At 44.7% G+C, this 72,089-nt stretch overlaps 1 protein-coding gene across 1 annotated transcript; it reads left to right on the forward strand.

The window, feature by feature from the left end:
- Positions 1–7,369: 7,369 nt before the first annotated feature.
- On the forward strand, positions 7,370–53,992 carry CHRNB1 (cholinergic receptor nicotinic beta 1 subunit). The gene is made up of 11 exons (XM_069215590.1): positions 7,370–7,469; positions 17,246–17,385; positions 24,821–24,865; positions 27,089–27,198; positions 30,873–30,981; positions 34,740–34,887; positions 40,000–40,191; positions 42,541–42,764; positions 43,932–44,113; positions 49,042–49,189; positions 53,503–53,992. Exons 1-11 carry the CDS (start codon positions 7,418–7,420, stop codon positions 53,641–53,643), a joined length of 1,491 nt encoding a protein of 496 aa, XP_069071691.1. The 5' UTR covers positions 7,370–7,417; the 3' UTR covers positions 53,644–53,992.
- Positions 53,993–72,089: the final 18,097 nt, after the last annotated feature.

A 72,089-nucleotide genomic window follows, 5' to 3' on the forward strand; every position in this document is an offset into this window, starting at 1 on the left:
GGGGAGTAAGAGTTTGTTAGTTCTTGCAGGTAAGTAAACCACCTACGGGGTTCAAGTGTGGGTCCAAGGTAGCCCACCGTTGGGGGTTCAGAGCAACCCCAAAGTTACCACACCAGTAGCTCAGGGCCGGTCAGGTGCAGAGGTCAAAGTGGTGCCCAAAACGCATAGGCTTCAATGGAGAAGGGGGTGCCCCTGTTCCAGTCTGCCAGCAGGTAAGTACCCGCGTCTTCGGAGGGCAGACCAGGGGGGTTCTGTAGGGCACCGGGGGGGACACAAGTTAGCACAGAAAGTACACCCTCAGCAGCATGGGGGCGGCCGGGTGCAGTGTGCAAACACACGTCGGGTTTCCAATGTAAATCAATGGGAGACCAAGGGGTCTCTTCAGCGATGCAGGCAGGCAAGGGGGGGCTCCTCGGGATAGCCACCACCTGGGCAAGGGAGAGGGCCTCCTGGGGGTCACTCCTGCACTGGAGTTCCGATCCTTCAGGTCCTGGCGGCTGCGGGTGCAGAGTCTTTACCAGGCGTCGGGATCTGGGAAGCAGGCAGTCGCGGTCAGGGGGAGCCTCGGGATTCCCTCTGCAGGCGTCGCTGTGGAGGCTCAGGGGGGGCAACTCTGGCTACTCACATTCTTGTAGTCACCGGGGAGTCCTCCCTGAAGTGTTGTTTCTCCACAAGTCGAGCCGGGGGCGTCGGGTGCAGAGTAGCAAGTCTCACGCTTCCGGCGGGAAACGCAGTTGTCTTGAAGTTGCTTCTTTGGAAACAAAGTTGCAGTCTTGGGTGAACAGAGCCGCTGTCCTCTGGAGTTTCTTGGTCCTTTATAGAGCAGGGCAGTCCTCTGAGGATTCAGAGGTCGCTGGTCCTGGGGAAAGCGTCGCTGGAGCAGTGTCTTTTAGAAGTGGGGAGACAGGCCGGTAGATCTGGGGCCAAAGCAGTTGGTGTCTCCGTCTTCTCTGCAGGGTTTTTCAGCTCAGCAGTCCTCTTCTTCTTAGGTTGCAGGAATCTATCTTGCTGTGTTCTGGGAGCCCCTAAATACTCAATTTAGGGGTGTGTTTAGGTCTGGGAGGGCAGTAGCCAATGGCTACTGTTCTTGAGGGTGGCTACACCCTCTTTGTGCCTCCTCCCTGAGGGGAGGGGGGCACACCCCTAATCCTATTGGGGGAATCCTCCATCTGCAAGATGGAGGATTTCTAAAAGTCAGAGTCACCCCAGCTCACGACACCTTAGGGGCTGTCCTGACTGGCCAGTGACTCATCCTTGTTTTTCTCATTATCTCTCCTGGACTTGCCGCCAAAAGTGGGGGCTGTGTCTAGGGGGCGGGCATCTCCACTAGCTGGAGTGCCCTGGGGCATTGTAACACAAAGCCTGAGCCTTTGAGGCTCACTGCTAGGTGTTACAGTTCCTGCAGGGGGGAGGTGTGAAGCACCTCCACCCAGAGCAGGCTTTTGTTTCTGTCCTCAGAGAGCACAAAGGCTCTCACCGCATGGGGTCAGAAACTCGTCTCTCAGCAGCAGGCTGGCACAGACCAGTCAGTCCTGCACTGAACAATTGGGTAAAATACAGGGGGCAGTGTGCATTTTTTAATAAATCCAACACTGGCATCAGTGTGGGTTCATTATTCTGAGAAGTTTGATACCAAACTTCCCAGTATTCAGTGTAGCCATTATGGAACTGTGGAGTTTGTGTTTGACAGACTCCCAGACCATATACTCTTATGGCTACCCTGCACTTACAATGTCTAAGGTTTTGCTTAGACACTGTAGGGGCATAGTGCTCATGCACCTATGCCCTCACCTGTGGTATAGTGCACCCTGCCTTAGGGCTGTAAGGCCTGCTAGAGGGGTGACTTACCTATGCCACAGGCAGTGTGAGGTTGGCATGGCACCCTGAGGGGAGTGCCATGTCGACTTAGTCATTTTCTCCCCACCAGCACACACAAGCTGGCAAGCAGTGTGTCTGTGCTGAGTGAGGGGTCCCTAGGGTGGCATAAGACATGCTGCAGCCCTTAGAGACCTTCCCTGGCATCAGGGTCCATGGTACCAGGGGTACCAGTTACAAGGGACTTACCTGAGTGCCAGGGTTGTGCCAATTGTGGAGACAATGGTACATTTTAGGTGAAAGAACACTGGTGCTGGGGCCTGGTTAGCAGGGTCCCAGCACACTTCTCAGTCAAGTCAGCATCAGTATCAGACAAAAAAGTGGGGGGTAATTGCAACAGGGAGCCATTTCCTTACAGGGGTCCAACCACACCCGAGACTTTTTATAAGGTCTTTAGGGGGCGCAAGAGTGTCCACTCCTGTAGTTATAATTGGATTAGCTCATTAATTTTTTGTTTGCCCAAAAAAACATAACCTCAGTTTTTCCATCACTGAACTTCAATTTACTTCCCGACATCCATACAGCAACTGCTTTTAGTCAGGGACCTAATGCTGTCCCCGGATCCGGTTGCGTGTTGGAGAGGGAGACAATAAGTTGAGTATCATCTGCATATGATACTAAGTTCATACCAAATGACTGAACAATCTCCGCTAATGGCAGCATATAGATTTTAAAATGCAGAGGGCTCAGGGCAGAACCCTGTGGGACTCCACAGCTGCTTATGATACGCTTGGATGTACAAGATCTGTCCAACACCTGGAAGGATCTTCCATGAGTAAATGATAGGATCCAATCTAAGGCTACTCCAGAGATTCCAATCCCCCGCATTCTATCTTTAAGAATGTTTAGGTCAACCGTATCGAATGCCGCACTCAGATCTAGGAGGATGATGGCTGTTTCAATTCCTTTATCCATCCTCTTTTTTCGCTTCCTCCGTAATAGCGATCAGTGCGGTCTCTGTCCCATGCAATGGCCTAAAACGCATATGTGTGGGATGTAAGATCTTTCTTTCTTCCAGAAAAGCTGAGAGCTGGGTATGTACATGCTTCTCTGCTAGTCTAGCCGCTATACGTAGCAGTGAGATCGGTCGGTAGTTATTCAATAGCTTTGAATCCAGATTAGGTTTTTTGAAAGAGAGGCTTAACAATGGCCTGTTTCCATAGGTCTGGCACTACTCCAGAGGAAAGTGAAACATTAATAAGACTTGTAATTACCGGACCTAACACTGGCACTCCCATGAAGAGAATCTGAGGAGTTGCAGGGTCCAAAAGAGAGACTGATTTAATGGATCCCAGTAATTTTGTTACTCTCTCCGTACTAATAGGAGTAAAATTTGTTAGAATAATCTCTTCCCTACCCTCCTGATCCCTGACGCAGTGGTCTCCTTTTGGAGTATTAGAAAAGGATATGTAAATATCCTGAATCTTTTCATGAAAAAAAGTTGCAAGATCATCAACATGTTGCTGCGGGGAGTCCATAATTTCTGACTCCTCAGAGTGGTGGGTAAGACTAGTATGTAAATATTATGCTGCAAACAAGTTTACAACTCAGTTCCTTCTGTGCTTGATTGAAGAGCAAAACATATATGTTATGGATAAGAAAATGAAAGATTTGCAGAAATTAATAGTTCTCAAACTAAGAAAATGAAATCTTGGAAGAAATTAATAGCTGTTGATCTTTGCTTAAATTGAAGAACTGCAATTTTGCAAAGATGGACTCCATTGACCAGAATGCACTGGGAGGGTTTCTGATCACTGTATCACGTGAGACCCACAGCTGAAGACTATTCATGAGTGCCAGTCCAGTTCTGAGTGCTGCCAAAGGGAGGATGTTGGTTATCTCAGAAGCTCTCAGGATATGCCAGGTCCACCCACTGTAACTCCTAAAGAAACCGGCACCAGTTTGTTCACATAGGCACCTCCAAGTCCCCAAAAATCCCTGCAGAGTCAACAGCAGAATCCCCCAGGGTCCCCCACTATCTCCGTTTATCTTCAGCCTCTACATGGAGCTGCTGGGTGTTCTACTCACAGATAACTGCAATGAGATTCACCAATATAACAATGATGCACAACCTCACTTGAAAGTCTCCTGTGTTTCAGGCATCCAGTGCCTCAAACACTGACTGCACATCATCCCGACCGAGACATCCCCTGCCTATCTGAAGCTCAACACAACTAAGACTGAATTCCTGTTAATTGCCAGGAACAACAAACAAGAAACAAGAAACAGTACGAATTGGGGTGAGTGGTTAGAGGCAAGTGATGGAGGTCAACACACAGAGAAGCTCTGACGAACTCCTCACAGAATCCTACCCGATCCTGGCCATACACTTGATGGTGGTCCTCTATCACACAGAAGAAGATGTGGGGTCCCCATCGAATTAACAATGTTCCCCCTGGAATTTCCAAAAACCAACTTGCGGCCGTGTCAGAAGGCGTGGATTGTTCTGACATTCCTGAAGCCTTCCAGAGAGAAGCGGAGGATTGGTGAGTGGCCCAGGGTGAGGGACTGGGGGGTGCTCCTGGCTTTTCCTGATGATGAACTGAGTCGCTGGGGCAGCTGCGGCCTGCCTTGATAGTGGCTGTGAGCATCAGCCGAGGATTCGGCAAAAGCCAGCAATGCTGCAAGGACACAAGTGGAGTTACCGCGCAGGAGGTGTTCCTGGCTGATGGCACCCCGGGCCTCACTTGCTGCATAGTTGGTGCTGTGGCTCTCAGGCTGCAGGTCCGATTCCATGATCCTTGTGGACCTGTTCCAGGGTGAGCAACGCTGGGCCCACAGGGCTTCAGGATCCTGGAGTTTCAAAGGAAGTGGCTCACTGGAAGATGAGGAGAATGGGGTTGCTGGGGGGCCTCCTTCGTGGACCCAGAATGTTTGACATGGATGCCTCCCTAGAAGTTGATCTTGAGGAAGAAAGGGTCTGGATCGTGCTGGGCACCTGTGTAGGGAGGCGGCCAACCATTGCTGGCTCAAGTGGAGACAGAGATTCTGGCAGGGCCCTGCCACCAACGCCTTGATTGCTGATGGAAAAGAACAGATAGCATTATCCTCACAATACTCTAAGTGCAGGGGGACCGGTCTATTAGACAGGCTCAAGAGAGGGATCATCTTGTAAGCGGTCAGGCGCTTTGGGTCTGACATGCTTTTTTTTTTCAGGAGACCCATTTGGGGGTACAGAAAAATGCCCCTGCCTTGACAAATCGCATTTGCCCATGTTTCACACGGGCTTTACTGGGGGAATTCCAGGAGGTGGCCAAACTGATCCACAGCCGTGTATCCTATAAAGCCATGCACATTTGGAACAGCAGCCCGAACAAATAGCAGTAGCTGACCGACAACAAGGGGAACCATTGTTCCTGACTAGTGTGTGTCCTCCCCCAGCATACTTTCTTAAGATTGTCAGCAATGTACTGGAGCAGCTCGTCCTGGGCCATGGCTGTTTGTCGGGGCTTTAACTAGCTGTGTAACTGGACAGCACATAGTTCTCACAGGACATTGGGGCAGCACCGGGGCCAGCCTCCCTTTGGCAGGTACCTCAATGCTAAGGGGCTATTGGATATTTGGAGAGCCCTACACCTGAACGATAGGTGCTTTACGCTCTACTCTGGTGATTAGAGTGTTCAGATCATATTTGAAGATAAAGTTTAGCGACATCAGCTTTTCAGCCACCCCACTATGCCAAAATATTGGATCACATATTGGACTCCCAACTTCGAATCACCCAGATTGACAACTTCCAATTTATATTGGGATAAACACTCTACCTACTATGAAGCACCTTAACTTAATATTGCACACAATTTTGCATGCAATAACATTATTTACGTTAAATCTGCGTTTACCATTGCCGAAGAGACAAGTCATACAATATCCAAAACATTGGAAACAGTCCACATTATCCTCACTTTAAAAACTGCAACTCCAATAGGCCGGTAAGCTACGGAGGGCTGACCTATGGTTCGCCGGGGTAATATATACTTATGTAATATCATACATAGCATTTCTGGCCCACACTAATACCAACACCATAACACTCAGCAGCCAATTGTAACTTCCACTCTCACATGCACATAAAGCATGTCTGCTACAAGGGTTGTCCATCACCAGTGCGTGCCGCAGATAAGCCAGCCATCATCAAACGAAGAGGCATGAACTAGCCGAAGAGATCTGTCACACCCTGAGGGCCAATCGGAGGACTTTAATCTAGTCCACCACTGCAGGTCCCAAATATCTAAACACTATGACTGCCTTTTAGGGTCGAGCCAGCGAGTGCATGCGCTTGCATATGCGTCTCGTATGCGAGACGCTGTTGTGTTCAGTAAAAGGCCTGGAGCCCGCCTGTCGCTCACCATTTGATGGTTTGCGTGTCACTCTTCTTTACAGCCTCGTAATTCGTCAAGGCACGTCTGGCATCACTTCCGTTCCTCTGTGAGGAGCAGGGATCAAGCACTAATTGGTTTCAACTTAATTAGTGTCCGTCCGCTGCGCCAGATGTGATCGAGGTACTGTTTTGTTCTAACTTCCAGTGCCCTGAAAACAGAAGGCTTGTGACTGGCAAAAACGTGCGCAGCAGGACAAACAAAACTGCAAACTTTTATTTTTTAAAGGCAACTTTATTTTATTTTGCTAAGTCATCGTTTCTCAGTTTCCATTTATATTTTATTTATTTTTTTGCTTGTGGGTGCTGTTGTCAAAAGATGACAATTAACTTGTTCTACTTATGTGAGACCTACTGCATTGCAAATGCTTGTTTTACATCTCACAATGACACTCATATACGGGATGATAATAATGCGTATATATATATATATATATATATATATATATATATATATATATATATATATATATATAATAAACCCAGACGAAACGTTTCAGAGCGCTGTACAGGGTCACATACAAGCATAAACTGGAGCAGCCCTGGGGCGGTCCTGATGGAATCTGTCCCTGAACAAAGAGTATGTTTGGTTCCAGCAGAACAACCATCAGCTTTAATTTTACCAAGGATACCACATTCATTTGACCACCAGATGCATCCTGGGAATTGTAGTATTTGTTCACTTTACTTGCAGCAATTGGACTACAGTGCTAAATCACCATGCCATGGTGTGCGCAAGGACAGGAGGGGAAGGAATATGGACTCCCTGGTGAGTCAGATGGCCACCCTAAGTACTGGAATGGCAACCAGTGCTGTTTATAGTGTTAGGAAGCCACAAAGCTGCGTCAGGCGGCATTATGCGCTGTGTAAACACGGCTTCTTATTATAAAGCACACTTTGGAGCCGTGGGAAGGCGCCTTTGTTTTGGATCGGCTACAACAGGTGGAAGGAGTCGAGGCCTCGCCTGCCATGCCTGGAATCCCCCTCGGTGTCCTGGGAGGGTAACCCAATCTTCTGCCCACTCCCAGGGCGGCACAGGGCCCTGTCCGTCACCGTGGGGGCAGCAGCTGCGGCCACTGACCGTGCCTGGAGGCCCGACCCCCAGGAAGTGCACGGTGGGAACGGGTCTGGAGCGCCCAGAGACCGGAGGAAGGCCGGGCAGTCATGGCGGGGCGTGCGTTGCTCACGCTGGCGCTGTGCCTCGGGGCGCTAGCAGGTAGGTGGGGTCTGGGTATGTGCGCCTGGCACCGGGGCACGTGTGAATGTGGCCGGATGAGTCCAGCGGTGGGTCCCCTCTGCTGGTTAGTGACTATCCGAGACGACAGTGTCTGTCGCTTCCTTCCTCAGTTATGGTATTTAATAACTTTATTATATAGCGCCAACATGGCTCGAGGCCTTACAGCGCTTCACAATGGAAGAGCCTAATGCCATTAAAACCAGCCGAGTGTAAACAAAAACAGAAGATCGAACACCGGTGGAGGAGGGCGGAGGTTCATTCACAACTACCCCGGGCTCCCTCCAGGTCGGATCTGTGCTCGAGGAGTGAGCGGGGGCCTCTGGGCGGGTGCCAGGGAGGGCCGGTGCCAACCAGCAGGGAGGCCAGGACCACTTCATTGAATGGTGTAAAGGGGTGGGCAGAGGGCACAGAGATAGGCGTGATACGGGGTTCACGGGGGTGTGGTGAGGCAGAGGGCACACAACTCAGTGAGAAGCACACACAGGCAGGGACGTAGCTGGGGGTGGAGAGGTGTGGGGGTGTTATGCATCCTTTAGTGCCCCGCCACCATGTGTGCACTGTTTTTAAAATACGGCGCACCATGCCGCAGGGTAAGGGGCAGTAGCATCATTTTTTATGCTATTGATGTACTCCACAGGAGGCGCTATAGGGGCCCATTATAAATAATGGTGTGCCCCCTTTTAACACCTGCTCTGTGCAGGCATTAAAAGTGCAGCAAAAAATGGTGCAAGGAAATCTGTTAGATTTCCTTTCGCCATTTTTTCCCGCCCCCCCTAGCGGGGGAACGTCCCCTTTGCATACATTATGCCTGGCGCAGGCATAATGTGGCGCAAGGGTTTACTAAGTGGTGCAATGCATGCATTGCGCCACTTTGTAAATATGGCACGGGGAAAATGCCAGTTTAGCGCTGCCTTAGAGTGAAAAAAATGACACTATGGCGGCACTAAGGTGGCACTGGTGGCGCTTAAATATGCCCCATTGTGTTTGTCATCTTGACAATCCTCACTGCGCCTTAAGCCCCCTCGTGTTGAGCTTCTCATATAATGTATTTTCAAAGGATACCCCAGCATTATTGTCCGGGAATCTTGAGCTCACCCCACTCCCCCCAATCTCATTGACCAGGCTATGCCCCTGTTTCAGGTATCATATTACCTGCAAAGAAGGTACAGACGTGGACTCATTTAGGGGTCACCAGGGGTCGCAGCTGCAACCCCTAACTTGCCCCTTGCAATCCCTGGCACTGCCTTTTGCGACCCCTGGTCTCAGGGGTGGAACAGTTATTGCCAAAAGCACAGTGGTGGCTGCATTGCCAGGGTCAGGCTTCAGCCTCGTCTCTGTTCATGTTTTTATTACAATAATAGTGGTTTATAATCTCTCGTTCACTATTAATGTGATTAAAAAATAAAGTGGAGCAGCCGGGTCTGGAACGGAACCTTCACTGGCATCTTAGGTCAGTAAATGAAAATACTTTTCAGTTTATGTCATGTGAGTGCATGTGTGTGAGAGAGAGTCTGGGTGACAGAGCCTGATGTGTGAGCATGTATGTTAGTATATGAGATAGCATGTTTGTGTTAAAGTGAGTAACAGTGAGCAAGAGACTGCAAATGAGGGAATCAGGGTGAGAGTGGGTGCACGTATTGTGATGTCATGATTGTTAGGATCATGTGACCGCACTTCCTGTGACATCATTAAGGTCAAAGGGTGTATGATGTCACTTCCTCCCCCCGGGATTTTGGTTAATCACCGCCCAAGACAGACAGGCCCTGCGGTAGGTCCATTCACTAGGAGGATGGGTTCACAAGATGGGCAGGATTGGCACTGGCAGGCTGGGCCCCCTAGAGGGCGCACACAGCACTCACAAGAACAAGCAGTGGAAGAGAGCAGGGCTGCCACACTTAAATCATTTGAGCTGGTAGTTACAGGGAGGGCACACTGGTGCTGCATGAGTGAGATGTATAAGAGATGATGAGGCAGGGAGTGTCTGGTGGTGGATTAAAGAGGCTTGGGGTGGCATCAAGACCTGTAATAGTGCTGGTCATGGGCTTCTGACCGAAAGCTTTAGCGCCTGCACTTATTCGTTCACAAATTAAGCCCTGCTGGCACTCAGTGGCAAAGATAGTCGGGCACAGACGGTAATAGGGGACAGAACAGACAGGGGCACTGAGGCACAGAGCACAACACAGAGAGCAGGCGGAAACACGCACAAGCCGCAGGACAGACAGGACAGTACTTAGGGTTGTCACCGTGGCTGGAGAAAATACGACGCTGCCAGGTATGACTTAAGTTTAGGCACACCACCTCTCTGCTGGCTTGTTAGTTTTAAGAGGTATGGTGTTAATTTAATCATTCTTGAAATTGCATAGAGCGAGCAGGCTGAAATCACCCCAGGAGGTTGCATATGCCCCGCAAACACATTCCTAAAAAAAGGAGTCCAATTTGGTGCAGTTCATCCCAATTCTACTAGGACATTGGTTGAAAACCCACCGATTTTTTTGAGTTTTTAAAAAAAATTCTGATTAGAGATTCTGGAGAGAAAAGTTAACACAAATAAACTGTGCCATTTATCAAGCCTGAAAACATTGAATCCAATTCACAGTTTTGAGATACCATGAGAAACGTGTTTGCTTCTCATCCAATATTTGGAACTGTTTTTATCTTTCACTCTTTTTAACAAAACTTTACAGACACAATACAAGTGAGACCTCTTGGCTTTGCCATTGCTTGTTTGTTGGGTAATGGGAGTGCTATGCTCCTTGGGGAAGTTATTGGGAGTGGAGCTCACAGCACTACAACTCTGCACACTTCCCTCCACATTCACCATCACTGCTTTCCTCTTCTTTGCAAGATTCTTCAAATGTTTGCAAAAACAACCATCCTCACTGGCCTCAGATGACTTTGCTAACTGATGCCAATCATTATATTACCATGAACCAAATGAATGCAAACAGGCAATAGGAGCATAGGCCTGCGCCTGCCATGCCTGGGATCCCCCACAGTGTCCCGGGAGGGTAACCCAATCTTCTGTAGATTGTTGCATTCAGGTAAGACCTATTGGCCACAGAGTTTCTGCTAGCCTATAGATCATGCACCTACATGGGCTTCTCCCCCATGATGGAGCATGCATCTCCTAACCTTGTTTATGGTCCAATTTAAGCCTCTTTGCAGAGTGTCAGCAAGCCTGTGGACATTCTTCCATGGACGTCCAGCCAACAAGACTTACCTGCCCGTGCGGCTCAGCGAGGGCAAACCTGTGCTGTACTCAAGAGATCCTCCCACCTCCACCCAGTTGCTCAGTGGCCACTTGATGCTGCTGCTGCAACGGGTTGCACTGTCCTCCGTGGCTCACAATAGCATCAGGTCTGGCGTACAAGCCCTCGCTCACCTTAAAGTGTCAATCCACGGTAATACTTGCAGCAAAAACTCACAAAAGTAAGCTAGAAATGGAAGTCTCTCTCTTCTCAGGTGCAGCCAAGACTGAAATGAGCAATATCAGTGATAAAGAAAAGGGCAGAGGGTCCTCTACTGACTCCCAACCCCTCTCTCTTCTCCTCGTCTTTCCTGTACTCCTTCCACTATGTCCTGTCACTGGCTTTTTATGACTCCTTCCTTCCCAGGTGCCCATACTCTAGCTGGAGTCCTCCATTCTACTTCCAGTGACCGGAAGCCACTCCTTCTGTTCTTCCCATCTTTACTTCTATTCCATCCACTTTTTTCCACACTTACCCTCTCTTCCTATTCCAAGCTTACCCTTTCCTCCTTTCCATACTTACCTTCTCTTCCTATTCCATACTTACCCTCTCTTCCTATTCCAAACTTACTGTCTCTTCCTATTCCATACTTACCCTTTCCTCCTTTCCATACTTACCTTCTCTTCCTATTCCATACTAACCCTCTCTTCCTATTCCATACTTACCCTTTCTTCCTTTCCATTCTTACCCTTTCTTCCTTTCCATACTTACCCTTTCTTCCTTTCCATACTTACCCTCTATACCTATTCCATACTTACCCTCTCTTCCTAATCCATACTTACCCTCTCTTCCTATTCCATACTTCCCCTCTCTTCCTATTCCATACTTACCCTCTCTTCCTATTCTATACCTACTGTCTCTTCCTTCATTGTTCTCTCTGATCCACTCTTACTTCGGCTCACCTCAGATTTCCTTCCGTTCCATCTTTACGCCTTACCTGCGTTTTGTCTTTACTCATGTTTTCTCTCTCTGGGCAGCACGCTCCACCTTTATTCCTCTCGCACCCGCTTTTTTATCGCTTTAGGCCTTTACTCCGTTCCGTGCACTTGTACCTTACTTTAATTCCCCTGAGTTTATGCTAATGCAGTCTCATTCCCTCTCCAGCAGTCTCATGCGACTTCTAAAACCCAAGAGCTCACACCTATGGAGCACATAGTTTTAGATTTCTTTACCTTTTATATTATTCATCTCTGCTCTTTATCAGTCTCCTTTCTGCTGCTCTCAACATTATTTCCATTTTTCCTACTTCTTCCCATCTCTATTGTCACTCCCATTCATGCGCCCACTCTTGTTTTTTCGTCCTTACTACTATTCCCTGATATTTTGCATTACCAGATTGTGGAAATGTTGCTAATGCATAGGAAGCAGTGAAAACTATTTGTAGAGCAATAGAAAACTTGAGGCCAGGGTTGTAGGCACCCTGCAGCCATGATAATCGTTTGAGGATCCATACCCCTGTGTACAAGCAGCCTAGGAGTGTCTGGGGTAGGAAGGTGGCGAGCAAGGGTTTTCCACTGGATTTTCTTGGAAAAAATGTACTTCTGAAGCCGAAGTTTGCTGATTCCCGGGCACTTGTCCCAAGCTGGAGTCTCATCCTTGTAAATTTCCTGAGGATTGCTTGGGGTTTCCACAGGCCCAGGAGGGTATAAGCCTTCTGAATCGTGCAGAAATTAACAAAACACACACTGCTTCCGGGGTACTTTGAGCTGCCTTACTCACCCTTATTTAGGAAGCCCCAAGAGGGTCTGTCTCACTACCACGGATTATGTTCATACAGAGATTGACTTGCTGGGATCAAAAATGTCTTTAGACACCGTAAAATAGATACCCGGTGCAAAAACCATACCCGGTGCAAAAACAAATGGAACGAGCAAACATGGAACAGAAAGAGAGGATAAATTATACCAAAGCCCGCCAAAAGGCCACACACACCTGGATTCCTCTTCAGGAAAGCGCCTTTCCAAGTTCTGACGTGTTCATTAACGCATTTGGGGACCTAGTAGAAAAGAATAGAGAGTCTGAGATAGGAGGTGCACGCAAGGCAGGATGCACACTTTGGGATCACCAGCATTGGCTGAGTCCATTGAAGGTTTTGAGGGGTCACAGGACCAATTTGGTCCCCATTGCAGCAAAGAAGATGTAACCAGGGTGACCCAAATGAGTGAGGAATGGGTCGCAGTGGGGTCGCATCAGTTTACTAAGGGAACTCTATCCGTGAGACTCAGGAACTTCTGCCTAGCTTTCGTCTTCGAGTGCCCAGTCTGACATTTTCAGGTAAATAAAACTTCCTCAACAGTGTGATCATCTGGAAACAGGGAATCCAATGCACAAGATTCCCTTTAAGTGACAGCTCAGCGTCGTAGGAGGCTCACGAACATATTAATGCCCGAGTGTTAACTGAGAAAGAGAAGGATATTAATTTTGTGTTCTCTCGTATTGAAAATGTGTTTTGAGATCTTGTGGATGCGCTAAGCTTTTCAATGCCTACATGTCACTGAAGATCCTGTGATGGAGAACTGCACTTCGAACTTGGCAGACAGAGAAAGTAACAATAAAATCCTGGATGCTAAGAGATGTTCCTCTTCACCTAGCTCGGTATGGACGGGGGTGGAACAGGGCCTGATCAACGGGACAAGATATCCCTTTTATGAGGCCAAGAAACCCACAGTGACCTCTTGCGATCAATTTTGAAGTGTTCCTGACATAGCAGGTCAGATAATTGTGGTACATGAATAATAAATGAATATTTGAGAACTGTCTCAAGGAAATGCCAAAGGATGCCTTTTTGAACCTATTATGAGATGGTGAAAGCTGTCTAGAGAAGCAATAAACCTCTTTGAAGAGACTAAAAACAGTTCTTCTTTACTAGGGGAGAGAGTTTGGTGGTGATGAAGGGTAAACCAGTGCTAATTAACCTGTTTTCCACAAATCTCCTAGTATGGAGTCTGTTCTTTGGATGGATCATAGTCCATTACAACTGCAGATGTCATCAACTGGATTTCTACTGGAATTTTAATTTTGATTTGTTACACCACTCGTTAAGGTCTCTTTACTAGTGACATAATTCACAAGAACGATAACATGTAGATTTCTGAATGCTGAGAAAAATATAATAAGGTATTTACATCACCAGAAGACATTGAGAAGAATGGATTCTGCATCTTTACATTTTTAAGGGCCTCTTGGCCCTAAACATTGCCCAGATGTTCAACATCAGAGCAGTAATTACAGATTATTATATAATATATTGGATCTTAGGACCACATAGGATTCTTCCATAGGTAGGAATTTCATTCTGATAAATTATTTTATTTTTCTGCTAATTACATTTAACCTCCAGATGCACACATTTTTTGAAAATACATTTCTGTGTGCAGCCAATCTACCTTTAATACATTTTGTAAAAATAGATATTAGTCTTTTATGGAAAACATCTTAGTGTTGGTGAGTTGTGCAAAAAAGTTGTGTAGTAAATGAGGGGGTTCTGTAACACACTGTAAGCATTACAAATGATGTTAGTGTGGTGCCCTAGTGTGAAAGTTACCAGGATGGAAAGGGCAAGGCCAGTCTAGCAGCTGCTCTTGAGGCCCCTGGGAAGGGTCCAGGGTGTAGCACACTTTACTGCTGATACACCCGGAGAGGTTGGGTAGTGTTCTGTTAACTCTCTAACCAAATCGCACACATTTATCAACTTGTGTAATTGTTTACTTGTCAAAGAGATGGAAATGTATTCCTCAGTCTGATATAATGCACCTGAGAATGAATCTTTTCATCAAGGGTATAATCAAAGTTTCACCTGTACAAGGTACTTTGAAAACACGTGGTTCGAGTTAGTCACCTCAATGTTTAATGTTTGGCCAATAGATTTTTTTTTTATATATATGCAAAATTACATCCATTCATTTGTGTATTGCATCCCTAAACCTTTCAGGCAGTATACTGATGAGCCACCAATTGCTTGCTTTTCAGAGTAGATCAAATTCACTATTTTCCCAAATCTGAATACTTGGTGAGGAACTGCCATCCATCTTGGACTATTTCTGGATTCAGTTACCAAATCTGTCCCCTTTATATTCAATGTCACTTTCCACCAAACGTAAAAAAACAAATGTATATTTTTAATATGTGTTACAATTATTACAAGCGATGTATTGAATTAATTCAAAATTTAATTACATTTTTAGAAAACAAAATGTTACAATCATTTTTTAATAAAGGTTAACATTTTACCTCGGTTTTGGGCCCCTTTGTCAGTAGTAACTTTAGACGTCTGTTCACCACGAAACCAAACCTTAAATCCCCCCCACCCTGCTTACTCCCCCCTAAACCCCACCTATTATGTAGCAAGCACTTCCCATTTTCTAACCACTCTCCTGGTCCCTCCCACATTTACTACAAAGTGTTAAACTTACATGTGTGTGTATATACCCATAGAAAGGTATGAGAGGAGGAGGTGGAGTTTCACACTCACAGGCTTGTGAATAGTATTCATTAGTACTATCATGGTGCTCCTAAAGTACTACAAAATGCAGTTTGTGAGCAGGGCCCTATGTGTCCACTGTGTGCACCATAGGATGTGCAAACTCTTTGGTCTATCTCCAGGTTAAAGAGTTAGTCTAATTAAGGGCATGAGTTAGATATTGGTAGACGTGTTACTCCGTCACAACAGTGATGTATATCCCGCCCGCCAAAATCTAAATCTCATTATTTCCTACGGGATTTAGATTTCGGCTGATGGGAAATCCATCACCATTATGATGGAGTAACCCGTCCACCAGCCAATATCTAAATCAGGCCCTAGGTTCTTTATTCACATCACTATGCCTACATTTTCTGCTATGTTTAATGCCCACCTCCTCACTGCCTCTGCCTATGAAGGGAGCCTGCTTTCCCAATCAGATAGGGTTTTCCTGCATCGATTGAAAATCTGGCCAATACGTTTCCAATACCCATACTTGTTCTTCATGGAGGAGGCTACTTTGAGTTCAGAAGTAGATACAAAACTATCAACGAAGTTATGGAGACACCATCTGAAGATATCTGCTCCTTTCTTGTGAAGGAAAATCGAAGACTGGTATGTCCTCGTCAGAAGGAAAATTTGCGCTAATATTAAAGAATTGAAATTGGTCATAATTTGACAAATTTTCTTGAAAACAAGAGTCTCTTGTTATCAAGTCATTCATTGTTTTGCTGTGAACAGACACAACCTGAGTAACTGTTCCGTTGGCCCCAGTAAGCAGGTTTATAGGTGCAAACCCATACATACAGTCCCTCGGCCGCGTGCACATTCGGGACGTGCACCATGAGACTGGACTCTCAGTGAACAATGCAAGATGGTAGACCAGGGAACTCTTGCGCGTGCAGCACGCATGACTCGCGGGCCTTTTTACCCTGCAGCAACCCCACTCCAAAGAGGAAAGAAAGGAAAATGATAAAACAAGCTAGCATAGGGCAAATTTAATGTTACAAACACAAGGTATCCAAACCATGACAGTAAATTTAGATAGATTATCAAGCGCCTCGTTAGCAGTGTGCAGAACGCTGCCAGGCCCTCACCAAGGAAAATAAAAAAATATCTATATATATATATTTAAAGAAATAATAAAGCAGATATTGTTCCTGCATTGAAGGGGACTACTTTTCTGTGCGGATAATGACATTGTGCTGCAGCCAAATGCTGCCATTCACACAGAAGGGAGCCAGTGGCTGAATGGGGAACGCGCGGTCCTATGCTGGGGTGGGTGGAAGCAAACTGTGACTGACAGCATTACAGACGAGTGGTTGAAGAGGGATGACTGAAAGCCCCTGTGAATTGTTTTCTTGGTTTCTATAAAACAATAGCTCTTGATCGACACAAGACCTAAAAAGTATACATTTTTCTATGTCACATTTTACTGCATAATATGGATGTCTCACAACATGCCACCTTGCTTATATTACACTAGGGAGTACATAAACAAATGCACAGGGGGTGCCAGAGGGAACTAGGTGCAGGCCTGGGGTAGCAGCTGCTCAAACTGACAACTCCTAATTCTTTTAAAGCTCTGCTTTCGAAAAAAGGCAGTCCCACTGAAAGTTTGACATGTTGTCAGTGAATAAAATGTCTGTAAACGCTGCACAATTTATAATCTGAGTAATTTCCTATTGAATTCGGCTATGTGTTAAGGTCTTAGAATTCTCCACCTGCAACTAATTCTAAGTGTAGTTTAAGAACAACTAAAAGGGAGTTATTTTTTATTTTATTTACTTTGCAGCTTTCCTCAGTTACCTTAGCGTAAGAACAAGGTTTGTAAGACGCTGCAAAATTAAAATGTTGATTGTAGAAACTTAAAACACTGGGTGATAAACATGTTTGTTCTTAAAAACTGTAATTGTGTATTGCTGATGATCTATTTTTGTTAAAAAGGACTTTCCCCAATTATTTATTCAATAAAAGGATAAACAAACAGATGTCCATGGGTTTCAGCCCCTTTGCTAAAGCTATCTCTTCCCCCCCAAAACCCCTAGGCACCAAGGCCCTGGAGGGAGAGGCAAAGCTGTTGGCAGCACTTTTCAAGGACTACAACGTGTATGTGAGACCGGTTAAGACGGCCCATGAGAAGGCACTGGTGCGGATAGGCATGACCCTGTCCCATCTCATCAGCTTGGTAAGTGAAGTTTCGACACTTAATGGTCAGAGTGAGCCAGGGCTGGCATTAGGGCGGTGCAACTGGTGCGGCCACACTGGGCAAAGACGTGGAGGGGCGCACTGACCTAAAAGGGGGCGCTGTGTTTAGGTATGACTTATATTTAAAGGCACCTGCTGTAGAGTTCCTTGTGTGTCCAGCTTTTAGGCAGAAATTAAAATGTCAAGATAACTCTTGTGATTAATGTTCCTGCTAGACAGAGAGATGGTGTTTTCTCTGGTGGCAGTTTTGACTTGCCATAAAGTAGTGCACAGGGTTAATATGCTTGCTGCAAAGAAAAAGATCTGCATTTTATGTGGATAGCTGAGGGGATTAGTAAAGCCAGCCTTCACCAGTGCTTAAAAAAGAAAAAAATGAAATGGCTGTGTGAGAGAGGCGCTATGGAGAGGTGAGGGGCACTTTTGCCAGGTGATTGTGAGGGAATCTGAGGAGGAGGAGGTCAGTTGGGTGCCAAAAAAGATAGTCCACCGGGCATCACCACCGCTAAAGCCGGCCGTGGAGTAAGCCCAGTTCATATATTAAGGTAAGAAAGCTGCAAACACATTAGTGGGAAAGAAGTGGAAGTAACATACCTGCAACAACATTTCTTCAGCATTTGTATAATCAAAAGATTTATATCCTTAGAAGAGTTACCAGTAAACAACCAGAACCTTGAATCCTATTTGTTTGTTTTACTTTAATCTTCAAATTTGCAAATGTTTCGTTTCAGTAAATTCTCAGAGCCAACAAGAATGCGCTATTTAGGCCGATGTCATTGAGAGGAATTTACTCTTCTTTCTTTAAATTATGTGAGGGTCACTTGGCAATACACCTTGACATAATATTCAATACCAAATCAGCAATCACAGTTTGGTTTACAGCTCACATTCTCAATTCTTGCCTCCAGTATGTGGGAGGAAGCAAAGGTTGTGTTACGTTATCTGCATTTGTAAAGTGCGCTGTCACCCGCGAGGTTATCCTGGCGCTGAACAGGTGTGCGGGCCTAGCGCTGCCTAGGGTAGGTTGGTTAATTGAAAAGCCAGGTATTCAGCTTCTTGTAGAATTCCAGAAGAGAGGAGTTGGAGGCCCTGATGTGGAGTGAGAGGTCGTCCCATGTTTTAGGAGCTGATGTAAGAGAAAGCCCGTTCTCGGGATCTGGTTCTGTGTGCGCTTGGGATGTGCGTAAGTAGGAGTTATGAAGAGCGGAGGTCTCCTAATGATTGGTGGAAGGATATGCAACTATTCACGTAGGTGAGGCCCGAGTTGTGGAGTGCCTTGATTGTGTGTGTGAAGAGTTTGAATTGAGCACGTTTGTGTATCGGAAGCCAGTGTAGTTCCCTGTGGTGTGGTGTTACTTCTCTGTGAGAGGTTGAGGATGAATCTGGCTGCTGAGTTGTGGAAGGTTTAGTTCTCTAGAGTTGTTTGGTGATGTGACGTAGAGGGTGTTCCCATGGTCCAACTTGGTGGTGAGTGTAGTCACATAAGAATCTGGAGAGAATACTCTGGCTGAAGAACTAGAGTTAAGTAACCTTTCTTCCAGTAGTAAGGGATCCTCCGCAGCATTATAAAGTTAGAATGAACTTCACAGGAGTTCTCTACAACTGTTAGAAGGAAAATAACAAAGCAAGCCGGGATTCCTATGTGGTTATTTTATTTATAACACACACTTATGTTCAATATTGAGAACTTCAAGGGGTACTGAGCAACACAGTCCGACTTCTGTAAAGTTTTATAAAGTTAGACATGTCGCCCTTCAGTCTTTACAGGTTGCTAGGGTAACCCAAAGTACGTATGTTCGGAAGGAAAGTCCCCCTTGGAGGACTGATATTGTTGAGTTGCTGCATCTTTTGTGTGGAAATCAGTTGTTAGTGAGCCAGACATTTCAGTGTGCAGGCCTTTCCTGGAAGGTATGTATTTAGTATCTGTCCTCGGACTTAAGTCGAGTATGTTCCAGAGCCAGGGACACCCGGAGTCCACGCAATGGCTTTCTGGAATATTAGCAGTATATAAATGATAAGACCACATGGTCATGGAGTGTTTGGAAAAATATGTATCTCACCACCAGAAGTACAAAGGATAAACCTCTCTGGATAAAATGTCATCTTAATTCTAACAGGTCAGAACCACTCTGGCTTGCAGACTTAGTCACTGATACATTGAGAGGAACCAATTTGGAATCATTCTCACAGGAAATGTCAGTTTGGCTTTATACATTTTTATGTTCCCATATTTGCACAGTTAGTGCAAATTGTAAAACTGATGGTGGAGTCCTCCTAGAAGAAGGTGATTACAGAGATCAAACTACCTTCTCTTGAATAACAGTTTCAGACCTTTAACCCTTTGAAACATAAGGTTCCAAACTCGGCAGGCGCTGACAAGTCGCAACAATGACAGAGGTAAACTTTCAGACTCTGGGACGGCAACTTTTCAATGATTTGTAACTGGATCATGGTCGCAAGACATTGATATATCAACTACTGATTAGAGATTTAGAAGGGACGTCCACAACACGCCCTTTCCACATACCGAATTGCCATCGTGTTGAAATCCACTTTAGGAGTTGGTAAATGTTTATTGAATGGTAAAAACGGTTTAGTACATTAGAAAAAGCATTTTGTGGTCTCAAACTCTGAATTTGAGAGTATGCAACCATAAAAATGTTTTCTACATCCGTCCGCGTGTCCCTTTCAGAACTCTTTAGTCACCCTGCAGCTTGGCTGATAGCGCCACGAGGTAGGCTTTTCCTCTGGAGGATGAAGTCCAGATCTCCTTTTTCTCCAGGAGGCAGATCCTTGTTACTGCAGGCAGTCTACAGCTCTCCAAGCATTGGGCTTGCCCATGTGGTTCCTACCTGGAAGGCAGGCAGCAATCAGAAATCCTTAATTCTGATTCACCCTGAATGATGGATTATAACAGTACTATATGAGAATACTGGTACAGTGACAGGGTTTCTACACAATGTTTATCTATGTTTTGCAGACCACAGTGTATATTTTACTTGGCCACCTCTGGGACAGGTTTAAGGCAGTTTCTGACATTTTGTGTAACCCTCCAAAACTGGTCAGGCCACGTACACTTTATTGTCCGTCAGTATGAGGAGTGTGCATGGGAGCTCACTGTCAGGGAGCCCTTTTACAAAGTAAGAAACAGGAGAGCCTTCCATACTCTGCATGTTGGAGGTATCACTTCTCGTTGGCAGAATGGAGCGGGAAGTAGGTAAAGACAGTCCCTATACTTCAAAGGCCCCTCTTTCTACTGACCCCCCCACCACAGCCCAGAGCTTAGTCCACTTCAAAGGACTTTAGGATAGCTCCAGATCCCCTGAGATCTTTCAAAGAAAAAGATTGAGCATGCCTGACTCTAGTAAAGGATACTCTACCCCGTTTAACCCTACCAACAACGTTTTGGAAGCCGGATTCACACGCTTCCATTCCCATGCCTACCTCAGTATCATTGGAAACCAAGGCCCGTATTTATGCTTTTTTAGCGCCGCATTTGCATAATTTTTTGACGCAAAAGTGGCGCAAACTTATAAAATACAATTGCATTTTGTAAGTTTGCTCTGCTTTTTCGCCAAAAAATGACGCAAATGCGGCGCTATAAAAAGTATAAATATGGGCCCAAGTGTGTTTCCTCGGAAATGGAGTCACTAAAACCACATGACAAATCTGTGTCCTCCCCAATATCAACCTGTGATTCTCTGGGAAAGGGTGAAATGTATAACCCGTCAATCCCCTCCAGTTCTGAGTTAACCCATTTACTATCAGTGCTCTGGGATCTGGACGCCAGCTGAAGTACTTCTGTAGTTGAAAAGTCATGAGTGAGGCTAACAAGCATTTGCAATGCAATGGGTCTCGCATCTGCTCGAGTTAGAGCTATTAGCATTGTAAACTATTAACCGGACTTTTCTTGCCACACAAATTGAAAATTAAAAGTAAAACAGTTTCATATAAGCAACCGATTCAAAGCTCCACAGCATCAGCGTGAAGCAGCACACAAAAGTAAAAAGAAGTTTGCTCGCCGCCAGACGTATCGGCAAAAGTGCAGTCAGCCATGTAACGGGGCGATGTCCAAGGCGGTAACTAAACCGCCCCAAGGAGGGACAAACGTAAAGCATTTACCAACGAAAATAAAGGATTTTAGAAGGGCAAGCCCATGAACAAGTGATTGTGACGAGCGTGCGGTGCGCGTAGTTTAAAGCCCAGATACGTAACAACACGTTAGAAAAGCAGCGCTTGTGCGCTGCTCTGCTCAACCTAAAGAGTACATCTCCAACAGCTCCAGATCTCTTGACTGTAAGGAAAATCATTCAGGCACTACATCAGATTTCTGTAGTCCACTAAATTATGTGAAACCCAACACGCTATGCCTTTCTCTTTCCGTGGTAAGATTTCCATATCTCTGATGACACCACTGACATCTTTTTTGAACGTCTTCCTTCCGACTTGTTTCCTAGGTCACCACAGTCCCATTATGCATCCTCAACAATATTAAACAATTGTGCATCTTATTTTTCAAAATTTGATGGTCAAGAAACATGCAGTCATTTGCAAGATAATTATATGTTCTCTCTCTCCTGCTCTCCACTTTCCCACTGTCTCTTGTTGTAACAACCTCGCTCCTCAACGTGCATTTCTTGCGTCAGTCTCCAAAACAACATCTGGTGCTGTCTTAACAACAGCATACCTATTCCATACCTCTGTGGTCTCCAACTACCGTGGCAACTCCCCCTTTGCTTCCTTTGTGGTGAGCACCTTGCCTCCATAGCAGAGACCGCTTATTAATCCGGCCTTCTTCAAAAGTTGCAAAGTCCTGTATTGCAGTGGAGCAGGTAAAACTGCTTGAATTAAAGAGAGCAAGCAACCAATCACGGTTGCCAACATCATAAGCTGACATTCTCCAATCTCAACAAATGCCAAATCTCCTCTTTGATCATCTTTACCTTCCCTTCTTGTAACTGGTACTGTGCTTTCACAGTATGTATCCTGAAAACCCCACAACTTCAAACTCTGAGATGGAAACAAAATAGATTTCTCAGTATTTCAACTGAAACCTAAGTCCTCTAAAAGTGACTTTGTCAAATAGAGTTGAAACTCCAACATCTTCCCATCCTGACACATCAATATATTATCATTTAAATGGATTACTATTTGCACACATGTTTAAGGAATGCTTATCTGCACAGTTCCAAAGAAATGATGGGGAAGATGAAGGGCAAGAGGTTTATATGGGACTGCTCTATCTTTCTCGATTATGTGTAAAGTCACGGTTCTACGTTTATAGTGCTGCTTTCAAGTTCTGCTGATTAGTAACCAAAATAATGCTTAAAGCTAGCCTCATGTCCTTCCATAAGATGATGTACCCTGTGCCACCCCTGTGACAGGCTGCATTGATATTCAAACACTGTGCCAAGACAGATTGATGCCTGAGAATGGGTCATCATAGGTGGAGGGTAGCACCTCTCGTGTAGGTCAAAATAAAGAATCAAAATAAAAAAAAAATCAGATATTTCTTACAGTTCTCATGATAAAAGTTACTGTTAAAGGGACCTTCAGAAAAGTGTCTGAAAATGCTTTTGATGAAATTCGGAATTTTTCACATAAACTTAGGAGGGACTTAGGTTATCACTCTGCATCAGACAATTGTTCTTGACTAGGGGTGTCTTTTTTTTTTTTCTTTAATTTTTAGCTTTTCAATCTGCTTCTTAAATTTCTCCCAGTACTGAGTTTCTTTTTCTTTGTGGGCTAATTTAGAGATGTTTCCGCACTCAGGAAATGGCACGGATGGAGGCGGCCATTTTAACATAACGCGTTACTTCAACGCTCTTCTATACGAAAGTGAGATCAGCCATCTTAAGACCCTTCCACAGGGTGGAGACTCTATCGTAACGTTCATTGGTGAATCAGGTTGAAAAGACGTGTAAATTGCAGAAAGTGAGGACAGCGCTTAATCCACTCTTCATACCACCAGCCATCACTAGACCTCAGAGACATAGCGAGGGCAAGTCAGGGATTGTACCTGCCGCTCCTGGCAACCATGAATTGACACTTACGGTTACTTTCCGGATGGGTACGACTTCCAGTTTACCATCATATATTACTTCCTGCGTTGTCTCATCCTTGTGGAATCTCTGGGTCAGCATCATACACAACGTCCTGCATAGGAGCTTCTGAGGTGAAACGTCCAAGTCAATGACATGTGTCACATTTTGTAGTTTTACTGGTAAAGATGTACTTCAAGGTGAGTAATACACTACATTTCCTAGATAGTCACTTTCCAAATAAGTCTTCTGGATATACTTTGGGTCAAGGGCCTGTTACTTCCAAGATGGTGGCAGGTCACATCTACTTGTGAATATCAGCGCCCTTTCCCTTGGAAGAGCGGGTCGCTGGTCCCCGAGGATGGGGCTGAGTGGGTACAGTAAACATCTGTGCATAATGGACCAGAGAAGTCACTCAGAGATGTAGGGACGTCCTACTTTGGTTAATTTGTGAATCAATAGGTGCCGGGGCCCTCATCAGGAGGCCACTGTAGCGTGCCCTGCCCGTTGCCACTGCCAGCGATGCCGCTTACAGCAGCAACACAACTACCAACCATCACACCCCTACAAGTGTAACAATGCAGATTATTCCAGGCCCCCAAAGCTATAAGAATGGCTTAGGGGGTACACACTAGTAACTGTTAATGTTTATACCTAAATTTGGCAGGCAGGGCCACCATGCGGCAGACTGGCCAAGCGCCGGAAAACACCTGCTAAAATTATGCTCTGATATCCTGTGATCTGATGTAAAGACATTGGTAACAAATAATTACCTGAGCTGGGTGAAAGGCAAAAGGGAACAGCGCAGAAGCAAATAGCAAACACACATAAGGTGGTAAGATACAACAAATTAAATCATGTTAATGTGAGACATTCAAAGCAAATGGTAAAAAAAAAACACAGAGAGACTGAGCGAGGCTCAAATATTCGATGACAGAAAATAAACAAGAGACTGGCGAATGGTTGAGAAAGTTGGGGTGGATTCTGTGTAAGTCTGGGGCGAGAGATCCAGAGAGTACTATGGATTCTGCCCTAGTTTGGTGTGTTTACGTGGGGTATGTCCTCTTCTCGTGCTGAAGACAGCTCAGGTGGTTGGGACTTCTATAACAATTAAAATAAAAGGGATATGTAAACTAGGGGTTAGAAAGATGAAATACTGGAACTGCTGGAGACCAGAGAGAGTTGGAGACTTGTACACTCCTGGCCTGGACTAGTAGAGGGCCTGCAGTTAGACGCAGCAATGCTTTCATAGAGGTGTCTTGGAGTAGTAGGAAGCGCTGTGCAACTGGTTCCAACATCAGAGCTGTTTGTTCACCCGCAAGCACCACTTTCCCTTGCGAACAGTTGTATCTAATTCTTCTAAACCTTTATTTACAGAATGAGAAAAATGAGGAGCTCACCACCAAGGTCTACTTGAATCTGGTATGTATAGAGTCCAAAATACAGTCTCTCCTACATTGTAGAGTTGCACACATAAACATGTTTATGGTCCCCACTCCTCCCACACTTTATTCTGAACACCTCTTACATGGTACAGCAGCACAGCGACACACTCCGCACTGATAATCCCACTCCCTCCACAATCTAATCTACACTCCTCTTACATGGTACAGCAGCACAGTGACACACTCCACGCTGAGAATCCCATTCCCTTCACAATGTAATCTACACTCCCCTCACATTGTACAGCAGTACAGCAACACACTGTGCACTGATAATCACATTCCCTTCACAATGTAATCTACACTCCTCTCCAGTGGTACAGCACCACAGCGGCACACTCCACAATCTAATCTACACTCCTTTTACATGGTACAGCAGCACAGAGACACACTCCACGCTGATAATCCAATTCCCTTCACAATCTAATCTACACTCTTCCATGGTACAGCAGCACAGAGACACACTCCACAATCTAATCTACACTCCTCTTACATGGTACAGCAGCACAGCGACACACTCCACGCTGATAATCCCACTCCCTCCACAATCTAGTCTACACTCCTCTTACATGGTACAGCAGCACAGAGACACACTCCATGCTGATAATCTCACTCTTTCCACAATCTAATCTACACTCCTTTTACATGGTACAGCAGCACAGAGACACACTCCACGCTGATAATCCAATTCCCTTCACAATCTAATCTACACTCTTCCATGGTACAGCAGCACAGAGACACACTCCACAATCTAATCTACACTCCTCTTACATGGTACAGCAGCACAGCGACACACTCCACGCTGATAATCCCACTCCCTCCACAATCTAGTCTACACTCCTCTTACATGGTACAGCAGCACAGAGACACACTCCATGCTGATAATCTCACTCTTTCCACAATCTAATCTACACTCCTCTTACATGGTACAGCAGCACAGAGACACACTCCATTCTGATAAACCCATTCCCTCCACAATCTAGTCTGCACTCCTTTTACGTGACACAACAGCTCAGCGACACACTCCACACTGATGCTCCCTATTCTATCCACAGTCTAATCTGTAGTCCTCTTGCATGGTACAGCAGCACAGTGAAACACTCCCTAATAACCCCATCCCCTCCGCAATCTAATCTGCGCTCTTCTCACATGGGTACAGAAGCGCAGAGAAGCGCTCAGCAAGCATGTTTAGCATTCCGCTTACAATCAACCTGCCCTCCCAGAGGGGTTGTTCTTCACTATTTCTACAGGTGTTCTTGCGAATCACATGAACCACCGGCACTAAGGAGCAAATAAAACTGGTTGCATCTGTCTTCTAGATCCCCCGGAGTATTGCACATAGAGGGCCAGATTTAGATCTTTGCAGAGGGAAATACTCTGTCACAAACGTGACGGGTATCCCGTCCGCTGAATTACAATCCCATGATATCTTCTGGAGATCGTAATAAGGCAGACAGGATATCCGTCATCTCTGTGATGGAGTATTCCCTCCACCAAGATCTAAATCGGACCCAGAGTGTCACCAAGAAGCACAACAAATTTATCATCGACATCCTTTCAACAGCGCAGTGTTTCTCTCCATCGATTAACGGTGTACTTCATGACAGCAGACAACACTGAAGATCACCAGTGTTCCCCCATCTCTGTCTCAGTGTAAAGGGCCGCTGAGGTGTATGCAGCATGAATTACACCCAGTTACGCACATCATCGCGTCCGCACTCGTTCAAGATGCGACAGGAAGAAACAATTATTATTCTATATTTTTCCAGATATCATTTTGGGTTCTCATCAGTTAAGCTACATTGTGTACCTGCTACATTCGCCTACATGCAGTGCCATGCATAACTCGCATAATAAGCGTGTGCATTCTATTGCTAAGTTTAATTCTGCGCGCGTTGGCATAAGTATGCAGGTTCCTCCTCCCTTTATACAGGACTTTGAGGGCGATAAGTTCTGATGATCCATCCCATGGGACTCTGCTCTACTGCGTTTACGTGGCACAACGGCGCTGAATGAAAGCACGTGTTATTGGGGGGTCATTATCATTGAGTCGTTGTTTCTTGGTACTCCCCACTGATGACACCTACATCCACTAGGAAGCCTATGCATGTTTGATATTGATGTCTCCTGCTTTCTTCTGTCGTTGTTGCTTGCTGTACGCCTCCTCCTTACCATTGGCTGCCCCTTCTCTACCCGGTGCCAGAACTGGAAAGATTACCGGCTGAGCTGGACCCCGTCTGAATATGAGAACATGGAGACCCTTCGAGTGCCCTCGGACAAGGTCTGGCTGCCTGACATCGTCTTAATGAACAAGTAAGTCATGGCGTCTTGTGCCGCACTTTAAACAGTGACCAGAGGATGGATTAACATCTGTCTGACGCATATGGTGCTAATTAGTCGCTGTTAGATGTGGCCGGCTCGTAGACTGTTGGCTTTGGAACCAGTCGTGTGTGGCACAATGGTTAGAGCAGCAGACCCGGATGCAGAGAGATGGCCTGGGACCAGGGTTCAATTCCCGCCTCGGCGGGTCTTGGGCTCAATTCCCTTGGACCAGAAAATTCTCGCATCAGTGCCTAATCTAATTAGTGGGTCCCACTCTGTATCTCTGGGCAATAGCTTGCTTAATCTCCACAATGGCCCTGACAGTGCTTGGATGCCTGGCTTCACCCTGGGGGTTGCCCAGGAGTGGGCGCCTCACAGGAAAAAGCCAGGAGGGGTTCCACAGCGGTATGTGTACAGCGCCTTGAGACCCTAACGGGTGAGTAGTGCGCTATACAAGTGCAAAGTTTAAGTTTAAGACAAGAGGGTACAAAGCCGGGGCACCTCTGCTCCTTTACCTCAATCCTGTGAGCTATTAAGCCCCTATCCTAGGAAGAGGCAGACGCCGTCTCCTTGAGGCATAAAGCTGGACAAATGAGGTTTGATAGCAAGGAGATGATCTTGGCTGTACCCCACCGGTGGAAAAATCCTACATAGTTGCAAGAGTATCCCCTTCCACCTGCAAAGGATGGCAGTTTATCAATGAATACAACTTTTCCTGCTGCTGCTAATAAAACACCCATCGTGTATGGTGGGGATATATGGTGTCTTGAAGAATAGAGGACTCCTTTAGAATAACTGATGTGATAGTAAACGGGAGTGATATGAATCTTCAAATGATTCATAGGAGTTAGAGATACTATTTTCATTTTTATGCTTTCTGGCTTCATACAATACTTGTGTAGGGAAGAATATACGCAATGATGTCATATTCTCAGATTATAATGATTGTAGAGAAAATCATACTGCCGGTTTATGTCTGTTGTCATTATGCCTGTGTAAGGGTCCTTTCCTGGCCATTTGTTATGTTTGTTTGATCTATTCTAGATCTCCAGCAATAATCCTCAGGTGCTCTAGCTGGTCTCACCCTTGTTACTGATGCACACCTCGCATGCCAGCTGCCTTACAATCTGATCTGTTTTGAGTAATACCTATGCCAGGAATGCTTTCATACTTGATGTCCATGTCCCCATTCTTTTTCTCTTCACATTGAGTCCATTAGATGTTAACTTTCCAACTAGGGATCCCAATATATAAAAATGAGAACTTAACAGGAATTTTGTTTTAGAACAGACGGACAGAGGAGCACCATTGCATACTCAATAGGAGGCCATCTCAATGGTCTCAGTGGCTTTAGTAAAAACTTAAGCTCAGCCACCAATCTCCTATTATAAACATTTGCTTAAGGTTCAAAAGCATCAGACCTCACTCTGGCGGACTGCAAGACTTTTATATATCCAATACTCATGTCCATTTTGAAAAGTGCAGTGCTCATTTGCATGTATGAAAACAAATTCACAAATGTTAGGACTTTTATCATGAATAATGTTACAGTAACATGATGCAAAAACGTACAGCACGTGTAAACACAAGAACACATGTTTTCTACTGCAGTTGTTAATTTCTGGTGTGTGACGGTGGGTACTGCATTGCAGAGTAAGGGCCACACTCAAACAGATTGTTTCCTGTGACAGTGACTTTGAGGCACTTTGGGCCTGATTTAGAGTTGGTGGAGGGAGTTACTCAAGGGAAATCCGTCCCTTGTATTACAATCCCGTTATGGCCTATGGAGATAGTGATATGGCAGATGGTATATCCGTCTTGTTTGTGATGGAGTAACCCATCTGCCACACTCTAAATCAGGCCCTCTGCCATTTTCTCAAGCAGTCTTCCTGCCCGGATGAGTTAGGCGCTGAGGTGGGCCATAGCAGTGTCAGTGGTGGGCGTCCACTCAACCCTAGTAGAAATTAATGGTGGACACCTGCCAAGTACCTACAGAAAAGCCCACAAACTCTCAGACTTAGCTAACTCGTCCGATCTCCCATACGAGGGACTCTAGTTCTAGCCTTCCTTTAAAGGTCCAAGCCCTACTCACCAGCAGATAGTGAAGAACCTGATCTTCAACTGCGGAGGCACTGATCTGTAATGAGACATTTTATTTCATCTTCTTCAATTGAGGAGACTCTTGTGTTTCCTCCTTCCTCATGTTGCGGTGGCAATGCGTAATTTGTGAAAAAATAAGTGCTGTGCCCAATGTATTGCTTCAACTGGTATTATTCAGTGTCAGCATTCCAAAGACCATGGCAGCCTAGCCTTCTTTTCACCTCACGCCTCTTCGTTCCACCACCAGGTATTCCCTGACTCTTTACCTCTCTCTCGCTTACTTCTTCACTCTTGCCCATTGTCACTAAGTTTCATACTTTGTCTTTCTTGCCCCCTCCTGTGTTTTTCTCTGTCTTACCCTGGATCAAAGTATGTTAATGAAAAATAAGCGTTGATCCCCATAAAGTTGTGTCATTAGGCCCCACCTGCAACCACCTGTTCAAATTAAGCACTTTGCAGTGGTTAACTCTTCTGTGACCTCTTGAGAATAGTACCTACTTGGACCTTACAGCCATCGCCAAAAGAGACTCCACCATGTGCAGAATTGGGCAGCCAGCATGTATGTGGATTGAAGGCATTCAGTCGCAGTCTTTGAACAGACAGGCCATTGACGCGGCTACCAGACCAGAACAGCGCTTCAAGCAGTCTGGCACAGTAACCCTGGTCCTGCATTCGTGAGTGGGAAATCGGCCAAATACGAATCCAGTTGTGGGCTATACTCCTCTGAGTCATTCTAAGTCAATGCTCTCCTACATTTTAAGAAGTCTAAAAAGTGAAGCTAAGCTTTTCACATCCAAGCATTCCAACTTCTTTCCTGAAGATGTTCAAAACTAATGAAAGCCACCTTGGAGTCAGTAGAGGGTTAAAGACTTGGTTGCCCACCTAGTAGCCATTCATGGCTTGACGAACATGCCAACGCTCCGGAGAAAGCTGCCGCCTGGCACCAGCCTGAAAAAAATGGTCTCATAATGAGTGTTATTAAAGGAGACAAAGTGCCAATTTGAAAACTTTCATTTTGGCTAGGGTACCATAAGGAGGTATTTTACTTCCATCACTTGTCTCTGCCCTACATAATGTTTCTTAAAAATAGAGGTACAAACCTCAGGTCTGATTCTGTGCTCTTTTTGTGGCAGTGGGTCAAAGATATGATTTTGTGGTTGTTACACTGCATTTGGATGCAGCAAAACGGGTGGTGAGGCACACCAGACCAATTGGCCCGGTGGAGGTGGTCAAGCAGCATCGCTTGGAGGATGCAGTAGTAACCCTTGGCAACAGCACCAAGATGCCCCTTTTCAATGAGCTCTGGAAACTTACAGGACCACGCGGTGGTGCATCCTTTTCTTTTGTCTTTCTTTTTGATCCATGTTACTGTTCACCAGCTCCTGTTTATTCCTTCACACTTAGCTCTGACCTCTAACAGTGCCTTGTTGTAAATGTTGTCTCACGTTAATGGCTTCTTTCCCTTTTCACTTACTTTTCATACCCTGCCTCCCGCTTCTTCACGTTTGGTGTTTCCTCCCATCACTCTGCCCCCATTATTTCATCATATCTGGTTTTCCTGGCAGCAATGATGGGAATTTTGACATCGCCCTGCCGGTGGATGTTCTGGTGTCGCATGATGGCGAGGTCAGCTGGTCCCCGCCTGCGCTGTATCGCAGCAGCTGCAGCATTGCGGTAGGTCCTTCTAATCTGATAACTGTGCTCATAATTGCATGATGCAAAGTGGCAACACAAATCCTGCGGGCTGAGGTTGAAGAAGGCAGAGCTATCCCTCAAGTTATTTAGATCTTGCAGCCAGAAGTGGTTAAAGGAAGATGTTCCTCTCAAGGATACAGGGACAGATGTACCAAAGGATTTGGCATTTGTTAACAGTCCGAATCGCAATTTTGGTTTGTTAAGAAATGCTAAATTGCCTTTCCAGTTGTGCAAAGGCTGATGGGGAATCACAAAAAGGGATTTCCTATTTGTGATTTCCTAAGCACATATCCAAAACATTTTCTAAATGCGGAGTGGGCATTTACGAATGCTATTACCATCAACTCCAAGTCGATGGTAGCCATGTGCAATTTAAAAAAATGCACCCAAAATGCATGTTTGAAAGTGCCATGTAGAGTGCACATGCCCTGTGCACTGTATTTTTGGGGTTCATCTAGGTTGGTCGTTGGCCTATAGGCACCCTTGGTTTTGCATTTCCTAATTTGTCATTTCCTATTAGGAAATGGCAAATTTGGAAATGCAAAACTATTTGTATATGTGGACCTTTAGGCCCTTAGAAACAAATTGTTTAGTATTTTTTTAAATGGCAATTTCCTAATAACGATTCCTAGTCTGTGGGAATCACTATTAGGAAATCTCTTTTTTTTTACTGTCCATTTTCCATTTCCTAAATAGTGATTTCTTAGTATTTGTTACTAAGGAAATGCAAAATAGGAATTTCTTACATAGGATCCACAGTTCTCATTGACAACTCTTGCATCAGATGTCCGTCCGTTTCCAAGCATAGTTCCTGCTTTCCGAGCTTTCTACAGAGGACCAATCCTTCTTGCCGCACAGATGCTCATACGTTAGACGGAGCAGGTTGACCTCACAAGCCTGCATGGATTTGTGTTAGTTGGGCTGGTTGAATAATTGCATGTTGGCCTGTAGAGGATGTTTTACCTGCCTGTGAGGTGGTTTGTGTTCCTTCTTAGAGGTGAGCTTATTGGCCCACGGTAAAGATGTTTGTCAGATTCCATGCTTGGGTGTCAGTTGGCCTAAGTGGGTAAATGTTTTTAGCTTGCAAGGGCGGTTGCAGGTTTTTCTTGGTTTGCAGACTAGATGTTCATGAACACCTAAAAACAGTAAACTTACACAAAAGTGCAAATTTGCCTTTCTGAATCAGCCCCATGGATTGAAATTATATATTGTGTTATTTATCACACCCTCAAAGTTTTCTGCTGATAGATCCCAGCAGGTTAAATCTGCCGAATTTCATAGGAAAAAAGGCTCAGAAAAAAGACAAACCATGTAGAGTTAGTTATGTGAAATACCAATTCCGCACATTAAGCATAATTTGCTCAAACTAGAAGATATTTACCTTGCTGTACAAATCACATCACTGAGATGTAATGTTATTTTCCAGGTGTGTTAAATAATTCACCCTGAGCTGCACACCTTGTAATTTGGCCCTTGCAAATAGTGAGTTGTAAGTACTTGACTCAAAATGGATTCAGCCAATATGGCAGGTGAGCATAACTTTCTCCAAGGTATTTCTGAGGCGCCCTCAATCTTCCACCACCACCAACATTTTGGAAAAAAGTGACAAACGGTGAATTTGTACAGCTCTAGTTCCACCGATTAGGAAGGGGTAGCAATGAAACATTCCAAAGGATTCTGTCATGCAAAACATTAGGAAGTAAGAGTAACCGTAATTGTAGATTAGATGCACACAGTGGAAATATACTCAAGCAAGGATCCAAGGAGCTAACGAGTGATTAGCACAGTTGTGACATCACACATGAGGAGCCTGATTCACAAAAGTGTAAGTTTAGACCAAAAGTCTAACTTTACTATAAGTAAAGTTAGAGCTTAAGTCTAAACTTAGACTTTATGTCTAAACTTAGACTTTTGGTCTAACTTTACCATTGTGAATCGGGCCCGAGAACTGTACGCACATTAATAACATGCAAGATATAGATACACAAACCACCATCATCCCATGACACATTACATAAGACAAAGATGACACTCATTGCTTAAAATAACAAGTATACAACTGTAAATCAATTATGCATAATCTTTGCATGATGGATGCACCCACATCAAGGCTTCTGAGTCAGGAGTCTCAGGACAATGTGTTCATAATCACTTGATGCAGAAGACTCTTGTCCACCTGTGCATCAGTTCTTCCGAGAGCTCTGACCATTCATCATTGTAGGGTCCGCAGCTCATTAAACACCTAATTAAACACCTGGATAATCTCTATGCGCCACTGTGATTTTCAGACTTCAGTCTTGTCCAGATCATCTTTCGAGCAGAGAGGATGTGAATACATAGCACACCCTGGACCTCCTGTTCCCAACAAAATCTTGGCATCTGAGGTCCTTGGTATTGTCATTTGAATGTACCTGCGGACTGCAGGGAAACATATTTACCTAAAGTTTCAACCCAAGTTGAACAGGCTTCGACATCCCACTCTATTGCTAGGAGATCGGCCAGATATTCTTGATGGTGCCTTCCATCATGCTCTGGTACCACAAAGCAACTTGAATTAAACCAGGTTACTCCAGAGTCCACTCTGAGATGGAAGGGACCCAGGATGCCTCTTTTAACCTTACAAAATGTACCGAGATCAACACCTGCCAGCCCACGTTAGTTCTATATCATTCATAGCCACTACAGAAATGTGACAACTGACACCCAGGTTTGCCAAGTGAGTCTTCAAGATACTTTTCAGTTAAAGGGCCTCCACATAGCTGTGAGTTCTGCTATAAAATCTAATTTACGTTTATTGTTCCCTTGATGGATGTTAAGAAAAACAGAAGTTGGATGTATCAAGTTCACCGATGAAGGTAGCAATCCCTACCATGCTCCCCTTGTTGAAAGCTGAGGTTGGGTAAGAGTCAACTGTGTGAAAACCTCCAGGGAGCAGCTGTTTCTGGGATAGTGAAAACTCAGCTACTGATAGATATTAAAAAAACAGCCTTGCTTCTGATGTTTTCTTTTGAGTTTAGCCTTTACAAAATATGACACAACATAAATGTTTTAAAATGGGTTGGTATGTGCAGCAAGGTAGATATGAATCATTCTGGTTGTGAATATTTGCAGGGCAGTAATTCGTGTATAAATGCTTTGTTGCCAACAAGAATGTGCATGCACGTGTATTGAAAGGCATTAGCATTCCTGCATGAAATGGTGCTCACTGGCCTGCATGGGTTCTTGCTGGTTATCTTGCATGGGGAGGTATTTGTTGGTTGCAACCAAAGGCTTTAGTTATCCTGCTTGGATCTTGTGGGTCTGCATGGAAGGCGTTCCTGGTTTTCAGTGCGATATATTCCCATTTCTGTGGCAATATGAATTAATTGTCTTGCATGGCGAGATGTTTGTACATATGCATGGACTGGTGTTTGCTGCCCTGAATGAATGGATATATTTTGGGCTGCAATAAATAATGTTAATTTTATTCCATGTATAGGCCTTTGTTGTCTAGATGAATGAATGGATGTCGGCCTGCACTAAAAGGAGTACTTTTTTTTGTATGGAGAGGCGATCCCTGGCTTTCTACAGATCTGATAGTTTTATTCCATAGAAAGTAGGATACTACTGCAAGAGTTTTGTAGTTCAGTCTACAACCAGCATTGTTACTTGGCCCAGCATGGAGAGGATCTGTAGTAGTTGACAACAATGAACAGTGAATATTATAAGCTGAGGTCTCTTGTCTCTCGGTCTTGCAGGTGAAGTACTTCCCCTTCGACTGGCAGAACTGCAGCATGATATTCCGCTCCTACACCTATGACACGACGGAGATGACACTGGAGCTGGCAGTGGACGAGAAAGGCCGAGAGGTGAAGGAGGTGGTCATTTCTGAAAACACCTTTGTAGGTGAGACCTCGGCCGCAGTCACCAGTACAGAGGGGTACATGAGGCGAGGGCGAGTGGGTTTGCGTAAGGGTGAGGGGCAGAACATGGAAACATCCACAATAATGGCTTGTCGGACTATGGAGGGAGTGATACTTGGTTTATGCACACGACGATACACGTATGGGATCGACCAACAGTAGCATGCGTACTCACCCAAATATACATAGGACTCTCCTGAGGTGAAAAACAGGTTCTGGCTAAAATGTCCTTCTCTGATAGCTAAGTTGTATTCTATATACAGAAATAGAACGCATTTCTGATATTTGATACCAAAAGCGTGTTTCTTATACTTCTTCTACTTATCCGAACTTTTCTTTGTAAACTGTTATTGAGCATCCGTTATTTTTACTTTTTCCAGGTAAGTGATTCTCATCATTAATTTAGTCAATGTTCAAACTCTGCTCCTATTTCTAGATTAGCCACCATCAGCCACCGCTGAAGTTTTTGACCAAAGTTCTCGGTCGTACTTGAGGAAGTTCAGCGCCACGCAATCTTTAGGTGTAGTTGGCACTATACTAATGTTGTTGGCTAGGCAGTGCATGAGGGAGAACGGTACCTAGGGATACGAGGGGCTCAATGTGGGTCGTTGCCAAAGTACAGTGATACAAAGGAGTCCATCTTCCCCTCTGGATGGTTATATCAGACGTTTTTCCACTGGAAAACTTTTGCAGGTAGAAGCAAGACCCTTCTGAGGTTTGCATCGAGCATGATGCGGATATACTCCTTCCTCTGACAAGGGCTTAGTACTCTCATGTTTAGCTTCTTTCTTCATCAGCTCATGAGACTCCACAGAAGGATACACGCTAGTTCTCCTATGGACTGTTTCTGGTGGAAAACACTTACACAGATGGCGTGGACCAAGGTCTCTGCCTGGAGCTTAAGCTGCTCTGTGGTCAGTTACTTGATCAGGCCTGAAGGCAGGTACTGAGGTGATGGGCATTAGGAAACACATTGGTGCTGGTAATACTGAATGTCCATGGCACTTCGAGAAGCAGATTGCCTTGTGTTTATTCATTCCTCTAGGATTCCAGCAGAAGGGAATTTGTTTTTTACTTTCATGATAGGATAGCCTGCTAGCTTCATCCCACACACCCTGTAGTGAATCCTAGTTTGTTTTAACGGGATAACAGGAGTTAGCTTAGCCGTAGGCTTGTAAACTCGTGCCCCCGTCACCTAGTGACTTTTAACCTACTTAGCTTGCTCTGTCTTAGTCTATTTAATTATTTATTTCCTTTAAGATGGCGGCCTTGTTTATAGTTAGGCCACTTGTTATGAGTTTTATTATCAGTGTCACTGCGCCAAGGTATCAAGATCAAGCACGAAAGACAAACAAACAGTAGGTGTTCACACTTAGGGATTTTCCCTCTCTATACTTTCGAGGGATTGTTGATATTAATTGCCGTCCCAAGCATGCCTTTTGTCTATTGTTTTGGAATACACCTACGTCAGGGGACCTTGTAGATCTGTATAAATACATCACACTTTTAGACAGATAATCAGAGGGATTCCGACCAGAGGGCATCGCCACCATCGCTGATACCGATGCTGCAGTCATCTTGACGCTGACCCAGTCTTCGTATCCCTGCGGAGTCTGAGATAGAGACCTCATTCCAAGGTAACGAGGGTTGGGGGCTCCTCTCATGGACACGGCTTTGGCAGATTAGGTTTAACAAACCCAGCTCTCCTTTACGTAGGAGGTTAGGCCTATTCTCATTAGGGTATTAGGGCATATTCCATCTTATACATACATATATATTTCTTTCATATATTGCAAAATGGTGGGGTCTTTATAACCATGACTCTCTTCTTCACAATACTGTTGCTTGGTATATTCATTATCCTAATCATTGCAGTCCATGCAACTTATCGCAAATTGCAGTTATGTTAAATAAAAACTATTATAACTTCACTGCATCTGTGTTATTGCCTTTGTTTGTATGAGACATAATATATCTGTGAGAAAAGGGTAATTTCCGTTTAACCACGATAACCCTGAGATATCTTACTTTGAGTCCATGCGTAAGCGACTGCCACAAATCACCTTTTACTATTGTGTTTCTGGTGAGGTACTGCTAGTGAGCCGGTAAGGTTTGGACAACAGTCACAACTAGTTGTGGGAAAAGACTTAGGCGGTCATTCTGACTCTGGCGGGCGGCGCCATTTGGCCGCCATGCGGCCAAAATACCGCTTCCCCTATTCTGACAATCCCGCTGGGCCGGCGGGCGCTAAACAAGTTAGCGCCCGCCGGCCCAGCGGGAATGAGGGCCGCAACACAGGAGCCGGCTCCAAATGGAGCTGGCAGTGTTGCGGCGGTGCGACGGGTGCAGTTGCACCCGTCGCGCTTTTCACTGTCTGCTAAGCAGACAGTGAAAAGCTTCATGGGGCCCTGTTAGGGGGCCCCTGCCCGGCCATGCCAGTGGCATGGGCAGTGCAGGGGCCCCCAGGGGCCCCAAGACACCCGTTCCCGCCAGCCTCTTCCTGGCGGTGACAACCGCCAGAAACAGGCTGGCTGGAAGGGGGTCAGAATCCCCATGGCAGCGCTGCTTGCAGCGCTGCCCTGGCGGATTCGCCCAGCCGGGGGAAAACCGGCGGGAAACCGCCGGCCCCGGTTTTCTGACCGCGGCTTTACCACCACGGTCAGAATGGGCTTGGAAGCACCGCCAGCCTGTTGCCGGTGCTTCCGTCATTCGCGACCCTGGCGGTCAAAGACCGCCAGGGTCAGAATGACCCCCTATGTTCTCCTACAAACGAAAGTACTGTGATCCTGAGACCAGCAGTCTTGCTCAGAGCAAGAGTCCAAACTACGACAACCCAGAGCTGTTCAATGATTATCTCCTTTGTAATAGTGTCTTACATTTAATCAGAATGTTGAGCAAGTGTGGCAGGTGCTCTGCCTGTAAAGAAAACAAACGGATAAGGTGCTATGTCAATCAGTTGAAAATGTATTTAACCTCCAGACAGTGTCTACCAGAGTCTATTCCACGAAGAGATGTGCTGTTCTTCACCATAGCTCCTGGTCATTTGCCCACCACATCTAGGTAGAAGGGAAGAGAGGACCAGCACATTACTTCCATAATGTTATTCCAAAACATCTGGTGTACAGTTCCGAAAAATTGTACAAATTATCCCTATGATAAGAGGACCTCACTAGGGTCAGACAGAGCAATAATGATTAGCGGAAAGGGCCCTTACCCACCAAATTGCTTCATCAGTGGGCAAATGATCCTCATAGGACTGATGCTGGAGTATCCTAAGGGGCCCCCAAGAGGGCTATTTGCCAGGGACCTGAAAGTTCACATTAATGGACTCAGTGTGTAGAGTAGATTGGCTATTAGGATGAGTGAAAGAGGCTTACATTTTACTAAAATACCCCCTTAAATTTGTTTAATCCTTGAAGTCCTTTGCTATGGTTACAAACAAAGGTGATCTTGAGGAAATAATGTTCCCTAGGATCTAATCTGGGTCAGTGGCTTCTGCCCTTGCAAATATTGCTTCGAACTTCTGCAGCGCCCCTTTTTAGTGGATGACTGCACAAGCACCAAGATGTATGAGGTAGAAACTTGCTGAGGTTAGCCCAAAGCATGAATGCAAGGGGAGGGTCTGCCCGGGCACTGCATGTCTCTTATGATCTTTCTGACTTCTAAGTCCCATGGTTCAAGAACTTTTACAAGACTGCAAAAAATATTACTTTCCACAATTCCTGTTTATTACTTCAACACAATCATCACAGCACCCCAGAAGTTGCAGGAATAGCAATCATTGTCTAACAGCACAAAGACACAATGCATGTCAAATTGAGGTGTGCACAGCCAGAGATGCCTTCACATCTCCTAAACTCAGTTGTGAAGGCTGCAGGCCAAAGCTTGTTGTCTGGAGAATCTCCTAGTGGGCTTGGACCTCCAGACAGTGCTGACCTGTATATTATCTAACCACAGAGACTTTGCAGAAGTGCCTTAAAGTTTTGTATCGCACTTAGCAGGCCAGGAAATGACATGACTGAGCTGGGTTCTCTGGGTGTAAAAGCTCCCAGTAGACTGCAGCAAATAGATACGGAAACATAAATCCAGGTCTAGGCATTTCCAAAAAACCTAAAGGAACACATAAGGGTTTCTAATTGCCTCCTAAAGAGAGGGCGAGAGATGGAAAACCGGATCACTGACAGAATATCGCAAACATAAATAATGTTTGGACATAATATCGTGTCAGACATATCAAGGACCTGGATATCAAGAAGGTAACTCCCCCTCTTCATACCTTGAAAATATATATATCGTCGAGGTGCATATATGTGGTGCTATATATAGTAAAACTTTGCTTACCTATAGTAACTTACCTTCACAATATGTGTCCTCGATGTTCTTGACACATTATTTTGGTCCACGATATTTCTGTTTCCGATATTCTCCGGATACTTCCTGGAGAAATGTGCACACAAAACATCTTGTGTATGCCACATTACTACACAGATCAGAATATCTGACCCAATTCTGATGTTCCTGTGGCCTTTATAATAAGCTCAGAAGAGAGAGCCTCGAATGCGCTAAGATTTCAAGGGTATGTTGGCTGCCACAAGAGTAGCACATGCGCATTAGCAAGCGTGCCCAAAGATTTTTCAGCTCTCTAAAGTAAGTAAAGATGTTATGCATTACAAGCCTAGTAAATGAATGCATAAATTACAATTTTACAGCTTTAAAAATATACATTTTGTGTTCCACAAAAAAAAGGTGATGTCCTTTCCTGTCATTTTAGGAATGTGGCGCAATATACCACAAAGTATTCTGGACTCGGTGATGAACCTAGTGGCATCTTAAATTATTGTAAATCCACAGAACATAGTGCATGCTTCTTAGTTCCAGGGACAGTTGTGTCCTCTGTAAATGAAGCGAGATTGGTGGACAGGGTTGTTGAGGCACAAAATGTACTTGTTGTGAGATTTTCAATCACAATTTATCAACATTGTCAAATTTTAGGCAACTAACATCACTTTAAGGTTCAACATTTTATGTTAACATCTGAGGATATATTTCTTCCTATGTAGTAAAAAAAATTCTGATTTGAACATTTTGCCATTAGAGAACGGTCAGTGGGAAATTCGCCACAAGGCCGCATGCAAGAACACGCTATCCGGGGACCCGCTGTACGAGGATATCAGCTTCTACCTCGTGATCCGACGCAAGCCCCTCTTCTACATCATCAACATCATCATCCCCTGCATCCTGATCACGATCCTCGCAATCTTCGTCTTCTACCTCCCACCTGACGCAGGTAAGGAGCGAAGGGACATGGGTTGTGAAGAAGATAAGGTGAAACACTAGAGAGAGAGTGGGTGATATCCAAGAAAGATGGCATAGGGAGGATGGAACAGCAAGACCAAGATGTATTTGTTTTATTTGTTTGGGTATTTATGTAGTGTTGTATATGGTGTACAACAGTAAGGTGGTGTCAGAGCCCTTTACACAGACCTGAACAGCAACAGTACCAGGGTAATATGCAGTCAGAAAACAATGTGACATCAGCAGAACTGAGGGGGAGAATTATATGCATAATGCATAACAATGTGATCAGTAAAACTAATAACAGACCTTAAGGCTAGAGAAGAAAAGAAGGTATACCCTGTAAATACAAAGAGGATTAAGTAAGTAGTGGTTGAAGTAAAGTGGGAAGAGATGGTGGGAGTCAGAGGAGGGCATTGTGCACAGACATGACTGAAATAAGGGTTGCAGAGGAGAAGGGAGAATGAGGTGCAGGCTGGAGAAATGATCCAGTTTTGAAACTAGCGTGCAAGAGATTCTTGTTGTTCGCATATGGGAGGCGAACTCAAGTTCTTTGACGTGTACTAAGAGAATCGTTCGGCGATGGTCCTGTGCATTTATCTGAAAGCGAGAGAAAGGTTAAAGTGATTCAGAGAGCGTGTGGTCGCCATTGAGGAAGGGAAGGATTCCTTGGCACAGAACCTCACTGCCTATGGATGTTTGCTACTGTCTATGGTTTCTGAGCCCGTGTTTTCATCCTTTGACTCTTCTTCCTGGTGATGAAATCCAGCATCTCTGGGTTTGGGCCACCCATGCTCTGTGTGCGCATCGCAGAGCTCCAGATGGACCCTGTGGGATTGGGCCACCCGTGCTCTGTGTGTGCATCCAGTGGTCCAAGTGGACTCTGTGGGTTGGGGCCACCCATGCTTGGAATATACATCACAGGGGTCCAGGTGGACTCTGTGGTCAATCGTGCTCTGTATATGCATCACAGAGCCGCAGGTGGACTCTGTGGCCTGGGACCACTCATTCTCTGTGTGTGCATCGCAGTGGTCCAGATGGACTCCGTGGGCTGGGGTCACCCATTCTCTGTATATACATCACAGGGGTCCAGGGTGGTCTTTGTGGCCTGGACCTCTCATGCTCTGTATATGCATCACAGGGATCCAGTTGTATCCTGTGGGTTGGGGGGGGGGTCACCCTTGCTCTGTGTGTTCATCACAGGGGTCCAGGTGGACTCTGTGGGCTGGGGTGGGGGACACCCCTGCTCTGTGTTTGAATTATAGAGGTCCAGGTGGACTCCGTAGGTTGGGGGTCACCCATGGTCTGTATATACTTCACAGGGGTTCAGGTAGACTCTGTGTTCTTGGTCACCCATGTCCTCTGTATACATCACAGGGGTCCAGGTGGGCTTTGTATCCTAAGGAAGCACACACAGACTCTGCAGAAGAGAAGAGACGGATACTGTATATGTGTCAACTTCTGCAAATGGCCACTGGCAGGGCGCACGTGGCTTAAATCATAATTTTACATCATACGCTACACAATTCTAAAGAGGAGCTGAATAGACAACGAGAAATACCAAAAATTTTAGCGAAAAAAAATTGGTTGTCCGGTCTAAAGAAGGTGCTAGAGAAACCGGCCCTTATTCACACTGATTGGTTGATGCAAGGGATGTGGCGAGGGGGTACATCCTTGTTGGGAAACTGGGCATGGCTACATATGACATACATGCCTGGTTCAAGGGTGCAGCACTCTAAATAGCTTGGGAAGTAGCTTCCAGCCCCGCTGACAGTTGGTGCCATACACAAAGCGGGGATTGTGAATTAGGGTCAATCCAGCTATTGGTACAATAGAAGTAGAAATATGAAAGAGCTCAAAAGGAAGACGAATGATAGGAGGTTGGAAACACAAAGTAGAAATTAAAAAGCTTAAAAAATAAACATGAGAAATATGCAAAGTGGGAAACAAAGAAAATGAATTGGAGGGGGGCTGAACACCACAAAGAAAAATAGAGAAGGGTAGGAAACAAAGACAGGAATAGATATCAATCAAAACAAATATGAAAAATTGATAGCTTTAGAAACAAAGAGAAAATACTGGGAACCAATGAAAATAAAGTGGATAAATAGAGATGAGGTGATAAGAAATAAGTGAAACAGAAAAGTGTTGAAAACATAGAAGAGAAACATTAGTTTGAAGCAGAGAGGAATTAGGGAGAGTGGGAATAAAGAAGAGACGTAGACAAGGGTAGAAAACAAAGAGGAACTCAAGAAAAAAGAGAAACGGTAGTGGAGTAAGCATTAGAATTAGTGAAGGATTCAGAAGTTTGCGCTGAACACGTCTTTCTCTTCTACCTTAGGTGAAAAGATGACTCTGTCCATCTTCGCGCTGCTGACCCTCACTGTCTTCCTGCTTCTGCTGGCCGACAAGGTGCCCGAAACCTCCCTGTCCGTGCCCATCATCGTCAACTACCTGATGTTTACCATGATCCTTGTCACCTTCTCCGTCATCCTGAGTGTGGTGGTGCTCAACCTCCACCACCGCTCGCCTAACACGCACGCCATGCCACTGTGGGTGCGCAGGGTACGTATGCCTTCACCTGATGACGAGACAGTGTCACGCGAATGTCCAGCGCGTGTGAGGAGTGGATAGTCCATTATTGGTGTGGGCCCGTGTATGTGCGAATGTGGGGTTGTGTTGCACTGAGTGCATTTTGGAGGGTCATGTAGAGACAGGGTTAATGGGGCATCAGGAACAATGGCAGATGCTTGGACCTTCCAACAAACCATTTCACTTTTTTATGTATGTGCCCGCCATGTCCACCATTGTACGACCGAACAATTAAAGAAAAGCTAAAATGGGTCATGCACTGAAGGAAAACTGCCATCATATTTTTTATTTCAATTTTTTACAATTATTATCTAAAACAAATCTCCCAGGTTCTGGGCTCATCTTCTGATTGCAGAAAGTGCTCATCAGTTGCTTACGCAGCCTCTGGAAAACAAGCCAGCTTTCACACTTTTATTTGTCTTTGAAGAAGTTCCTGCCATAGAGGCGGGAACTGCTTTGTTGAATAAAACCTGCTGAATCTACATTGTACTGTGAAGATGGCAGGCCCCCCAAGATCTACTGACTATGCAGGTAGGCAATTTGAGATAAATATGTAGCTCCCTTCCTGACCTCCTTCTCTGGTCATGCCAGCTCCAGGGTACCCTTTGAAGCCGCTGCATGCTTTATAAATTATCAATAAAATTAAAACAAAAATATAAAAATTGCTTGAACTCAGTTCACAAATGTTTAATGCTGCTGCTCCCCACAAACATGAACGTAAAGTTTAGAAGAACCTTTCACTTTTGACTGCTTAACAGTATGTTGATGTTTTGAACACTGGTGTGCTGTCTGACTCTGTTCTGATACACTAGTCACTAACTGGCCTAAAAAACCCAGAAATTTAACATTCTCTCAGCCTCCTCCACACTCTTCTCCCCAACATGCTCCCTCATTCTTCCACAACTTGGCCACCACTCTCTCAAAAAATACCCATTGCATTTACTGTTCAATGCACTGTCATAAAACATGGAACACCCCTCTTATAGTAGCAGTTGTCTGTGTTGAAGCATGTTGGATTATTAGGGACAGCAATTTACGCTTGCTTTCTAGCACTTATCAGCTGACCATCTTGGGCAGCCATTTGCTGCCAGTGGCCATTGATAAATATTACCTCTCACCACCACATTTCTCTCCTCCCAGATCTTCATTCACCTCCTTCCTCGATACCTCCACCTGCAGAGGCCCAAACCTGAGCCTCCCCTGAAGATCGCGCCCTCCCCACTGCTGGGAAAACGCGAGACTGCTGTCAAAGCCACCAGGGCCAACGACGAATACTTCATCCGTAAACCGTGCAGCGACTTCATCTTTCCCAAACTCAACAGGTGAGTGACAAGTGAACCTGCAAACACAGTAAACAACTGATCAAAAGACAATGCAGACAGATTAGTGATTTGTCTTTCCTTTGAGAATATTACCCCGTAATGAATTTGTAAAATGCCATCTATTGAAGAACTCCGTGTGTCTTCAAAAGCTTATGAACTCCAATGTGGGTCTGTATTTTTTTCTATTCCTTTATTTCTATTGAAGTATTTTGATGAGAAGGAAGGCTGTTCTAACTACATATTTTTTATTCACATTGCAAGAAACTGCTTAGCAGTGCTGCATCAATACTGAATTAAAGTTGCTGTTACTCGAAAGCATCATATACAAACAAAGGAAATCAATAGAAGGTGACTATATAATGCCAATCAGAAAACTCCCTTCAACTGAGTCGCTAGCAGGCAAGCGGTCCATGAGGAAGAAGAGGGATGCTTGGCACTGTGCTGTCCTTATTACCATCTGGACCCTTGCAGAGTTACCATCCAGGCTTCTTTTATGATTGATGTTTTTCCTAAAAGAATTCCCAGTGCTTCCTTACTAAGAAACGCCCAGGACTTCTTAAAGAAGTGCAGCTGGGCTTTAACAGTCTGGCACTCTCAGGATTAGAAGATCTAGAATGTTTGTGCATGGATGTCAATTCTCTAAAATTCACATGTTATCTTTATGAATAATAAACTCTAGCTGGACTTTTAAACTAATTGAGAAAGCTCTGCCAACTTCACATTGATGTGTAAATCTCTGCCCCGCATGGTATATTGGTGCAGGGTATATTTAGGATTAGAGCTCACGATAACTTAGCACAACGAGGCTAAGATCATGGCAGCATATCAGTCACATGTATGAACACTAATTAGTAGAGTTCCACCTGTGCAGTACATTATCAACAATTGGAAGAGCCCCACCTTTGAGAGGCAAACCCCATCCCTTCCTGCACCAGAGGCCGCTACTCAGTGTACCTCATTATTAAAGGTTAGGGTACCACCCCTTAGAGAGTGGGTGGCTACGACGAGGCAGAATGAGGGAGCATGTGGGTGAGAAGGCGATTCAGTGGGTTGGTGAGTAAGTTGAATCTGTGATTCATAAAGTCGAATTTGTCTGGCATATCAAGAACAAAGTCAGACAACACAGAGTTATGGCTGAAAACTCTACGTGGAAATAAGCTGACAAGATTCATAGTAATGAGGTGCTACTTAGAGCATCAATCTTATGAATGACCCCTAAAAAGGTAATCATCCCGAAGAAAGGTCAATATGCATGCCGTTGAATCACGTTAAATCTGCGTAAAAAAACAAAAAAAAATCATAATGTAGAGATGATTAAGGTATTCACTGATGACCCTCTTGTGGGCAGTGGAAAATGTAATTCCTAATGAAAGTTTAATGCTTTGTTGTGGGATCAATTTCCTCAATTCCCCCCCCCCCCCATTGCCTTTAAGGCTGGCCACACCTCCATTCCACGAGAAGTATCTTTGCAAATGTGCACAATCAGCATTCAATCAGGATCAAGTCCCATAGGGTCCCTACCAAGGGATTCAGAGAGACCTAATCGCAGAATCCTATATAAAAAGACCTTAAAACCATAACAGAGTTCCATTGCCGTAGACCAGCATCTTCCCAACCACGCGGATACTTATTATGGTGACCATCAAATACTCAAGGACGTCTCTATCCAGATCAAAGCCAGCTCTTCAAAAACAATAAAAATGTTGATAAATCCTGACCTCACCAAACGTCCGCTCTGCCAACAAGAGCATCTCTATTCTTTCCAGCCCATATAGCACTGGGAAATATATTAAGTTGTCTCTAAGTGGGCTACCTGAACAGCCAGAGCAAAAGTCAAATGTAGCCCCAATGTGGAGAGAAATTGTGGGGGTCCCTTCCAGTACATATGGGGTGTTACACATGCTACTTCAGATCTACTTGGCCCTCAGCAAGTGGGCTCCCTATACCAAAAGAGCATAGCTGAAATGTAACCCTTGCTGTTGAAGTAATTGTGGGTGTCTTCACCAGTGCATCTGATGTAGGGTAAGTCAGGCCTCTAAGACCCTTGGCATCAGACATCCACACCGCATGAGCTGAACCAAAGCCCTTCCAAAGGCCTCAGTAGGCAGGTACCTCCAGTTTCAGAAATTATGCAGAAGGTAATGGATCACTCAATCTGTTTAAGGGCCCCTTGGGCATCCGTACTTTGTTTGTCCCTATTGCCACCAACACCTACAGCGCACCAATTACAAGAAGGAAAAAAGGGGCAGAGTGTTTTCAGTCACTGCGTCATACCTCTCCCCTAGATGTGTAGGTGGAGGTGAGATTAGAGAGAACTTGAGAACTTTTACTTTCAAGAGTTTTAAGAGCGTTGCAAAGGGATGCAAAGTTCTCTCCTCAAGAAGGAGTAAGGAATGGAACAAGGAAACGGATGAGGAGGTCATGTCCTCTCTTTGAAACACATGGGCAGCTAATCCTTTAGACAGGAGAGGTTGGATGAAGACTGATAGACCTGATGGTGGAGCGTCCAAAAATTCCAGCATCGGGTCTGCCATTGGGGCTGTGGCGATGCACCCCAAGTGGTGTTGACCCTCTACCCGATTCACTTTAGCAAGTCCATTACCATTTTCAAAAGCACCTCCTTTGTAGAGGACTGACATGCAAACTAACAGTGTCCAAGCTTTGTGAATCGGGCATCAGGTTGCAAACTCAACCAATGGGCAAGCATGCCATGTTTGAGGACACACAGAAAATTATTCCATGTTATGACATGATGTCGCTAGACCTACTTTACTTATCTCATAGGAAGTGACTTTGTCGAAAGATATGGCACAGGAAATGACACTAAAATGGATAAAGAACATCTGAAAGATACTTGAGGTCTAAACTTAATCCATATAAAAGATATATTAAACTTTAAAAACTGTAATTAAAGCATAGCTCAACTAAAGTATGTATGCTTACCAGATCACATTGTTTTAAAACAGAAATGCCTTGTAGCAATGGAGAGAGCTTCTCACACTAAGCACTGCATCACAACTGTGCCAGCTTTACCGTGCCAAGGGAGAAACACACTTGTCTGTGTAAACTCGCCTGTAAAATTCAGATGAAGGTAGAGTGTCTTTCCTGATATGATGCTTAACTGCTTTTTTAAGAGGAAGAGGCTTGTTCCACAAGAGTATTGTGGAGATATGGTTCTATGAAAGCCGTCTCTTTAAAACTACAGTGTGATCCCTCTAGGCTCAGCAGAATGGAGGGAAGAAACTTTCTTCTTTTTAAATCCATCTACTTGATAACTACTGGAATATGAAACTTCTTAAAATGTAATTTCTTTTACCTTCGATTCAGTAGTGTTGAATAGTGAACTTGGCATCAACATTCTTATTGTGCTTGAAGTATCAACTGAGTTTCTCTAAAACATATTAAAGAAGTCTGATATATATCCTTACAATACCTCAGTACTCTCTCTCTCCCTTTATCCTCTTAGCTCATCCCGTGCTCCACAATCTTCATACTGCTTCCTACCTCCTGCTGCTTCCTCTCACGCCTTCCACTTCTGCCCAAGTTGTGTTGTGTTGCAGTCTTCCAAACACATAAATGTGGATTGGAGGAATACTCGCACACAGTCTAAACCGCTGGCAGTCACTCTGTGTTGCATTCCAACCCATCGTCTTTTTAGACCTGAAGCCATTCAAGGCAGAGGCCCACCTTATACAAAACGGTACAGACCCTGCTGCTCATGGAGCAGTCCATCCCGCACTCCTATGCAAGATACCTACAGAAGGGAACACAATCAGCCCTAGACCGATTTCTGCTTTATTAAACCTTGTCGGTGAAGCTTGGATTCTATGGTGCTGCGAGCAAGGGACCAACATTCTCCCCAGGCTGGCGGAGAACCCGGTTGTAATCAGCAGGGTGGCGCTTAGTTCAGCGGCGCCCTGGCTCATTCCAACTTGCACCGCCATCAGCCCATCGGCAACATTGACCCTGCGGAGACGGCAGTCGTTTGGCAGTCGGACCTCCGAACTCTTAATTTGACGGTCAGACCACCAAACCGGCGGCAGTCATGACCGCCACAGCGAGTCTGGCAGTCTTTTGACCGCCAGACTCCCAATGAGGCCCTCTGTCACGGATGAAGACTGTGGGGGCATCACAAAGTACACTGGCCTTCTAATGTCTTATATTTAGGACTCCCGGTTTTATGGTATTTATTTTTTAAACATTCCTGTCTGTATTTATCCATATTTGTATTTTCACCATCATATTGATATTTATCCATATTTATTTTGTGTTTTGAGAATAAATGGAGTCATAGAATGGTATATGTCCACATTTAATTAACTTATAAACTTTCACTCATTCTTTAGCACCTGTCATGTTTTTTACCAAATTATGCAGCCAAATGTAGCAAAACACTACACCCACAGGTAACTATCAGCATTATACTACAAATATATTTTAACATATGCCTGTATTTAGGGAAATCTCATCCTGTGTTTTTTAAATACCCATGCTGTCTGTCTGTTCAGCTGTTGTCCTGGATTTCACAAAAGACAACATGGACAGTCACTCATAAGAAACACAATTGTTCAGTATTTTTCTGCTTTTAAAAACAAATACAGACAGGAAACCTATTGGTTTATGTCTGTATTTACCTGTGAAAATCTGTAAAAACGGAAAATTGAGAGCCTTACTCATATAATTTTTTTAGTGGATGTTCTTGGATGAATAGTACTGAAGTCCATATCCCAGTTTGTCGAGTGAACAAATTGCTCCTAGTGGCTGCATTATTTGCATTTCTGTTCCTTTTTTGACTGTTTTTCACAATTGCTCTACAGATTTTGCCTTCCCAGATTTAGACCCACATAATGCTTGTAGATGCTTGTAGGTGACTCTGTCCCCTTTAATTCTTGATCTAACACTGATTCGCAGTTCTCCTTTCTCCGCAGGTATCACATTGATCCGTTTTCCACAGATATGCGAAAGTTCATTGACGGTCCCAGCCACTGCCTGGTCCTACCACCAGACCTGAAGTCTGCGCTCACGGCGATCACGTATGTGGCCGAGCAGCTGCAGGGACAGGAGGACTACGATGCTGTGAGTTCAGTGGATAGAGGAATAGTAGATGGCAACTTGGGTGGTTGGTGGGACTGAGTGAAGTCTGGAGATGTGACCTGATGCACAAAACTCTGACGCCTGGAGAGAGATTGAGGATGAGAGGAAACGTATGTGCTGTTGTAAGTGCCAACCTGTAGCAAAGGCTAGGAATAAATAGAAAGGAGAGGAACACATGTCTGATTGTTCAGTGTTTGTACTTATAGACCTCATTCTCGCTCCACACACCAATTACTGTAAGCTCTGTCCGTCATCTGACAATGCAGGAAGCTACATTATACAAAAGACTGATAGATGGAATGCTGGAATTGATCTCAGCCACTGGTAATCAGTCGGTCCGCATCCCAATCTATTGTTATTTTGGAGAGCATGTCACTAAAGATTGCAGCCAGCTGTATACAAGTCAGTCTTGACCCTGCACCAATGTGAACAGTCCAGCCGGAACACCCCAGGACTGCTTTTGCCCTGATTAAGGCTCATCCATCAGGTATCGCTGGTTCCAGGGAGACACCTTGCATACCTGTCCTACCTAGGATTACACAAAAAATAAAAGTGATGGATGGAGAGGATGAATTAAGGTGAGGTGGCATGGTGGGCGTAAAATGATGGATTGGGATATCTCAAGTGATCGCCATTGGCTAAGATTAATTCAAGCATTCCACCCTCACTCTCATTTTTGTTACCCTAAGGAGGGTACTTTTACTATGTACTGCATGCAAGCAACAAATGCCTTGCATCCACATCTGATCAGAGCAGCTTGCTGTTGATTTGCGGACAAAGCTAGACCAACAGTGGAGGATGGGGTATTCCTTACTCTGGTGTCCACCTCTCTCCTGTTCCATACTTTTTGTTATAAACTTGTTTCTGTGTTGAATACTTCGGATGGTGATGGCTGCATATGTTCAATTCTGAAAGATGGGTGGGTTGTTTATGAATTTGTTGAGGAAAGCCTCACTGGAGGCCTTTTACAAGTGAATAGACTTTCCTTCTCCAACAAGCAATAAGCTGCAGACCAAAAATGGCCATCCCACAGAAACCCACAGTGGGTGGTGGGTAATTGGAAGTAACTGATGAACTTGAATAAAACAAAACCTTGGCCATGTTTGTGTCAGCCTGAATAAAACCAGCACTTACGGTAATGGACAGCTAAATCATATAAGTTAAAGGCCATCTATGCAAACAAAGCTTATCTTTGTTTGGTTGGGTTCCTATACAGTAGACTCCCAAAAAGCCCCACCTCCTGATTTTTGACAGTAGAACACACACCGTCCCATTTAAATCCACAAACCTATTGTCCACTTGAATATGCAGTTTCCGGATATAAACTAGACACATTTATGTGCATCACATGTCTTCTCTGTGCTTATTTGGTCACCACCTGTCCTGGAATGTCTGGACTACAAATGCCAAAAATGATCTGAGATGAGGGTGGAAAGCCTCCATGGTTTGAAAGAAGCACAACCCCACCACTGCGAACACTTGCTGACCAGATGTCCAGATACGAGGGATAGCGGGTAATTCACCCACATAACTGGTAACCGACTACAACATTATCGGAAGGTGAAAGGCAGTAGAACATAGATTCCTATAACAGTACAGTGAGCCTACTGTCAAAAGACATTATGAATTAGTGGAAACGGGGTGCACTACGTGCAGCTAGACAGGAAAGGAAGGTCAGCATTAATCCAAACAGTATGTCACTTAGACCGTCTTCCCTATTGAAAGATCCCCACCTACCTAAGGAGAGCCATTTTGGTGTCTCCCTTCACGACATTGAATGTTTGCAATGTGGGTGCCATGTTTCAAAGTGTTGAATTGCCTTTTCGCCAAACTTTTTTGTATTGAGAAAATAAATTCCCTAGGTCTCAATCCAAAAATTAAATGGCCCTGAACATGCGTGGAGTTTTCTCCTAACACTGGGGGCTGTTTTACATTTTCCCAGCCAGTGCTGCCATGTCTCGTGTGGCAGACATCGTCGGTAAAGAAGTGATGATCATCCCACCCTAGATATGACTAACACTCTGACCTCACATCCTTTTGGCGGACGGGCCATCAGATCGTAGGTTTACACTGGCAGTGCCAGCAATGGTTCTGCTGGCCTAAACTTGGTGCTTCATCTGACTCAAAAATGAGCTGGGAAACCATGAGATTGATTGGGCAACAGGGCTGCCAGTTCTCAGTGGTCCTCACACCCCGCTGAATTCTATATCAGGCCCTGTACCCCACCAACAATGCTCTTGGCCATTCTTTGCATTGTTACTCCTATAAAGGTTATAATACAACAATACCTTTGAGGTCCAGCCTTAACATATTTTGATAATGCAGGACCATATCTCTGTACAACAAACTCCTGCCCAGTTTGCATATTAGGCCCTGTATTCCATCCAGTCTCCTTGTCCACATAGTAACAAAGTCTGTGTGCAGGATGTAGCAATCCCCACACCTTTCATGCAGTCATCCTGCCCTCAGAGTTTACACCAGATACTGTCCTGTCTGGATCACCACCACATTGACGAAGCTTTGCTTCAGGAGACCCACCACACTAACCCATGCACCTAATTTTATAGCCAAGTGGAGTGGGCATGGCGTACTTGCCGCCTAATCTCCTGTGCCAGGAGAACATATATACTTATTAAACGGGGCACCTCCTTTTGTCTACTAGAGGAGGTCAATGACCGTCAAGTTTGATTCTCTATTGTACAGGACATTACATACGGTAAGCCTGTGACTTTTGCAAACGTTCACAGTCCAAATGCAGACATTCCTGAGGTTGTGGAACCAATGTCTGCATCTAACATCTCAATCCATCCGTTGGGGTGGAGACTTCACCTGACTTGCGCACACCCGTTTGCCACCCAGTGTAACGCTCCCTGATGAGCAATCATAACTAGTGGATGCCTGGAGGAGACGTCGCCCTACCCTACCCTTAGAAAAGGCGGACACATATCTTCGGGCCATGGCTCTTGGTCACAACTGGATTTCTGGCTAAAAAAAAGAAACAAAAACGTTTGTTCCAAGGTTCGGTCTAAAGTTCTAAATGAATCCCCAGAGGACCACTTGATGCTTAAGTATGCTTAGCAAGGAGCAACAGAAATCAAAGGTGACAGAAAGTAAGAAGATAGATGTATTGCCATCATTGGTCCTAGGGGATAAAAAACCTACTTACCTGTCATTAGGGTTCTACAGCGTCAGCTTAAAGATGTTGTTGTCAAAGAGAAAATACTCTTCTCAGATCTCTGGGCCTGTACGAAGGTTTTAGCCAATACCCACAGGAGTAAGGAATATACTCACCACTTTCCTGGAACTTGTGAACCTTATCCTGGTTGGGTTTGCAAACTTGTCTTCTTTGTTCCCATCTTACATGACATGGCCTCTTCTGTTCCAGTTGGATGGACCACCTGTTCCACCCCAGAGAGTTTTCTGCAGCAAAGGAAAGCACATCCAAGACTGAGCAGAGCTCAAGGGTCTAGCTCGGGCAGCAAGAGGAGAGTGGGTAAATCCAAGCCCTTGAGTTTGTAGAAGAGAGAGACCATAGTTGTGCACCTGAGTGCCTTGACATTGAAGAGGCAGCCAAAGGAAGTCCTTTCTCAGAGAAACACCTCTACTACAGGCTTCTGACTGCAGCCTGCCATTCATAGGACAGATGGCTGCATCAGACAGGAAGCTGGTGCCATTCTTACAGAACTCAAATAGAAGAGCCAAGAAACTTCTATCAAGACCGCCGAAGCTGCTGCCACCAGCATACCGCCAGTGCTGGCCGCCCTATTAGGAGTTTTCCGCTGGGCCAGCGGATGAAAACAGTGTTTCTGGCCACTGGCCCAGTGGAAAACTCACCACCACATTGACACCGGTTCGTAATCGAGCTGGTGGCAATGTTGTGGTGTGCATTGGGTGCAAAAGCACCCGTTGCGCATTTCACTGCCTGTAATTCGGGTAGTGAAATGTACAAAGGGGCTGTCCATGGGGGTCACTCGGGGTCTTCTGAGTTTTTGAGCATCACCTAGAAGTTGGCTCTTAAATGGGGAGTACTGTACACATATCATTTTTGACATGTTAATCCCACCGGTGGAGGAACTGGGCACAAAATCAAAAGGAGGCACAATTAGGACTCCAGTCATAACCATTGCAGTTCAAAAACAGGTGCAAAATATCAATTTTATGGAAAAGCTAGCATAAGAAAGGAAAAATGAAAAATATTTTTAAATGTTGCAATATTTGGCATTGTAATGCATGGCTCATAACCTTGATGCCTTTGGATTCTTGTAAGGTCATTCTGCCCTCTCTCCTCTCTCCAGCTGAAGGAGGACTGGCAGTACGTGGCCATGGTGGTTGACCGGCTCTTCCTATGGACCTTCATCGTCTTCACCAGCCTGGGCACTCTCGCCATCTTCTTGGACGCCAGTTTCCACCACCCGCCTGATGTTGCGTTCCCATGAGTGATACCATCCATCGCAAGATTGAAACCCCCCCCCCCCACCTCTCATGTACAGCTATGAACTCAGGGGGCTCATCAATTTACAACCTTGGTGCTGACGATCAGTAATTCTGCCTGGAAGGGGCTAATCGTGTCATGATGGACAGCTGGCGGTTGCTACCGGGGGGTCCCAGTAGCGACCCTCAATATTTAATGATTCAAGTGCCTGGGTATTTTCGCCCTGGAGTGAAGGCACTTGCAGAGGCTAACACGCATTTTTACTACAAGTTTGATACTCAAACAGAAGCACATGCCTTTATTTAATTATTATTATTATAAAACGATTTTAAATAAACAGGAAACTATTCACAGACCGCCTTGGGTTCATTTGTACGTCTTCTTTGTGTTGTGAATACATTCTAGAGTCGGTGCCATGGCAAGCTCAGAAGTTAAGTAGGGGTAAGTTTGAGTAAATATATTATTGTGCCAGAAGATGCCACAAAGACTGCCTTTGTTATCTGATTCAATTTGAAGTGTTGGTTTGCTAGCACACAAACAGCACACAGAGGATGTATTCTTCTCTGGTGAACTGCAGTGAGGAGAAACCCACATCAAGTCTCACTTTCTTTTATCAGAATCAAAGGTGTGCTGCCCCCTCTGTACCTCTGAGTTCCTATCCATTAGTGTAATGGGGCTACAAAGCACCTCCTGTGCCCATCTAGAATCTGGATAGGAATAGATGGTTTCACCTTGTGAGTGAGACATATGAACACCACTCTAGAAGGAGCCCATCAGAAAGATGGTCAGGCTGAAGGCACCTAAACTCAAACCGTAACCCACTGAAACTCCTAACGAGAAGACCAAGACAGGTTGTTGCCAGTCCTCTCTACTAAAGAAATTCAAACCCTTCCTTCTGCAAAGTAAATTCAGAACTGGTGTCCAGGTCATCATACTTGCACATCTGGATGGCGGCCACACACTGCCTCCAAGACACCTTTCCAGTCTACTGTAAGGCATCCTCCATTGTCAGCTTGCCTCATTAATGGCCTGAAGAAATCTACCTCATTATCCCTATCCTGATGGAACTCCATTGGTTCTTTTTAACAGCCCACACCATCTCCCAGGCATGTTGTGTCAGCTACAAACCGATCATGAACATCACCCGGGGCTGTCTGCCCAGCAAACGACAGCGGCTGTCAACATGCCCGCAGCCAGGGCTCTGCCACATTGGGGATGAGGACATGCGAGGATGAAAAAAGCAGAAAATAGGCCTTCCGTCTACCTTCCTGGATCTATAAAAGCATCCCCATCACCATCAGGACCGCCTCACTCTTCTTCAATCCAGGAAGATGCTGAAGGAGTGCCTTTTCAAAGAACACCACCATCTGATGCCTCAGAATGTCCCTGCTCCACCAGGAGCTCTGAAGACCCCTTCTCTCCACCTTGTAAAAGACCGCGCATCATACCCTTTGCGTGTTTAGCCTTGTACAGCTCTCATGTACCCCAGTATAGGTTTGCTGTGTAAAATTCCCACATATGCACAGATCTGTGATACAAGGGTGGCTGTCCCCAGCGGCTGGAACTCACCCACACCTCCACACGCGGCACCTCTCTAGTCGTCGCAAGGCACAGCCTTTAGACAGATCCCAAACAGAAGAGTCTTGTGTCTGGTCAAAACTAAAGGAAAAGACAAACTATGAAAATAAGAAAAGAAAAAGATGATGCAAAACTATCTGGGAGCAGTAAAGCAACAAGAATGGGGGAAAAACCCACAATAAGCCACCACTTTTTGCAAGTTGCGCCGGGGGAAGACGGGAAAGCACAGTAGAGGCGACCTCCTGCGTGGGACAGTGGTGGGACAAAGTGAGAACCTGATACTGAACTGACATCTTTTTGGGAACTAAAGTCAGGGAGTATACAAACTGAAGATACCAAGGGAACAGCGCAGAGCAGAAACAGTGGAAGGGTTGAGCACTGAAGGATTTGTGGTAGATATATATGTGTGCAGGCGGATAGCTTCCATGTAAACAGTGTTTCAGGTTATCATGCTTTGTGCACAGAGATAAAAACGCCACTGAGAGCAATGTTGACAAAATGCAGAACCACTAGCCCCAGGCTCTGTCTGATACCCTAAAATATTCGTCCACTGTAAACTCAGGGCAGCTGGTACAGGGAACCCTCTCTGTGTCACAGAGGGCGTGCACCAACTGCAGCAACACAGATAGAACATCATACTCCCTCCTCTTTGTAGTTTCATATCATGCAGACCTTGCCCAGAGGCAATAGAGGGCTTTAGATGGCACCACAGAGCGTTTTAAGGCTTGGGCAATGTAGGCTTTGGCCCAGTGCCCCTGCCTTTTGGGGAGTCCCCGATAAAGCGAGCTCTGCTCTGCAGAGAGTCTTGCCCTGATGACATCCTGAAGGATATGGGAAGTGCTCCCACTCGAAGAATATGTGGACTGGAAAGGAGCCATACACTTCATATGTACCAGTCTGCGACCAGACCCATAGGTGGTTCTCAGCCTATACTGACAGAGAGATGGAGTGTGGACATTGTTTCAGCTGGCAGTGGGGCTGTTTTAGAATGGTGTATGACTGATTTAGGTAGGTACCACTTTGCTATTTCAAGTAAAATGGAATCCTTCTCATGGTGGGACTTTGGGGAGCTGTGCCAGGAAAGGAGAGTTCGACCATTTCAAAAGACAGTCAGTGCAGGGCTCTCGGGGCTCTGGGAGAGATTACCATGGAACAGGCAGGAGCTACTCAGAATGTGGGCAGGAGGACTGTGGGATAAACCAAGTGTTTGTATCCATCCACTGGCTAGTCATCACTACTAAGGCGGTCCCATCCCCAGTACCACTGAACATGACTGGCATTGAAAGAGAACCAACAATGATAACTGTTCACACAGCTTATATTTCAAATGATTGTTGAGTGAGACAGCAAAATTACTGCAGTTAGGAATGTGACACAACAGAGACCCCCCTTGGGCCTAGGGTGTCAGAGGGTCAGGCAAGCTGGCCCAGTACTCAAGAACCTAAAGAACACAAACCAGTGCCCGCTTGTATCTAGGGCCTCAGAGGGTCAGGCAAGTTGTTCCCAGTACTCAAGAACTTGCGGAACACAAGAGTGCCCACTTGTGCCCAGGGTCTCCGAGGGTCTGGCAGGACTACCCCTGTGTAAGGACCATTTTCATTACCACACTTATCCACCGCGGCCGTCTGGTTTTCATGTGGTTGTATCTTCATGTCTGCCCCTCATTAATAGGGCATTCCTGATGTCCCCATATCATGTGTATCCTGATGAGACCCTTGTAACTTTTTAAAAGGGACACAACGTTGTCAAGAACATAAAGGACACAAAAGAGGGCCTTCACCGAAAGACTCAGCAAATTCAGGGGTACTCGACTCTTGGCTCGTGGTCTGAAGTAAGTGAGCGCCTTTTAGAAGGACTCGGCGAACCTGCGGAACTTGACACTTGACTGTGCCCAGACTTCCTTAGGAAGCTGGTGAGAGAGGTCTGTCTCTTTCTGGGAACTGTGGTTGCAATGAAACGGCAGATCCCTTGGAAGGTGGAGATCATTGGGACTATCCAGTTGAAACTCATTCAGTGGGGACCAAGTTGTCTCATCAAACAGAATTTACCAAACTTAGCCCCACAACAGCAAAAACTCAGATTGCTAAAGTGCAGTGGAACATGTGCGGTAGAGGTGGCGTAACTCGCATAATTCAATGTAGCGTAATCATGCAGAATTACCTAAAAATTCTTCAAGATAGTAGTTGAATTACGTAAGAAGAGGAATTCTAGGTTAACTTCTGAGTGCAAAATTGCCCCTTCACACCCAAAATGGATGCGAAGATGCATTTTGTGCTAGGGAATAACACTAAGTACAACAGAACATGAATTGTGGTTGCTCAATGGGATCTTGTGCTACGATTTTCCCCAATTTATTACTGACATTTAATGCTATTTTCTTAGCCCAAAACACACCCTTGCATCCCTATTCTGCTTGTGTGATGCCATTCACATGGGATAGCGCCCTTTCATACATTCCATCAGTCTTCCCTTTCGTCACCGATCAGCTCTATTCCTATAAGTTAACCACCCACTCACCCGACAGGAAGACGCGTGACAGCGTTCCCACAGCGCCCAAGATGGTTCCTTATACTGGCACGACGCATGCTGTTATTTCTCAATCAGCCATTATCAGGTAGAAACAAATAAAGCTACTGACGCTAAAGGCTTTCTGGGACAAGTGTGCTCACTAAGAAACCACAGGCAGCAGAGGGCACAGAGGACACATCCCAGCAGCATCACTATCACTTTGTTTGATCTTGGACAAGTTTGTTTTTCCCATTGTTTTCATTTGTGATGCAGTAGTCAGGTTCATGAGGAACATCAATGACCTATACAATAATATGTAAAGAAGGCAGGGGCTGGAGGTGGACAGAAGCAAGGGTGGGAAGGAGTAACATAGGGCACCTTTGCGAATGATTGTCAATAATCATTCGATAACTGTATCGATTCTATTCTAAGAATCGGTGTGAAACTGAAACATAGTGCTGCGAGATGTCTTGGGACACCACATATGCGGCTAGAATGTGTTATTTTGTATAAATTCTGCAATTTACCTAAGAATATTTCACCTGCGAATCCAAATTACCGTAAAGGAAAAGACAAATTGTGACAAACAAAAAGGTGAAAGGAAAACCACCAAAAGAAACAGTTGGAGCAAAATATCTGTAAGCGGTCATTTTTAAAAAAACAATGTAATGCAAACATTTACATTGTTTCTCTGACTGGTGTATACGTTGTCTCTCTGGTAGCTCGAGCAGCTGATTCCCCGTAGTGGGTGGTACTTGTACTGAATTTAAAGAAGGTGAAGCCAAAATCCTCCTAAAGCCATCTGGAGGGACCAGCAAGATCAAACCAGCTGGCGCTGACAAATGAAAACAAAAGAAATTAGAGTGACACGGAAGCCAACCAATGGTAAATAATGAGAGGGGTCTAAGCCCCTGTTAGAGGTTTTACTAAGAACAATAGATCTCGCAGGCTAGACCTAAAATTTTGTTAATTAAAAGTAAGCATTGTAAGAACAGGAGTCAGCCAATCAAACGAAAGGAATAGAGGCTGTGCTTAAAGGGCAGCACAAAGGTGAGTCGAGGAAATCCATTGAATAAGAAGCAAACAAATAAAGGCGATAAAGCCAACCAATGGTAGGTTATAGGCTGGTTGTAAGTTCTTGGTAAGCCTGTAATGCTTTATGGCAGGTGACACCAAAAAAATACCTTGTTTCTTACATATTATGTGTGGCTGTATGCACCTTTTTCAGTGATTTTATATTTACGTTAGAGCTATTATTATTCTGTAATCCCTCTATAAACGTCCGACTCTGATTTCTTTATAATCTGCGATTTGTGATGCACCCAGTCACTGATTATTAAGAAAGACATTAAAACTTGACTAGTATAAGTTATTACAGTCGGGCTCTAATGTCACTATGCCTGCTGCCAGAGCCAGTAGTAGAGGTGAGAGGTAGGTCAGGTCATGGTCCATAACTGAAGCAGATGTTTAAAGCAACAAAATCATCTTTCTTTTGCTGTTTTTTAATTGCTTACAGTGACCAGCAAAGAGAATGTTTATTTTTTGCACTCCCTAAATAGAGAAAAGCTAGCATCTTTCTGCATGTTTCTACACATTTAGAGCTACTGCAGCTCTTTTTTTTAACTAACTTGTTTTGAGCTGTTTTTATTATCTGTTTGCCACAAATATCTAACAGGTTTTTGATGTATTCAATTTTACACTAGAAGTTTAATTGTTATTCTTCATGTTTGCAAACATGCTTGCTCTTTCATATGAAAGATTTATGCACAAGAAGTATCGTTTACATCGGTGGCATTACAACGAAGTGCAGTTACCACGATACCTTTACCGTGCAAATGTCTTATCCATGCGTGCCACTACCACGCAAGAAAATACTACGAAAGTACCTTTACCACGCATGCCATTACCACGCTCAGTATTACTACGAATGTGTTTAGCAAGAAAGTCTTTACCACGCATGAGTTTAGCACAAGTGTCATTACCACGCATTATTGGGTGAGTATGGAGGTAAGTATATGTTTTCATTATTATGTTGATTATTTTATGTTTGCCTTTTAAGTTGTAGTCCTGAGACCTCTTCAGATATGCCGCTATGCAGTGGTATTGGCAGTAATCAGTCAAGATCGCAAGGAATCAGAGCTGCGCTCTGGGGACATAGTTTATAGATTTACAGTGAGGGAAGGTGAGGGAGGTTATTATATAGTGTACAGAGTATGTGTAAGTGTTTTGATTGTTATAACCACTTTTAATTTCCCTTACATGTTTGTATATACTCAAGTCGGGACGGCTTGTTTATCGAAGTAGATTTAAAAAAAGGTGTTTTTTAATTAACAGAATTACCTATTTATTATATAAAACAAAGTCTTACATTTTTGTGCAACAGGCTTTTCTTTATTAACTGATTATCCGAAAGCTTGGAATGGATCACGTGGACTGTTTTTCTGTCTTGGGAGTGTATTATTTTTTTTCAGGTTGTTTCGCGCTGATAGAGCTCAGAGCTTGAGAAACATTATTTTGATGGTTTTGTTTTCTTTGAGAAAGGGTATTCAAATGGATGTCAACAGTTCAGACCAAGCATTCTGGTCTCTTTTTCTGTGTTTTTTTCTTACAAAGTTAGATGTTGTTTATTTTTATTTTTTTTGCTAAGAACAGCAGAAGTATTTCTTTTTTTGTAAAGGTGGTTTAAAAAAAAAAAAAAATTGGTTGATCCAAGGTATTTCACAGTTATGGATCCTGTATTGGATGGCTTGGGATTTTCAAAAAGGATTGATTGTGAGTTACGGTGAGAGCATTACTGGAAAAATCACCAAGACGCAAAGAAATAAGCATTCTGCAGGTAGGAATATTAATATTCCCTATATTCAGAAAAATGTTTTTAAAAATGCCAATTGAAATAGTAGGAAGGGGATTAAAACAGGCTATTCATTCTGCACAAATAATTTATAGGTTAGTAATGTAGAATGTATGCAATATTTTCTAGGTAGTCTGATGTCACCATTATTGAAAATTGTTGTAGCTTGCTGAATAGCTTTAAGCTAATTTCTTTAGTTTATTTAGATACTCGGGGATTCGGGCTACCAGAAAAGTACTGAGTCAATTCTTATTTCTTGGAAACTTTTTCTTTTTTCAAAATTTCCAGAAAATGGTAGAAGTTAGTGTGACTTTTCACAATAGATTTATTGAAAGTGTTATGCCATCCTTAGATAGTATTATTTGTTTTTGCTCCTCCCTCCAACCAAGTGGAGAAGCAGTTCCACCATTCATTAGTAAACCTTGGCTTCCTCCTACGACCCGACCTGCTCAGATTCCCAAACCAGGTTTCCTCAAACTAATTTAGAAGAAATGTAAATTTTTCTTCATTTTGAGTAAAATAAACTGATTGTATAATTGATGTGTAGAAGTCAGCTACACATTCAGGGGGAAGAAAGCAGTACGTGTTTTTTTTTTTTTTATTCATATTGAAGTTTGCTGTCCATCACATCATCCTCTGCTAAGGACTTTTTTTTTTTTTCTTTCTCCAATATGCCTGGGAAAAGTGGAAAAAACAAATCCTTGAATTTGGATTTCAGGATAAAGCTTTGTAATTGTATTTCAAAATCAATGATAATTTTCCTGGGACTTTTAATGATGGTTTTAGATTTTATAACTGAGAAAAACTCAGTATAAGTCGAGGATTGTCTGTCATGCAGTAAAGCATATACGAAGGGGACAGTAGTGAAGACTGTAAATTTTGAATGAATGGATGAGTGTTGATTTAAAAGTACCATCCACCATCCAAATATCAGTGTTCTCCAGAGTCATCAATTTATGCATTGTGGAGAAGATTAGTATTCATTTTAGTGGGTTTTCAATATCATGCATAAGAAAGGGTTTGTTAGTAAAGGTGATAGAGATTTCATGAGGGATGTTAATGTCAGAAAATGATTTTGGTGTTATTGCGTGGGGATTACTTGCCTGTTTTGGTCTTTGAAGCATACGTCTTAAATTATTGATTGTAGGCATATTACTAGCAACGTGCATTGGGATGTTTTGTGCAAACTCCCGCAAAACTGAACTACAGGGTTCATTGGAGGTGGCTGGTGAATTTTTAATTTGTTGCAGATTTTCTATAACTTCAATTTCCATTGCAGAGGCAATGTAGTTGTGCTCTGTGGACCTCTCTACAGTGTCACCCAGAGTAACCGCTCTGCCATTACAATGGGAGGAGAAATATTCTACACACCTCCAATGACTCCTGGGCTCATTTAACCTTTCCTTACTGTAAATGGATCCGCCATATTTTAGAAGACTATTACCATGTCTAGATTGACTGTAACTTCCGCGGCAACTTGAGCCAGTTGAATTTAGTTCTGTTGAGAAAAAAGGAAAAAAAAATTTAAGCTTTACAGTCAGGGTACATTTTTATTCAGTGTCACAATTCCTATTATGAAGAAAAAATATATTTTGTAAAATGCTGTAAAGAAAAAGGAAAGTTTGATTAATTTAAAAAAAAAAAATCTGCTTTTTTTATATTTATTATTTCCTGTTGAAGAAGAAAAAAATAGTTAGGAGAAAAGAAACAGATGTAGGGCCTGCTTGTGAGTTAGGCGAACGGAATGACCTGTCCGCCGAACTTCCGACGGGGAGGTTGCGGACATACTGGATACCTCCCTGCAGGGTCCAATACGACTTTCCCGCCGGGCTGATAGGCGGAAATCAAGTTTTCTGCCCATCAGCCTAGTGGGAAAGTAGCAGCAGCTTTGTAGTCGGCGCGTTAATAGAGCCAGCACCATTGCTGCCGCCTGCATGGTGCACCAGCACCCTCGCAATGTTCACTGTCTGCACAGCAGACAGTGATCATTGCGAGGGTGCTTGGCAGGGGGACCCTGCACTGCCCATGCTCGTGCATGCACCCCCTGCACCTGTCCTCCGCCAGCCTTTCCATGGCCGTGATACCGCATGAAAAGGCTGTTCAAGAACAAGGTCATAATGGTCATAATCAGCAGGTCGGCTCTGCATGCAGCGCCACCCTGGCTGATTGCGACCTGCCCTTGGCATCAACCCGTGGGGATCACCGATCCTGGAGGAGGCGGCGGTACCCTGCCGGTCTGACCACTGGGGTTGTAATGTGGTGGTCAGACCGCCACCATGAGTCCGGCGGTCTAGTGACTGCCAGACTCGTAATCATACTGTCAAATTACCTGCAGGATGCATGGTTGACGTTTTCAGTTGGAAATAGTCTGTTAGGTTTGTTTGAAGAAATTGATTGTTTTGCCTGCTTAACTTCGAGCCCTAGAGAAGTAGAACAGAATATTTGATGAATGTTTTTTAAGGTTGCTTTTGCTTGAAAGGAAAAAGATGTCATTATTAGTTTTAATATTTTTTTTGCAGTTTTCAAATTGATCAGTTAGCTGCTTAAATATTTTTTTAATGTTTGATAGTTGGTTTGTCCTGTTGAAGAAAATGGTATTATTTCACTATAGAGATAGGGACTGATTACGAGTATGGCAGTCCCTTAGCCAGTCATACTCATGGTTCAACCACCATATCCTTTTGGTCTGCCCGCCATATTACGATGCTGGTGGTCAGACCACCAGGATCATAGATCCTGTGGGGCCAGCAGTACAGAAAGCCGTGGTCAAGCACGGCGGTGCCCATGGCGGCACAGCCATGCTGATCTTGACTTGACTTTCCTTTTAGCCAGGCTGTTCATGGAGGTGTCACCACCATGAAAAGGTTGGCGAAAGGCAGAGTTGCGGCCTCAAGGCACACTCTGAATGCCCACTGTCTGCCATGGCAGTGCGCGTTCCGAGTGTGCTGTGTATGGTGGAATTGGCCTTGGCTCTCTCTGAGAGCCAAGGCCAATTTTTCCATTTGTTATACAATAAAGAAAATGTTATTTTAAAAATATTATTTTTAATAATTTATATAGGTTAAAAAATATGTAAATTGCCTGTAAAAAATACATTTTTACAAGTATTGCAGTTTATTTTTCTTGTTGGTAACAAATGAGTTGTTTTTGATAAAAATAGTATGTACATTTGTACTTGTTTAGTTTTTTTTATTATTCTGTATTCTGATAGGTGTCACCGTGAAATGTTCTCCTTAAGTTTTTTTTCTTAACCGAAGATACTGTTTTTTTAGGAGGGAGAAATATGGAGAGATGTATAAAAAGAAAAATGTTGAAATAACTTTTTTGTGACTGATTTTATCACAAATGCTGCACACCCATTGCTAATTTTCACCTCATTCACTACCCAGCACCTTCCGTGAGGTAAGTACCTGGTGGAGTTAGAATAGTAATTTTTCCCCACACTCACTGTCCAGCACCTTCCCTGAGGTAAGTACCTGGTGGAGTTAGTATATATTTTTCCCCACACTCACTGTCCAGCACCTTTCCTGAGGTAAGTACCTGGTGGAGTTAGAATAGTTATAGGTCGGATCACAAAATACTGGTTCGGTGATGGTACTAGAAAGGGGAAACACCCGGAACAACAACTCCTTAACCACAAAGTCGTGGAAAACTAAAGCGAAACAACGGTTTCGTTTTCCACTACTTCCTGGTTTCCATGCCTTAACCACGCAAGTGTGAACCGCGTACATGCGTGGTTAAGGCACAGAAGAAGGGAGTCGACGCTGTGAAGGAGTAGGTAAGTTGGGCTGGGGCTGTTTTTTGGGGGGTGGGGTGGGGTGTGGGCTCGGGGTGATGAGGGTTTGTGGGAGGGTGGAGGGTGTTAGATTTTAGGGGTGGGTTGGGGGTTGGGTTGCTTTAGGTTTTAGGGGCGGTTTGGGGACTCAGGTATTATAGTTTTTGGGGGTGGGGGGCTTGGGGTGATTGGGGTTTTGGGGGAGGGTTTAGGTTGTAGGGGTGGGTTGGGTTGGGGTGCTTTAGGGGAGGAGGGTTGGGGTTATGGTAATTTTGGGGGTGGGGGTTGGGGTGGTTGTGGGGTGGCGGAGTTGCGGTAATTTTTAGGGGTGGGGGGCTAAGGAGGAAGCATGCTGGAACTGTGCATGCTGATCACTAATGCCTTTACCAGGAATGCCTTTACAACGAAAAATCGTTGTAAAGGCATTCGTGGTAAAGGCATTAGTGATACCAACGAGTTTGTTGTTCCGAACTCATTGTTGAGCCATGGGTGCTTGAAGCACTTGTGGTTTCGAGATATAACCGTTAGAAAGACCTAATGAATATTCATTGGAGGGAGCGGTATTGCATTTAAAAATAGTTCTGTTTCAAGAGTTACCGAGGGGGAGGGATTGAAACAATGAACGTTCCCCTTTGCACATCAATTAATTCCTCCTTTGAGTTGCAGGCCGGGTTCCAGGAGTTTATATCTGGATGGGCCAGGGGTGCTTTTGGGTGGGCCAATGTGTGCCCAATTTCCGACAATTCTGGAGGTAGCCTACAACCTGGGCTCTGGTGTCACTGCACCTGCTGCTTCATTGGCAGGTAAACACCCGTTTCCTCTTCTCCAACACACACCTCCCACTGCAGCCGGCCTCAGACATGAGCTAAGATCACCTGGCTGTTTTCTTTTCACAGGCATGCCCAGAGTTTTGTCTCTGACAGTAGAGAAATAGGGAAAAACATCTAAGGGTGGTATTTTTCTCCCTATCAGTGCACAAGTAAAACGGCTATTATTAAAACAATGCACTATAAAATGTATTCTAGAGATTTCTCATTGACCCCTGGCTGCTAATCAAAGTAAACAAACGTTAAACAAAAATAAATCACATTTGCCACATGGAGGAAGCACTTAGTTGCTTTCTCTGGGGCCTCTTTTGCTGGTACTGGGAGGGCCAAAGGGCCAAAGGTCATGTTTGGCTAGAACCGGGCCTCTTGAGGTGCCCATATATGATCAGTGGTTGACGAATGTATCTGTGCTGCTTATTAGATGAGCTTAATAAAAACCTTTTCTCTTTATATATATATTATTATTATTATTATTTTTTAAATAAAAAATAGCATTACTGTTTGTTCCCCAGACCACTCAGCTCACCAAGTAGGTCTGTTTGGATGCGGACATTGGGCTGGTGCTGCGCCTGGCTCAGGCCCCTCGCGTGCCAGGGTGAGGAGGCGCTTTATTTGAAGCGCTTTGGAATGCTTGGGACCTGGTTAAGAACCTTTATTCTCCGAGCTGCGAGGCCTCTACTTGCAGCAGAGACGGCGCAGCTGGCACCGGAGCGGTAGGTGCAGTGGCACCGGGGATAGGAGTGTTTGGGACACCTCGCATCCCTCTTATGTCCGACTTTTTCTCTGCGCCGAGGGTGAGAGGTATCCGTGCTAGCACTAGGGGTGCTTTCCCTACCCCACTGGTTGGGAGTGGAGACACAGGCGGTCGGTGCGGCTGCACCAGTTGGACCTGTTCTGGAATGTTCCATTCAGTGGTTGGACGGCGAGCGAGGCGCCTTCTGGCTCTCAGGCGCGGCCGCTGGGCCCTACCTCCATGTAAGGGAGGAGCACTGTTGATGTGGGATGGGGCTGTCTACGTGACAGAGCAGCTGAGATAAAAGTATAACAAAAGCTGCACCTCAGAAGTGCAGGCGGAAGGAGACTGAGTATGAGAGAGGGGCGTGCCACTCAGTCTCGCCAGGTACTAGGAGCTCGCCCAGACCAGTTTTTTTTTTTCCTTCTTACGCCTTCAGGACTCACTGAGATTAAGGCTGTGCTGCGGGGCCCTGGAGATAGGGCACTCCCCTCCCTCTCCCGCACTGCGGGGACCTTTGTTACGTTCCTGCCACATCTCCGTAACTTCAAGATACCCATATATTATATCATCAAGGTACATATATGTGGCGTTAAGTATAGTAAAACTTTGCTCACCTGTGGAAACTTACAGTTCCCAATTTTTTGGTCCTCAAAATCTTTCAGACGATTTTGTGCCCCTCTATATCTGGGTTTAGGATATTCGGTGTAGATATCTGTCTGGGCGATGTAAAAAATAAATAAAAGAGAGGTGTGGAGAAGTGAAGTGGGAGAGCAGAATGGTGAGGGGGAGTAAGCATTATTGGGAAGAAGAAGGGAGAGAGGCTGTGAGAATGAGGGGAAGTGAAAGCAGGAAGGTGTAGAGAGGGCAACCTGCAGGGATTCTGAAGGAGGGGAAGGGAAAGGCGGAAGGGCGGGGTGGGAGGGACAAGAGTGAATGGGTCTAAGATAGGGATTGAAAAAAAGGAGGGAAGGGATGAGGCTGGGCCTAAAGGGGAAAGGGAGGTGAAATGGAGAGAATGAGGACCACTCAGACTGCAGAGGAACGATGGAGAAGAAGCTGGCGGGAGAAGAAGGAAGACGCTGGTGAGGAATGGAGATGAAGGAAGAAGAAACGGAGAGAACTCAAAGTGAGAGGTAGAGAACTGGAGGTAAAGCTGGGTAGAGGGAGGGTGGAGTGCCAGGGAGAAGGTGAGGGAGAGAGGAGAGACCTGCACCGAAGCGGAGGGAGAGGAAAGATGAAGCCAACAGAGGTAAAGAGGCAAAGGCGAGGACAAGGATGGTAACTGAGAAGGGCCAGGGACCAATGGAAAAGGAGAGGCAGGGTGAAAGAGGAAGAGAGAGGCAAAAATAAGCATTGACTGGGAGAACTGCATAAAGGGAGATAAGCAAGGAGGAAGGGCCTGATGGAGCAGATGAGGTGACAGTCCCTCTTAATGTCCATCAGTAACGGTCAACTGCCCCATCCCTAACCCACCAGCAGCCACACCAAAATGACAATGAGGCCAAACCAGTGCTTAATTTGTGCTTGTTGTTTCTGGTGCTGAGCACCGGCACTTATTATTGAGGGCTGGTGCTTAGTCTTCTGCCTCAAACCTTTGCTGCAAACAAAAGACACGTGGGAAAGATGGAGGAAGAGAAAAACGAAAAAGCATCACATTGGGAGAAAGCAGAAAGCTGCAAAAGTGAGCTGAAGGGGCAGGAAGTGGATGTAAATGGGCAGATGAGGCCCGAGATGGCTTCAGGATTATACCGCCTCAGTATTCCGTGTTCCCACATTTAATTGCAGCAGCAGCATGTTTGCAAGGAGAGCTTTGAGCACCGGCACGTTTGTATTTACAAATTAAGCACTGCCACCAGCACCATGACCCAACTGTCCTTACATCCACCCGTCATAAGCTTCCCACCTCTCCCATCCCTCTGGGCTCTCCATCTCAATAACAAGTATTCATCAGTAGCCTCCGTTCACCCCATGTCACGCCTGGCCGTTCTCCCTCACTATCATCTATGCCTCAACTCGCTCCATCCTCCATGTCCAGCTTCCATCCCCCCCCGAACATCCCACAGAACCAGCGGTCATTCACCCTGCTAGATCCCTCTGGCTCCAGCTGAGGACAAAGCTTTGAGGACATCAGTATTATTCCATAAGCCGCCGGCACCTCCTATGCCCCAAGATTCGGAAAATAACACCCCTCCTCTCTCTTCCATAGACCTCTTGATTACACCATGTGGTATAATGGGCTTGCATATAAATTGTGATGTCCAAATCTTCAATCCACGTATCACTTTCAAAATAGGCATGAATATTTGTCTCCACTAGGCAATAGTGCTCTCTGGAAATATGATAACGACTAGACCTAGATTTTAAATAAATTGTACAACATTAACTACATAATGCTCCCCACTCATAATTTAAGCCAGCTGCCCTTCTAAAGAACTAAACAAGAAGTTAGTAGAACTTTGCAAGCCAGTGTGCCAAATCACAGAAATACCACAATCAAGTCTTCTGTGACAAAATCTCCATGGAATTGATATAAAAACTTTAAAAAGTAGACAGTCTCCTTAAGGAGAACGCAGATAACACAACCCCAATAAGTAACTCGACCACCATTGAAAGAGGCAAAAGCAAGCTTCCCCCTATTAAAGGTATTCTTTCAACAATCTGTGCAGATGAGGTTACTAGAAGTTATCTCAACAAGTTCTTGGCCCTAGGTTAAGTCACACTCGAGCTGAAAACCGCCAACATTAGATCACCTCTCAGAAATAAAACCTTGACTCGTCCAATCCAGCAAACTACAAACCAGTATCTCATGCCGAATTCCTAGGTAACATATTTGAAAAAACAGTGTCGGTCCGAGCGCTATAGTACGACCGTGGTGGTAGCGCTTCGGTCGGACTGCCAGCACTGCCAGATTATGACTTCACATCAGTCTGGCGGTGCTTGCGGTCCTAATTCACCAGGGCAGCGCTGCAAACAGTGCCGCCCTGGGAAATATGACCCCCTTCTCCGTCAGCGGTTTCATGGCAGTAACCCTGCCATGAAAAGGCTGTTGGAGATGGGGTGCAGGGTGCCCATGCAATTGGCATGGGCAGTGCAGGTGCCCCCCTGGCCAGGCCTGTCTCAGTGTTTACTGTCTGTTTTTGCAGACAGTGAACATTGCGACGGGTGATGGTGCACACTACAGCATTGCCTCCGGCTCTATTATGAGCTGGAGACAATGCTATAGGCCGTTTCCCGCTGGGCCAGCAGGCTGAAACTGTGTTTCTGCCCGCTGACCCAGCGGGAAACTCATAATGGCCCCGACTGGGAGGCTGCCATAGTGGCGGCAACCTACCTGTCGGGACTTCGGCAGACAGGCTTTTCCGTCCGCCGAAGTCATAATGAGGGCCATAGTGTCTGCAATATTGCTTCTAGCCCATCAGTGGCACTTAGCACTATGTCCACCCTGACATGCCACTAAACAGACTCAGACAGTGGTGTAACAAAGGCCCCCGCAGCCCCAGCCGTGCAGGGGGCCGTGCTCCAGGGAGCCCCCTCAGCAGAGTACCGGGGCCCTAGAGCTCTTGAGTGAGTCCAGAGTGGGGCCGATATATGTACTTGCAAGAGGGGGGTCCTCAAGTTCGTTACACCACTGGACTCGAAATATGTGAAAATGCTCCAAAATGGATTGCTTGTTACTTCAGAGACAGAAATGGCATAGTATGCGTACCACCTTCTACGTCAGTGCCTCACACCCAGCACAGTGGCATCCCTCAGGGGTCCATCAGGTCTCCTCCATTTTTCAACATCCACCTAATACTCGAAGCAGACCTGATTAAATAATTTAACCCTGCCTGTTATGGCGTTGAACAAATCATTCTTAAAAATGATGGCTCAGAAGACCTCTACAACTATAAACCTTGAAAGCTGCATTTGTGCTATAAATACATGGATGATAAGTAATCACCTAACGCTCAACATCGCAAAGACAGACAGCATGGCTTGTGGTCAAAGGCAAAAATACCAGTGTACTGACGTATGGCCCAAGGAATTCGAAGACGACCCTCCACCAATATCAAGAGAAGACCTTGGGGTAAACATGGATTCAGATATCAGATGTAACAACGCCGATCTATACCCTGAATGCCTATACCTGGCGAGCATTACAATGCGTTGATCTGTACAACACACTGCCATTCCACATAGGGCTCTACAATGCATTTCTTTATCCCACAGTGTGTTGTAAAAAAAAAAAAATATATATATATATATATATATATATATCCACTGATCTGCTGATAATTCTAATAAAAAAACAAGCACTGGCTCCCGTGCTTGTTTAAATGCAGCCCCAGGGTGGGTCATGTTCCGGGACAATTTAAATTTGGAATGTGGGGAGGTGGGCAAGTTATAGTTATGTTACGGCACGTGTTATAGTAACTTATCAGGTGAATTTCTATGGTTTTGTAAGTTTAAAATGTGAGCCTAACTATAATGTCCCTGTTACCTTTGTTTTTTTTTTGTTTTTATGTGAATTTCTATGTTTTTTTAAATTCTATTTCAGAACAATAACGACCCTGTAACCTATGTTTTTTACAGTGAGAAATATATATTCATGTCCCCACACATAATAACTGGTAATCCGAGGCCCTGAGCGCAGCGGTTTGAGCGAGCTCCAGCAGGCCATAAATCCAAACACCAAGACAGACCCTGTATGAGGAATCGTTTATTTAATAAATGGTGTTGTGCACTGTCCAGGAGTGTCTGAGCGATTCCTCGTGCGGGGGCGTCTTGGTGTTTATATATATATATATATTGCTGCAGTTACCCAGGGAAGAACTTAGTTGGAATACTAACAGAAGAAACAAAAGTGACAGACTCCCATTTGTAGTTGACTATCATCCATCCCCTCCCAACTACAGAAATATAATACAAACAACTTTTCCCTTACTATACACTTGTGAAAAATTGCAAAAGCTTTTTCCAAAACCGCCAGTCATTGCTTACCGCAGAGCTCCCAATTTACGATCACTTTTTGTGAGAGCTGAACTTCAGCAAGCTGTAACAAATGCAGGAGTTCATTGATGTGATTCCAAAAGGTGCATCACACGTGAATACCTTTTACAAACATCATCAGTAACTAGCTCTGTTACAAAAAGGACCTATGGAATAAGACAGCATCTTACATGTCGCTCTACATGCAATATTTATGTGATCCAACGCCACAGCTGTGAAAAATAATATGTAGGCCAACCAGTGAATGACCTCTGTACACGATTCAGGAACCAGAATACAGCAATAATTAACAAGAAACTTGACCAGCCTGTAGCCAACCATTTTAACCTTGTGGACATTTACTATCAGATTTGAAGATTTTCCCTGTGGAACATATTTTAAAGGAAGAACTACTGGACATCAGAGAACTTCTGGGTGTACCGTTTAAAATCACTGCATCCAGATGGACTGAACATCACTGACAATACCACTTGATTTCTGCATGTTTGAAGAGTTCTCAGGACTGCATTGATACCACATTCCAGTTGGAGTTTTCACTCATGGTGCTTTTTGAAAATCCAGCAGTCAGCTGTGCAGCCCCTGAGCAAACCATCTTGTGCCACCTGCAGAAGGCGGAAGCTGAAAGGCTGCAGTGAAAATATATTTTTGTTCTCTAGTGAGATCATCTGTTTGAGTCACTTCTTTCTTGGATATTACATTTTCTTGTGACTCATTGCATCCTTTGGGATCCGGATTGTTTCCCTGGCTGGCTGTTGTTTTCTTGTGATCCTTCATCTTCCAGTATACATATATAGATATATATAATATGTATATATTTTGTCTCCACTGAAAAAAATCAAAGGTTACAGGGACGTGTTAGGATCTTGCATTTAAAAAAATCTATAAATTCACAGGAAAAAACAAAGGTTGGAGAGACGTTATAATTAGGTTCTGAATTTACATGCACAAAACCATAGAAAATCAGCTGTTATAGTTAGTTATTTCAAGTAACTATAACTCGTGTCCTTAGGTAAGTATAACTCGCGCCCCCACCATGCACAGTTTTCTCATCAATAATTGTATTGCAGATGTTGCAGGGATAAGATCAATGATGCCACAGAAGAGGTCAAGAAATTACGATGGCACTAGTTAAAGTTGCCTTACGGGCCCTACACGGCCAAGAAGGGGGTCTGCGCAGTGAAGG

The sequence above is a fragment of the Pleurodeles waltl genome, chromosome 12, assembly GCF_031143425.1.
Source record: "Pleurodeles waltl isolate 20211129_DDA chromosome 12, aPleWal1.hap1.20221129, whole genome shotgun sequence".
Classification (NCBI taxonomy): domain Eukaryota; kingdom Metazoa; phylum Chordata; class Amphibia; order Caudata; family Salamandridae; genus Pleurodeles; species Pleurodeles waltl.

Excerpts from the sequence above, each read along its gene's own strand:
- CHRNB1 (XM_069215590.1), top strand. The coding sequence starts at position 7,418 with ATGGCGGGGCGTGCGTTGCTCACGCTGGCGCTGTGCCTCGGGGCGCTA. Across the intron at positions 17,386-24,820 it reads TGTCCCATCTCATCAGCTTG|AATGAGAAAAATGAGGAGCT; the intron begins GTAAGTGAAGTT and ends CTTTATTTACAG. Across the intron at positions 30,982-34,739 it reads GCAGCAGCTGCAGCATTGCG|GTGAAGTACTTCCCCTTCGA; the intron begins GTAGGTCCTTCT and ends TCGGTCTTGCAG.